We start from the raw sequence: 51,868 nt of genomic DNA on the forward strand, positions 1-51,868 counted from the left end.
TGCTGAGCTGTTCTGTTTCCTGAGTTCTTTTTCCGGAATCTGTTTTGGAGCAGGGATGGTAAAGTAGATAAACCATAGAGGGACATTATTATTACTACTATTTTTACTTTAAAATCAAATAATGTAAGATTGCTTTTACATTATATTCTGCTATTATTATGTTATTATTGACTGCAGGGCAGTTTGGATGGTCCTAGCAGGGACTCGGAGCTCCTGGACTCACTTATCAGAGTGTCTATGTCCTGCTGTAATTTCACCAGCCTGAAGGGCCAGGCATTAAAACTCAAAGAAATCAGTTGTGAATACTGGATTCTTGTGAATTTTGTTGCCTTGTTGGGTTGCCTTACAGGGGGCTTCAAAAAGCTTGTAGAGAATGGAATTAAAACACAAGTTTATTTTGACACAAGCATTTTGAAATCCATGCCTAGTTTTTTTCATAATACGCACTTTCCGTGAAGTTTTAGAAGGACCCCCTTACCTGTGTGTGTGTGTGTGTGTGTGTATTTTGTTTTTAATTTAGCCAATAAACAAAGTATACTAGGATTACTGCTTCTTCTAGCAGAACTAACTTTCTGGTCCTTATCTGAACACTTCTGATACAAGCAGACAATATTGATTAGGAGGGGTGCAGGAGAGAAGCCTGCAGTAGGAAAAGAGAGTGAGAGTCTTCTAGAATTTGGAACTAAAGACTTGTTGAAAGGTTGATCTCAGCTGGTGGAATTTTATGCAAATTATAACTAAGTAATTAGCCCTTGTAGCAAGAGCCAGTTGTTTTTTAAAATTATTTTATTTTAGTTATTATTCTTTTTTTTTTAATTTGACAAGAGAGAGATGAGAAAGAGAGAGAGAGAGGAAGTGAGAAAATAAGGCACTAAGCAGTGGCTTTTAGGTGGCCTTGCTCAAAAGAGCATTGTGCTGGTGACACAGGATGGGTTGGGTGTTGAAAGCTCTCCCATTTGCTAAGTGTGGCTCAGAAACAGGGTTGACCCCTCAGTTCCGTCACTTGACACACACCCAAATGAGGTGACAACATACTGCAAAGAGTAGGGGGTGCTCTTGTGGTTTTCCATCTGGTCTTATTTGGTTTGGGGGGGTTGGTGCCTCTGAAAGACACATGGAGAACAGCCTTGTCATCCTGAGTCAGACAGTCGTCTTCAGTATATAGGAATACGTGTGAGATTTCACACATGTTTGCTGGAGGAAAGAGGCCATGGAGCAAGAGAGGAGGCATATTTACATTTTCTGCAAGTATTTGGGTTTTTTCAAAAGAAAAAAATAGATATTTCACAGGGCACGTTATAAACCAAAGCCAGCTCTCCCCTGTACGGTATTGAAACTCAAACAACCCAAAACTAGAGAAAAATCTGATTTTAACGTCCTAGGGTTAGGAATGACCACCTGATTCATTTGTTTCTCAAGTTTTTTCTTTCCTTATTCACTCTGCTACCAATGTCTCATAACAAGAATTTCCTCAACAATGCTTAGGGGGAAGGATGGTGTTTGCATGCTATTTTTAAGATCTGTTCTGTGTGATATGAAGACTATAACCCACATGCCAAGAACCAAAACACCAAGTATCTAGAAAATACAGAGGTGAGCATTTTTTTTTTGAGAGAGAGATTTTTTTGCTATAGGGCTCATGCACTTGCCAGACAGACAGAGAGAGACAGAGAGACAGAAAGCGAGAAATCACCCCCCAGGGGGGATGGCCACGCCGCAATCCCTTCTCCATTCTCTTGGGATCCTGGGCACGCACGCACACGCGCCCGGTGTGAGTTTTAAGCCACCAGGTCTGGGACACGAACCGCGGTCGACTACATGGAAGTTCAGCAACATAGCCATTACACTACCTGCTGGTCCCCAGAGGTGAGCATTTTTAAAAGATGGCTATTTTTATGTTTCTGTTATTTGACTGCTTATTTTAAGCACAAGTTGCTTGGCAAAAGCAATCGCCAGAAAAGCAGTCACAGTAAGGGCTGCTAGGGACACAAATCCACATCAATGATGATCACACAGGGGCAGCAGGTGGTACGATGGTGAAGGTGCTGGATCCCACATGGCCAGGTACACTGTTTGAGTTCTGGACCCAGAGACTTGAAAATCCATGCCAGCACATGTACATGCATGCCCAAAATCCCAGGAAGAGGATGAAGAAGGGATTGTGCTGTGGTCCTCACCCCTGGTGAGTGCTTTCTCACTTTCTCTCTCTCTCTCTTTCTGTCTCTCTCCAGTGAACGCTCGCTCTCTCTCTCTCTCTCTCTCTCTCTCTTCCTGTCTCTCTCCAGTGAACGCATGTGCCTTGTGGCAAAAATCTAAAAGTCATAATCATCATCATCGTCACACAGCTGGGATGAGCAATGAGACTGAGGGCTAGAGTAGGCAGCCTGATAGAAAGACTAGCTGTCAACCCCCACCCACCCAACTCTGATGTGGCTAATTCCTATTGTTCAGTGTTTATTCTCCTCAGGGGTTCGGCAACTTAGGTTGCACCTAAGCTATCTTGCAAAGTGCCACGGTAAAATTGAGGAGGAGGCCCTCATGAGAGTGGTAGAATGTACTGGAGTGGAATGAACATGAAGGGACTTGGAAAAATTCATAGAAAATGGAATTAAAATGAGTTTATTTTGGTTAAAAAAATGAAATTCATGCCTAGTTTTTTCATCACATGCATTTTCCATGAGCTTTGTGAAGACCCCACATTACTTTCACATAAAATTCCAATTAGTAATCCCAGCAACTCTGTACAATGAGACTTATCTTCACTTATAAGGGTTGAAGCTGAGACTCAGAGAAAATCAAGTATTTTCGGCTCCCGTGGTTAAGAGGGGAAAGAACTAGAACTTCTGATTCCATATTCCAGTCTGAATTCTTAAACTGAGTCAGATGTCAAAATAACTTAGTAGTTAATAGCTTTTGTGCTAGCTGTTCTGGGTTCAAGTCTCAGCTCTGATACTCATTTCTTTGCTGACCGTGGATAAGACACTTGCTTTCTGTGACTCTCAGTTCCCTCATCTGTAAAACGGCACCAACAGTAGCAGGATCTAGTTCTCAAGGTTGTCATGAAAACGGACTGAAACAACAGACTTAGAGCACTTAGCCTAATGCCAGTCATCCAACAAATGTAATTCTGGTTATTACTCTTCCCGTCCCATGCCAGCCTGCTCATAATTAAGAGACTCAGCAGCTGGGCTAGTGTGTACTAGTGTGTGTGTGTGTGTGTGTGTGTGTGTGTGTGTGTATGCGTGTGTGTGTGTGTGTGTGTGTGTGTGTGTGTGTGTAGTTGCTGGGGGGGTAACCCCTGAATTTGGGAGTTACTGAATACATATACTTTCAGACTATTTACATTCTCCATATTATTAAGATTTCCTGAGATGTCTTGTTTTTCGATCTTCCTTGTGACAAGAACCAATAACAGCTGCACCCGCTGAACAAGGTCTCTCCAGACCAAATCCTGTGTCCCAGGGCTCAGAATTGCCTCCTCAAAAGTTACTGATGGTTTACAAACTCCTCCAGACTTGTCCAAGATTCCCAGTTAAGAAAAAGAATGAGTCAGGCTCCTTCCTAGGACAATGTCCATCTACCTTTGGGAATAAAATTTTTAAAGTATTTAAAAGAATTTCATGAAGTGAAAGTGTTAAAAAAAAAAAAAAAGAAAAATGAAAAAAAAAAAAGTCTGGAAGCAAGGAAGGGAACAAGGGTCTATTCTCAGCAAGACAGGATGCATGTAAGGAGGGTAACTTTGCATTTACAAATTTTGGTATTTCTTACTGTAATAACATTTTATACTGAGAAACTTAAAAGTAGCTCTATTCCTTGGTTGGCAATGGGTGGTGGGTGGGAGAGGATGGGGTAGTACCCTGTAGAAACTGCTCCAGACCTTTCTCAACAAGGCATCTCTTTTTTTTTTCTTTTTCTTGGAGAGATTTTTGCTATAGGGTTCATGTGTTCAACAGAGAGACAGAGAGAGAGAGGGAGAGTGAAAAATCACCTCCCTGGGAGGATGGCCACGCCACAATCCCTTCTTCTCCATTCTCCTCTCAGGATTTTGGGCATAAACACAGGTACCTAGTGTGCGTTTCAAGCTGCTGGGACTGGACTCAACCGCGGTGGCCATGAGGGAGTCCAGCACCTTCACCACTACGCCACCTGCTGGCCCCAGGGCTCCTCTTTTTATGTAAGATGTCACTTCCTTTAGGAAGCACGCCTTAGGTGGAATTCATTATCTCTACTTCTGCAACAGCACCTCACACTTACTGATGCTATGGAACTTCATTAATTTGACATGTCATTTATTCATCCACTCAACAGTTACACTCCAAGCTAGGCCCGGTGGCAGGCCCTGAGAAGCCAAGGCCAACAAGACAGGCAACGTGCTGACTGCCTGGAGCATGTTCTCGAGGTGAAGGTTGAGAGTGGACCACTGAGCTTGGATTCACAAGTTGTCTTATGGCATGTCCTATGATAGACATGGGGCAAGAGCCAGCAGAACATATACTCCAGAGACCTGGCCCAGGCCGAGAGGTCTGGAAAGGCATCTCTGTGTCTGTGACCTTTCAGCTGGGAACTAGAAGACGAGAAGAAGCATAGACTAGGTGAAGGGGCAAGAGGAATGCCAGTAGCGTTTGGGGTTGAGCACCCAGGAAGGTGCTGAGAGCTCACCAGGATTAAAAGAGTAGGCCCAGCCTAATGGGACACCAGAGCCTGGAGAGGGTGCCCAGAACGTGTGAGGCTCTCCAGAATCTGGGATTTTATACTTTACCCTAAGAACAGCTAAAAGCCGCTGAGAGATTTATCTTCATGGACTCTGTTTGTTTTCTTGTCTGTCTTTGTTCATTTCCACTTTGATGCACCAGCTCCCAGCTCAATGCCTGGCAATTAACAGGAGCCTAATAATTATCAATTGGATGTCTGAGCCAAGTCACCCTAGAGAGGGAGAACCTCCAAGCAAAACACATGACCATGCATCCCACCTCTCTTTACCCTTCTGCTGTTCTAGCCCAGGCCTGCAAGCTGAGAAGGGTAAAACCCACACTAAGAAGGGATGATTGGCAATGAGCACAAAATGGAGCTGTTTCTCCCACCATTGCAGTCTTTCCACAATGTTCCCAGTGGGCATCTGATATCACCATCCTGACCAGTGAGACAAATAAACCAAAACCACTGACTCAAAGGAGGAAGTGTTTTGGGGCTGGCAGGTGGCATGGTGGTTAAGGCACTGGCCTCCCACATGGCTGACTGCAGTTCAAGTCCCGGACCTGGCAGCTTGCTTTCTCACTTTCTCTCTCTCTCTCTCTCTCTCACTTTCTCTCTCTCTCTCTCTCTCTCTCTCCCTCTCTCTCATGCGTGCTCTCTCTCTGGTCAAAATAAAAAATAATAATGATGATGGGAACAGCAGTTAGCGTAATGGCTATGTCGCTGGACTCCCATGTAGCCGAGTGTGGTTCGAGTCCCGGACCTGGTGGCTTAAACTCACGCCGGGCGCAAGTGTGTGCGTGCCCAAGATCCTGAGAGGAGAATGGAGGAGAAGGGATTGCGGAGTGGCCATCCCTTCTGGGGGGTGATTTCTCACTTTCTATCTCTCTGTCTCTCTCTGTCTGTCTGGCAAGTGCCCGCGCCCTATAGCAAAAACGTCTCAAAAAAAAAAAGAATCTTCAAAAAATAATAATAATGATGAATAACATTAAATAAAATAATTTTTTAAAGAAATAATTTTTTAAAAGAAGGAGGATGTGTTTGCCAAAAGCCAGACAGCAAGTCTCAGGTGCTCTGAGATCCATGTCTTGGCCAGTTGTTGAGGTAGACTCCCAGTTCCCTGCCTAAACATGTTAATAGGCTTAATTATGTGAATTTGCTTTTCTTTGGCTCAGAGAAAGCAGAGGTAGGGGGATTTTAAATACTGCACAAAAATGAAAGTATGCTGAAACCATTCTGACCTCAAACTGAATGTCAAAGCAGTTGGATTCCTCCGCAGCAACAGAATACTTTTTATAGAATGGGAAGTCAATTGAGAAATCATAAAAAATTAGAGTGGGGAAGGACCTCTGTTCTCTCAAGGGTCAGGTCCCAGGAGTTTGCTGTATAATTGTTCCCCATGGTGAAGGTCTAATGTTTTGTCCACTCAAGTTTTAAATATCTCAACCAACAGCTCACCCCTGGGACACTTCTCCACGGAGCCATAGATCTTGCTGTCAGGGCTTTTTTCCTGCTATTCAATCTCACTTTTCCTTTCCTCCGCTTCATCCCATTTGTCTTTGGCAATGATTTAGACAAGAGCGTGCTGACGTTTGAAAACAAAAAGCCCTGTCTTTGCCTTCAACTTCATTTTCCAGACCCCTCTACCTATGGAATCTTCGAGATCTAATCGGGAGAAGTGGGCAGGCTTACGCGAATGCAGTAAGCATCAAGCTGATGTTGGCTCTGGAAGAAGCCATTTCAAAAAGCCAAAACCCAAGGCCTTGAGCCCACAGGTAGATAGGAACAGAGGCTATTTCTGCCTCCAGAATATGCAGTCTCCCTGGAACCTGATTCTCAAAAGCAGAAAGGATCAGTCCCAGAGTTTTCTGGACATCCCAGAGCAGAGTCACCCCTTGCCGTGACGGCTGGGACAGAAGGTGGCAGCAGAGCATCAGGCTCCATGGGCCAAGCAGTCCCGCCGTGTAATGCAGTTCGTCCCAACTACTCAGCATCCAAACTCTGGGAGCACAAAACCCGACAAAAACTGGAATGCTGAGCTGAGGCCAAGAGTAGGCTGCAAATCAAGGCTCTGGCCGGTCTTTAAGACAAGTCCCAAACAGTCAGGAGTGTGTGAGCACAGTCCTTTTTCTCCCTAAGAACATCCTGCAGCCAGATTTAATAGGAAGGATAACTTGAGTCCTAAGCAGAGATACTGGTCCAAGCTGATCTAAACACAGAATCTTGCTGTCTGATCTTGTGTGGTGTGCACACATTTGAGGGTTTAAAGAAATTTGGGGTTCATATATTTTTCTTTTCTTTTGATTATTCTTTCTAGCTTAGGCTATTTATATCTGAATTCATCTCTGGTTTTCCTGTTTCCGTTTGCTTGATTTCTTACTTAGTAGTGTTTGTGCACAGTCCTTCCGAAGCAGGGATCTACAGGGAAAGCATTTCTGACTTACAGCTGGAATCCTGCTGCGGAACCAATTAAACGCACTACCCACCAGGGAGAGTGTGATATTTTTTATGACTTTCTAATTTCGGACCCTGAAATGGCTTCACTGATCAGAACATTCTTCTGCTTAAGAACCTGAAGGAGCCAGTTGAAATGATGCTTTTGATTTGCGTTTCATTTACAAGGGTCCATACTCGCCAAGTGTACTCCAAGGATTTCCATGGGGCCTCAGATTCTTGAAGTGGGAGAAAGGCAGGACAAAGAAAACAACAAAACTTTCTCGCTATTTTGCCTTATCATACTGGGAAACCGCCAGCTACTTGGGGAAAGTCTTTCTTTGAGAAGTCGGTGAACTGAGGAAAAAAGGATAGAGGAATTAGAACAAAACAATTTCACTGGATTCTAAATCTATTTACACTACAATAGTAAATCAAAACCATGCCTCTTTCTCATTATCGATGGCCTGATAGTAGGGCCTCCTAAATGCTCATTAAGGCAAAAGTAGAGTTGGGTTTCATTTCTAAACACATTCGCAGGACGCCCTAACGCAAGGTGCAAGGGTGGTTGCTTCTGACTGCTGTTTGTTTTATGCCTCTTTCTCTTCTTTAGAGTTAACATGAAACGGAAAGGCTTAAAAAAGGAGGGGGGAGGGGGTCCAAATAAGTTCTAGCAAGGAAGAAGAAAATAAAAGTCAAATTCTCCCTGAATGTCTGAATTTCTGTTTATTTATCTTTGCAATAAGGAAGGACGCCTGAAAATCCAGAACTGCTCTTGGATAAAACAAATCATATGAAATAACTAACAACCCAGCAAAACAGCTAAAAGCCCAAAGTACGAGCTGTTCCAAATCCTTTCCACTTGCCATGGGGGTCTTGGCTCAGATTTTTTTTTTTTTTCATTTTTCTTTTTTTCTTGGCACTCTTGCTTAGCCAGGAGGTAATTCTGAATGTTTATCTGAAGTATCTTCCTGATATTCTGGAGGGACTTTTCTCTCAAGCAAAAGCTCCCCCGAAAGCAAAGGCTTCTTTTAATTCCCATTATATTATACTCAGTGTTGTGATTCATTAACTAGTAGTGCACAGTTTAATTTTAGCGAGACTTTCTACAAGAAACCGACATATATAACCATGCTCAATAACAGCTTTTATAAAATGTGATTCAAAAATTAACATTTATAATTTCATGTGAGCTACTGTATTTGCTATTATGGGATGCTCTGTTAAAATAATCTTTCCTACTTTTAAATAGAAATCCCACGAGAGCAAAAATGTTTATCTTTATTGTGTATAGCCTACTTAAGTACCACTTTATCATATGATTTAAAATTCAACAAGTTCGTAGCTAGTATTTATTATTTTAAAAATAGGGTAAGTGTTTCTTCGCAGTTTGCCTGAATTTAAAATTACAAACCAATTCATCTTTTTGCCCCCTACTTTCCTCCTTTTTTCCCCTTTTTGCTTGCTTCTTTCCTCCACTCTTCTTTTTTCTTTCTTTCTTTTTGCCTTCTTTCTTTCTTTTCTTCCTTTCTTCTTTCCTTCTTTTCCTTCTTTTTTTTTTCATTTTAAAAACCAACAAGTAGCTTCTTTTTTTTTTTCATTTTAAAAACCAACAAGTAGATCGTGTTGGTTTTTAAAGGTCCATAAAAATATAATATCCTTTCAGGAATAAATATTTGTAGATTACTTGAAATGACCAAGCTCCTCGACAGGCCTTTAGGGAGACTACTCTATGTAAGTTTGACTAAAAAGGCAACATTCCAGATCAAAATTTAGTCCCGGTCTAAACTAGCAAAGAGGACTGAACCAATCACACAATAAATAGCAGCATAAACACAAGAATGAAGGAATACACAGGCAGACAGAATGTACCATCGAAACACTAAAGCACCCAAGGAACTGAGTCACTGAATTGCCAGGACAGCCGTCTCAATTCTCCAGTTGGTGTGGAGGCTTTTGCCTCCAATTGAGTAAGCACTCATTCTGCAACCTCTAGGCTCTTGCAAGAGACAGCAGACTGTTAGCCTCTGGGAAGTAGCACTATTTCAATCAACCAATTTGGCATGTTGTGTTTTACAGTTTCTAAAATTAACACAGAATCCAAACAAAAACAGGGCTGCTGTATTACAGAGGACACTGTCATCTGCTGACTTCGAATCTGTTCATTATCAAAATTAGCTGCCTCGTTTGTCCTATTCCCATTTTTGAATGCATACCATTAATTAACCAACCTGTCATTATATGCTGGCAATGACCAAGTTCTCCAGGATTAGACTTTAAATGAGGATGTTAGAAAGGTCCCAGAGCTGGGAGGAGAGCGGGATGGGGAGGAGGCAGAGGTGATGAACAAGTGGAGGAGTTTCACAGGTGGCACTCAGTCTTGCTTCTAGCTACCCTGGCTTTCTGTAGAAGGGCTGTGTGTAGAAACAATGTGATTGATTCTCTTGCATTGAGCGAAGCTGAATTTGTCCAGGCTTCACCAAGGAATTTTCTTCATAATATCTGCATGAATTACGAAGCTGACTTTTAACCAGATGTCGGGTGCTCTGCCCTTCCTGTTCGCACAGGATGCATCCATGTTTAACTCATCATGCCCCTCATGTTTGTCTCATTTTTCAATTCGTTCTTATTTTGGGGTTAAAAAGGAATTGGAGCTTCTTTTTAAGTCCCTTTGATTTTACAGTTTCAGTGACTAGATCCATGAAACTCCAAAAAGTATGTTGACAGAATTGAAGTTGGGAAGAGAGGAAAAGAGGAAAGAGGAGAAAGCAAAGCAGATGGTGAAAAACAAACCAAAGAATATTTAGCGACGCATTTTCCCAAAGAGACTCTGGCCACCCACCTATACTAAAACCATCACTGGGACATTCACATCATAGACACTTTCTAGAGTGCTCTATCTTCAGGAAGCACATCCTATGAAGGCCTTTGCAGGAAACAAATTCGATGTTAAAAGGAGCCATAGCAGTTCCCTCAAATTCTATCTTTTCCACCCCAACTTTCCACTTGAACATTCTTATTAAAAATTTCCTCCATCATGCTTAACATATACAATTTTCCAAAGCAAAGAATGACTTTTTAGAGTCTCTGTGTGCCCATAAAATTCTGTCTTGAAGATTTTTATTAATAATCATAAAAACGTCAGTATCCATCAGGATCACTTGGGGAAGGGTGAGGCAATTTCTCCTAAAGGTGTGTTCAAGTTCTCTGAGACCAATGTTAAATGAAAAGAAGGTTTACTCCGGACTGGTGATTGATCTGCTTTCCCAGTCCCCTACTGTTCAGGGCAAGGCCATGGCCCCAAGCTAACGCAGTGGCTCAGAAGCTGCCCCCTCTGCACCTGCAGCCCCATGCAGCTCGCATGCAGGGCAGAATTCCAAACCACACTGCTACAAGTTGTGCATGTTCTCCTGACACAGAGGGAAGGGATGAGGGGAGCAGTATTACATATTTTTTTATGGCACGAGGATATGCTTCTTGGGACTCTGAGAAGGCTAGAATGAAACATTTAAAATAATGACTATTTTCTAGCCAGCTCTGAGCATCAGCCAAACTGCCTTCACTGGTTGATTATCAGTTAACAGCGATCGAAATTGCAAACAATGAGATAATCCCTGCAAAGGGATTTGTGGGGTGGTCTCCTTGGCTCCCCTTTCAGAGGAGGCTGACTGTGTGGTCATGATTTTTCTCCTCCCAACTGCCCCAGCTTTTTCTGCTCATATGTACGTTAAACCCTGTAGTGAGGTTAAACTTTGGACAGAGAAATCAAAACCCTTAATGACCAAGAATTCTGAAGGATCTCAAGAGATGGGTTATATTGCACAATGTAATCACCCCACCAATAGGAGAGTTACTAACCGGATGATCACATGATTGCCTAATCTGCCAATATCAAGGCAGCGTGGGTGGCTTTGAAGGCACAGGTTCTGGAGTCAGAGAGATTAAACCCTACCAGCGCTGTTACTTCCAGGTACGCAAGCTCTCTGTGCCTCATTTTGTCCGTGCATAAAAATAAGGATGATAGTATTTACTTCAATGGGTTGCTGGGCTTTTCAGACCCATACCTGGAGGGCACCCGACACAGTGCCTTGTATGCAGTAGCATATGTTCTTGTCTCCTCAGAATCACAAGCAGGAAGCTTTTTGTGATTACTTGCCATAACAAAAATGGTTCTCCAAACTAGCTGAGTAGCAACATAAATCAGGAGATTTTAAGAAACACACACTCCCGGGACCAGCAGTTAGCATAATGGCTGTGTCGCTGGACTCCCATGTAGTCAACCACGGTTTGAGTCCCAGACCTGGTGGCTTAAACTCATGCTGGGTGCATGTGCATGTGTGCCCAAGATCCTAAGAGGAGAATGGAGGAGAAGGGATTGCAGTGTGGCCATCCTCCCGGCAGGTGATTTCTGTCTTTCTGTCTCTCTCTGTCTTTCTAGTGAGGGCACGTACCCTATAGCAAAAAACCTCTTCAAAAAAAAGAAAAAAAAATACACACTCTCAGGTACTTTCATTCAGTACTGAGACCCAGAAATCTTCCCCAGGTAAAACTAATATAACCAAGTTGACCTAGATCCACAGACTTTCTCATTACTACAAAGGGTAATGAAGCATTAAGTACAATTTCTGTCTCCGAAGAGTTTACAGTCTGGTTGTGAAGATCGACACACTAACTGTAAGCATTAACTGTCCATTAACAATGTGAGATAGAATGAAATTGAGGAATAACTTGTGTGGCATCGACAGTATACTCTGAAGGATTTCCAATGAATGGGAAATATCCCATTAACTGGAATATACCATAAAGACCCAAGAATAGTGTCGCTGGACTCCCATGTAGTCAACCACGGTTTGAGTCCCAGACCTGGTGGCTTAAACTCATGCTGGGTGCATGTGCATGTGTGCCCAAGATCCTAAGAGGAGAATGGAGGAGAAGGGATTGCAGTGTGGCCATCCTCCCGGCAGGTGATTTCTGTCTTTCTGTCTCTCTCTGTCTTTCTAGTGAGGGCACGTACCCTATAGCAAAAAACCTCTTCAAAAAAAAGAAAAAAAAATACACACTCTCAGGTACTTTCAGTACTGAGACCCAGAAATCTTCCCCAGGTAAAACTAATATAACCAAGTTGACCTAGATCCACAGACTTTCTCATTACTACAAAGGGTAATGAAGCATTAAGTACAATTTCTGTCTCCGAAGAGTTTACAGTCTGGTTGTGAAGATCGACACACTAACTGTAAGCATTAACTGTCCATTAACAATGTGAGATAGAATGAAATTGAGGAATAACTTGTGTGGCATCGACAGTATACTCTGAAGGATTTCCAATGAATGGGAAATATCCCATTAACTGGAATATACCATAAAGACCCAAGAATATTGTCACGGTCTTTTTATAGTGGAGAATCACAAAAATTGTGAAATGTTGAAGGTCATAGACCACTTGGAGGAGGAAATCAAAACTGAACTTCTCCCACCAAAAAGACCCCCAAAATTTTAATGGTTGACACTATGGAGTACTTATGTGCTAGGCCTATTCCAAACAATTTACTTTCATTATTGCACATAATCCTAACAACAGCCTTACAAGGTAGATGCCACTATCATTTCCATTGTACAAATGAGGAAACGGAGGTCCAGAGACTTTGAGCATCTTGCCCATGGTTACTTAGCTAGTAAGTGATGGAGTTGATTCACCCCCTGGCCCCAGGGTTTGTGCCCTGTTTCACAGAATACAAGTCCTTACAAAACATCTCATTCTTAACACTTTGCTTACTTTATTTTGAACATGAAAGGAGTGTTTTGTTTAGCCCAATATGACCTCAATGGATGATAGTTGGTGAGAGAGACAGGGTGGGAGGCGTATAGATATCACCTGGTAATATCGGGGAAAAAAAATAGAGAGGCAAAAATATTTAACACAGATTTGGTTGTTATTTCTGGAGATATGAGTTCATCATTGAAAATGTTGCAGATATTTTAAGCAAGTCTTTTAAAGTTCACTTTTTTTAAAAAAAAAAAAAAAGCATATTCCAAATGGTGACCTTGTGGAGATCTTAAATATCCATCCATAAGACAAATGCAAAAAACCTCCTGGGATTGCGAATAAAATTTTCAGTGACAGCATCTCACATGGATTCAAAGTTCTGTGTCTTGAGCAATTTAGAAGTAAGGATGATGTGCCATACAGAACTGAGTTAAGTGATTCAAAATTGACTTCAGTGACGATAAAGGCAGATGACAAAGGCATATGGGAAGAGAGAATATCATTATGTCATGACCTAAACTTGAAGTTTCTCTTTTTCTTTCTTTTTTTTTCCTGCTGTACAGTTCATGGACTAGCTGGAGAAAGACAGAGAGAAGGGGAAAGTGAGAAATCACCTTCCATGAGGGATGGCCATGCTGCAATCCCTTCTCCATTGACGTCTTAGGATTTGGGGCATGCACACACACACACACACTCACATCTGGTGTGTCTTTCAATCATCTGGTATAAACTCAAACCGTGCAGTCAGCCATGTGGGATCCAGCACCCTAACCATCATGCCACCTGCTGGCCTGACCTAAACTTTTCTTCAAAGACTGGGGGAAATTATATTTCTAAGCATGTGTACTGTTTTATATAATATGCAACATATGCAAACAAATTCATACATTTAGAATGAAAGTGGACATCTTACTTTTGGGTTGTCAGAAAAGTCATGCACACTTTTGCAAAGAAAAACATAGAAGAAATATGTCATGACTTTTCTGACAACCCAATATTTCATAAAAGTTTGTGCATTCTAGTGGCTTTCTTTTTGGAATGTGATTCAGGCTGTCTTACACTCAGCATACAGATATCTAAGCACCTAGTGCTTTCGAGATTCTGTGTGAGTCACGTGGAGCACACATTTCTGGCCTCTGGAATTTGTACTCTCCCTGGGAAGAGAAGACATAAGCCAGAGAAGAAGCTTCTACAAAATCCAGTGTAATTTGGCTCCAGGTAAGTGGTTCAGATGATATGCTGAGAGAAGGAGGCAGGACAACCTGTGGAGGGTATCTCCAAATGACATACATTCTCAAAGCTGAAGCCTGGTATGTCACCTCCTACTGAAAGATTAAAGATCAACATCCCTAAAGTCAACATCCCACATGGTTCGCGCATCTCCTCCTTGCCAGCCCCATCTCTAATTTTGCTTCTCCCTTTGCTGATTCCCTGACCTTGACCCTTGCTGATGCCCTGGATGCCTATCTCTAACTCAGGCTTTGATTCTCCTATCCTTCCGCCTCCTTTGACTATCTTGCCTTTGCACCTGCTCTTCTCTCTGTCTCTATCTCTTTGCCATTTGCCCTCTCCTCCTCCTCTTACCTTACAAACTCCCATCCATTCTTCAGACTGCATCTCAGGGTTAGCCTTCCCGGGGGTAGCCTTCCCTGCTCTCCCAGTTTGGGTCAGGTTCTGCTTTTGGCTCTTACAAAACTGAAGTTCATTTCTTCAAAGCATTTCTCTCCGCTTATTCTCCTGGATCCATTAGTGTGGCTGCTGATTGATGTGCCTCTCCTTTCATGCTACGAGCCTTGAGAGAACAGAGCCCTCATCCTTACTGACTCATCACTGTAGCCCCAGGATCTGGCCCAAAGTAAACCCTCAATAAATAGTTATTAAAGTGAATTGATGATTAATCGAATGCATAGTTACTACAACCTTTAGCCTTAGGCTTGTTACTAACATTATGATATCACACAGCTAAGATGCAATGGGATTACTGGAAGTCAATCACTATGTGTGTATTATCTTATTTAATCCTTGCAAAACCCAAAATATGTATTCTGCTGTTATTATTACCTTCATTTTCCATAAGAAGAAATTGGGGGCTCAAAAGAGAAGTGAAGCAACTCAGTCAAGGTTGCATGCACAGCTAATATGTGGAAGAGCTGGGATTTGATCCTGGTCTGCCTGACTCCAAGATGCTTACACTGTTATATTATGTGAGGGGTCTTCAAAAAGTCTGAAAAGATGGAATTAAAGTACAAATTTATTTTGGTATAAAAAAATTTGGAATTCATGCATAGTTTCTTTGTAATATGTATTTTCAGTGACCTTTTTGAAGACCTTTCATATTATACTATATTATCTCATGATGTATGATATTAATTACCTCATCTATTATGCTCAGTTGGAGACAACCTGGTACAAAACCTACTATCTCTGAGGAGCTCCTGGCCCTACCTCTTGTCTCTGCCTTCTCACATTACTTTTAGCTGGTTTCCCACTATTTGGAAATTGATGTCCTGGCTTCTGGAGTCAGTCTCACTATTTAAAACCATATCTCACAGGTCCTTGTTATATTACTTCCTCATCAAGACTGGATTAGAAGACACCCAGAGGCAGGAAATGCATCTTATGTTCCTGCATGACTCATGACATCCGGCATAGGGCTGAACACATAGTGGGGACTCACCTACCAGGACTCACATATTGCTCTTCAATTAGTTGAGGACATCACCAGGATTTCCTTACAAACAACAGCTCATGGTTCAGAATCAAAGCATAAACCATGGTTCTTTCTTTTATATCTTTAGTTCAATTGCCTTCTAGAGGAATTAGTCGACATCTAATGGTAGCAGAGTATTTAGCTTACAAATCTGTGTGCTTAGGCAATAGCTATCAGTCTTTGTAAACTTTTCAAGGTATCATATCTGGGGGAGTTTTCTCTCAGGCCACACTCTTCAACAAATAAGAATATTTGCTGAGGACCAGTGGCTGGCCTCATCCCCCTACATCCTTCACCCAATCCCACTTCTAGGTTTATGAAAAGAGACACTGCTCAGAGGGTGCCCCTACCTGCCCTCTGTCCTGAGTATCTGAGTAGCAAGGTTAACTCACTCAGAGCACTGGGTGATTCTGTGGGAAGCCCTTCCTTCATTAACACCACTAGGTGTAATGAGTTATCAGAATGCCTCAGCCTTTCAATCCAGTGCTCATATGCCCCCCACAAGACATAAGGGAAGCCCAGTGACAAGGTATCTGGAACTACAGAGACTTCATACAAGATCAAAATAGCAGCAGAACTTTTTAATTGTGAAACAATGGATCAAGAGAAGACGAATCAAATAAGAAATGGTAAATATTCAATAAAGATTATGATTAGAGTTCTCAGGCAGGGAATACCCACAGCTATCTTTACACCAACTTAAATCAGGCAGAAATGCTAACAACGAAGATAAAATGAAAGAGTGGATGCATTATTTCTAGTGGGACTTGCGCTGCTATTTGGCCTAATTATTTGTGATATTTCACCCATCATATGAGAGGCTTCTTCAGAGGAAAGAAATAATAATTTGTCTCCTTGAGAACAAAGAACAAAGGGTTTTGGTACTCTCCGGAAGCTCTCCTATCATTAGCAGGAGAAAAAGAATCTGTCTGTTAGCAGGAAATTCCCCTAGAAATCTTGAATATCTCCCCCAAGAAATCCCCCAATGAATGTCGAAGGCCCACTAGGAGGAAGAAGAACCTGTAAGTCTTACTGCAGAGGTAAGACAGCAGATGTAGTTTAGGGAGCATGAAGGCGAAAGGGATGTTCTCTGTACCCTAGTTCTATGATGGCAGGTATTTGCACATACATGAGTGTGTGTGTGCACACATGCACCATCACCATACAATGAGAAACAAGAACAAATCCCCAAGTTTGCTTTTTTACATACCCTCTTGAATAAGGGACTAGTTTTGACTAAGAATGATAGAAAGTCCAAAATAACAAAAGTATAAAAAAGATAGACATGGGGACCAGCAGATGGTGTAATGGTTATGTCACTGGATTCCCACGTAGTTGACCACGGTTCAAGTCCTGTACCCAGCAGCTTAAAACTCACACTGGGCATATGTCCAAAAATCCCAAGAGGAGAATGGAAGAAAAGGGATTGTGGCATGACCATTTCCCCTAACAATTCTATCTAAAGTGTGAGGGACTAAAATAACTGTTTCTCTTTTGTGTGTTTTAAATTTTGACATCTGGGGAACCATCAGATGGTGTAATAATTACATCACTGGACTCCCATGTAGTCGACAGCTATGCAAGTCCCCAACCCAGTGTCTTAAAACTCATGCTGGGCACATGTACGTGTGTACCCAAAATTGAGAGGAGAATGAAAGAGAAGAAATTGTGGCATGGCCATCCCCTTGGAGTGTGATTTCTCACTTTTTGTCTCTCTGGCATACACGTCCTGTAGCAACAATTGCTCTAAATAAATAAATAAATAGATAAATAAACTAAACACCTGGAGAAACTACCAGATGAATCCTTCTGATTATCAACATCTCTATCTAAACCAATTTCCCATGTGCAATAATCTAGCTTGACCCTTTGCCTCTCTAGACCTCAGTTTACTTTTTGGAAAATGAAGAGATGGTGTTAGAATCCTCTTCCAATGTAGAGGTTGTATGAACCCCTATCGACAGAGTGTAAGATCACCCAGTGATTTCTGAAGACAGAGGTGTGTTTGTATGTTGACTCTACTACTTACTAGATGTCTACACCTGGGACATGTACTTTTAAACCTACATCTCAGTTTCTAATCTGTAAATGAAGAACAGTGACAGTCCCTTCCTGGTTGGGAGCTTGCAGGGACTAAATGCTCAGTTCAGTGGGCCTGACACATGGCGTGTATGCCATGAGTGTTAGTCATTTCACTCTTGCTGAAATCCATCTTACAGATTATCACACCCATCCCAACACCATATGACACACACACAGATTGAGTTGCCATCTTTGATAAATGTTGGTTTTATTAATTAACTCTGTGTGAAGGAAAAGCTTAAGCAAAGGATTGGAAGGAGGAGGAGTGAGGAAGTCTGAGCTGTGAAAATTTTTCAAGTTATTTTCCAAATAATCTGGCCCAAACACACCCCTCCACCACCAAAAAAAAAAAAGAGAGAGAGAGAAAGAACAAAAAATTCCTTACCAAGCACATACTTTGTTAATTTTCAATCCCAAGTATGTATTTCAATGGAAATTCAATCCACATGTTGCTGATTCTTCTGCACTTAACCTATCAAAGTACTGTTTGAAAATAACTATTCGATGTCTGATAAACAACCTTTCCTGTTGAATTTCCCATGCAGCCACCTGTATGATGCTGCTGAAAAGTAAATGGTCCCAGCTGAATGTCAAGGTTCCTTCCTATTTGCAGCCCTATGGACGGAGCAGCCAGCCTAATAACTCTTCTGCTGGAGGTGATTGGACAGGTTGGCTATCTGACCTGTGATGCCCATGCATGGATATACTGGCCACCTCTGAATGTAGCATTACTTTAAGGTGATGAGATGAACTAATCTCTCTTGGGAATTTGAACAAAGTGAGACAGAATGAAGCTGCTGGTGAGCTATGAATGACAGAGCTGCATAGTCATGCTCAGAGCCAATGGGCTGTTTAAGTCTATTTCTCTGCAAGAAGATTTCTGAGTTGATTTGGGAGAGTATCTCAGAAAACACTGGCCAAGGAAAGAGAAATTGAGACAGAAAAGGAAACAAACCAACCCAGCACATTTCCACATGGGAAAACTTGCTGGAGAATTCCAAGAGCCACGGTAGAACACATGCTTTAGAATTTTCATGGTCAAGAGAGGTGGGGTATCCTCTCTAACTGCTGTCAGTTATTAGTTGAAGATTCTTTACAGGGAGGTCTTGATTATCTAGCACTTTTGCCTTTCCTGCAAGAAAGTCTTTGGCAAAGAGTTAAATGTGCTGGCAGCTAGACATGAACAGTTGTCCCAGAAGTACTAAGTGCTGAGGGCATCCGTGAGGGTACCAACAGCATAACTCCATGAGCTTATATGCAAGCTGAAGCTATGACAGACAGATAAGATAATGGACTAGAACAAAGATAATAGGCTAAAACAATAGATGGAGAGAGAGAGACACCTTACTTCTTACTTCAATTAATTCAATTTTTTTCTAGAGTCCCATGAAGACTCTATACTTTACATGTACTTTCCCCCATTTCCTTGCTTGGATTTGAATAAATTTGTTTCTCTTACAAGGAAAAAAAGGACTCTCTTATCATAGAGATTAAAAAACTTTAGAGGATATATCCTAACTTTCCTCTTATCCCACCATATCAGTAAGAATTATTCTGGTTCCAAGCAACAGAAACCAACACTGATGAACTTAAACAACAAAAAAAGTCAATCAAAGGGAAGGATTTGAGGTGTGCAGGTAGAGAAAGGAAAACAACAGAACCTAGCTAGAGACAGACAGGAATAAGACCTAAGGTCTCTATGGCAGGAAGCTCTTAATCTTCTCACCTGTTCTAGCTACTGTAAAGGAGTGTCAGCCATTTCTTTCATCTTGCCATCCAGTCAAGATTCAGAGGCAAGGACCCGGTTACCCACATTTAGGTCATGCACCACTGCTTGACTGTACTGGGCAGTAAGAGAAAGTGCCTGCACAGCACTCTCCAGGTAACTGAGAATTCCTAGAAGAAATGCTGTTAGACAGGAGAGATGGATGCAGAGTAGCAGAGAATATGTGCACACACACGTAGAAACATACATGTCCACTATACCTATGGATTCATGATAACCATCTGTATAATGTGAGAATCAGAGATTTTAACACAATATGACAAATGTCATGGAGAAGTACATGCAAGGGGAGTCTTTAAAACATTCATAGAAAATGCATATTATGGGGACCAGCAGTTAGCGTAATGGCTATGTCGTTAGACTCCCCTGTAGTTGACCGTGGCTTGCGTCCTGGACCCAGTGGCTTAAACTCATGCCAGGCACATGTGTGTGTGTGTGTGTGTGCCCAAGATCCCGAGGGGAGAATGGAGGAGAAAGGATTGTGGCATGGCCATCCCCCCCTCCCCCGGGTTGATTTCTCACTTTCTGTCTCTCTGTCTCTCTCTGTCTTTCCGAAGGGTGCATGCGCCCTATAGCAAAAACCTCTTTGGAAAAAAATGCATATTATGAAAGAAACTATGCATGGATTTCAAAAATTTGTTGTACCAAAAAATCATTACACTTTAAGTTTGTTTCCATGAAGTTTTTGAAGTCCCCTTGCACAAACACAGATCTCTGCCAATAACTGGGGCCAAGGGGAAGGCAGAAAGATTTTGCTGAGATCCAGTTTGATAATGAGTGATTATTACATGCCAGGCATTGTGCCCACTATGATATTTAAACAGAGTGTGGAAAGATAAGAGAGTTCTTTTTAAAAATTTTTAAAATTATTATTTATACATTAAATCGTTATACATCATTTAGATTGTGAAGAGACTTTACCCAGTATGATATACACCTCAGTCCAGCCCAGTTGAGACTATTATATGCATCCTCGTCAACAGATAAAAAACTTTATCTCTGTCCCGCAAGTGTCTTACCTTTCCATTTTCCCCCCAAATTTCTTTTCCTATGCTCGATAAGAGTTCTTATATGGAACTGAAGACTGAAGAGGGCATTAGAGGTAGAAGAAATGCCACATGTAAAATCGTGGAAGTGCAACATAGCAAAGGCATGGAACATAGGATGCAGAGAGAGATTGTGTGGAAGAATGAAGAGGAAAATAGGAATAAACTTAGGTCATCAAATCACAATGCAATTTCCACACCAAATTCAGGAAACTGGCCAAACATTAAGAATATTGCACGTATCATAGAACTGAGGTCTAGAGAGAAGATCCCTCTGGTAAATTGTAGTGGATGGCTCTTGAATACAGTTTGGGAGGGACAGTACAACGGGGCTTAGAAGGGCCATTAGATTACTATGGCATCTCTCCACGGTGACATGATGAATGATGAGGACTGATCTAGATCATGGCTTAGAGAGCGAGGGGTGACAAATATGAGTGATATTTAGAGAGTAGAATTAGCAGGACTTTGTCATCAGCTTTTGAGGGCACAAAGAGAGAAGAGATAATATTTTAAAAGAAAGCTTATATAGTGACTACATTTAGCAGTAATTACAAGGATTTTCCTGGCCTCCTATAGTGGAAATGGGAGACTCTATTCTTTCTACCGGAAATGTAATGGCATCCAAGAGGCTCCAACTTGGGTCTCAGAGCTCAGCCAAGGAAGAAAATGTGGTGCTAAGAAGGGTCTCAGGGAAACAGAGAAGTGGAGCAGGATCCAATTGTCTATACAGTGCTGACTGTGGAGGTGCTTACCTACCCTGTGTCCTGCTTTCTGAACTCTTTAACTTCACATTCAAGACTTTTCAAAGACTGATGACAACCTGATGCCTCAATTTTATCTACTATTTCTTTCCTGTATTATATAATTCTTTCTTGTACTCTAAGCTAGACCTATTGCTTTTCATCCTCCATACTTTCATGTGACCATTCCCACAATCCAGAAAGCCTTCCATATCCTCCAAGTTCCAATACCACCTGCCTCTGCCCCTTCCACAAAGCTAAGAAGATAATCCCAGGAAATGAAAGAACTCTAAGAACCACAACACTGGCTCTTCCACTGAGTAGCCTAGGAAGTGTAGAAATACAAAAGTCTCTCTGCTCTCCAGGCAGTCTTCTAGAGGCCTAGAAAGTAGGAAACAGGAAGCTAGAAACACAGTATGAGGGGATTTTAAAAATATCTATGGAAAAAAATGGAATTGAAGTACATATTTAGGGCTGTCCCTACAACCTAGTGGTTAAGAGAGCTGGATCCCATATGGTCAACCATAGTTCAAGTACCCGCCCCAGTAGCTTGAAAAAACATGCTAGATGCATGTACATGTATGCCCCAAATCCCAACAGAATAAAAAAATGAAGGAAAAGGGCTTGTGGTGTGACCATGCTCCATGGCAGGGGGTGGGGGAGATGGTGCTTTCTTCCTCTTCCTTTCTTTCTCTGTCTCTCTGTCTTCCTCTGACCAGTGCATGCACCCTCTAGCAACTAAAAACATAATAAAGTACAAGTTTATTTTGGTGCAGAAAAAATGTTTAATTCATGCCGGTTTTTTTTTTTTTTTAATGATGCACATTTTCCTATAAAATTTTTGAAGACTCAGCACAGATAGCACATACTGGGACAGCCTCAATTCAAATGCCAGGAAAGAGACTATGAGCACCTTTCTGCTTGGCCTTTCTTGTATAAGAGGATAACTAGAGAAAGGAGCCCATATCTATCTTCAGCTATTATAGGAAAAATGGGCATCAGGCCTTACATCCTTGCCAAGATTACACACTGACAGATGGGGTAAGAAGATATTTTCCTCATAAGAAACTCAAGGTGCCTTACATAACCAGAAACCAAATATCTCCTAGGAATGGGCTAGAAGTTAGGTCAGACCAGAGAACTTCAGGGAGCTAGTGGTTATCCCATGTCCATGTCTTACTGTAAAGCAGTGTTATCATTGCTGTGTTGTAGGGGGCTCTAAAAGCCCCTCCAGAGCTGGGGTGGAATTTGAAAGGGTGACTTTTCTATATGGTTCCAGTCTTGCTAAGAGCAAGACCTGAGCAGCTTCTGTTGATTGAGATCTTTCCCTGGGAGATCACGCAGATGGCATTTTCTTTTCTGGATACTCAGAGTAAGCAGGAAGTTGAATTGAATACAGAAGTGAAGCTCACAGAGTTACAAGTCCTAGTCATATCTCTGTCTAGTTCTACAGCTTAAGGTAAGGCCCCCAGTTTCCACCTATGTAAAATAGGCATGCAAGATCACACACCTGATTTAACAGCTGGTAACCATAAAAATAAGCCACAACTGCAAATATAGTTTAAAAAAAAAAAGATCCTATCCATATATACTGCTATCACTATTAGAGGTACCATTCATTGTCATTAGCAATTATTACCCAAATTTGCATGAGATTATAAATAAAACCCTCTCCTCATTCTCTTGTAAAAACATAGAGACAGACAGATAGATCATTGAGGCTTTGGCATAACTGTCTGTCTTGAGTTTCAGCTATAAAGCATCCAGCCTTTCAAATGTCCCCCTGGAGGCACAGTCTGTTGGGGAATAGGGCTAAGAGTTTTATCACTCTTCCTGTAGCAACCTCCATTTCCTTGGGCTGCTCCCAAGTCAAGTAAAATAGAGTAAAATGCTGGCTCAGCATTTCAGTTTCTGCAGGGACATGTGCCAACATGATATGGATCAGGGACTCAGGGGAGTTTTCAACCAATAATGCAAATGAAAATAAAATAAGTTTGGGCAAGTAGCCTGCTATGTACATATAATGTTCGGTGTTATGAATTACTTTTCCCCCAAAATTATTGCCCCTAGAGGTACTTGTTGGAAAGCCAAAAATTGCTCTCCTAACTTGGAGGTTTTAATCCTTGAGCTTGAAATCTACCAGATGCCAAAATTTTCAGTGGGGTTTCTTCCAACTTCCATTCGAATGTTAATTGCAGTTCTCCTTGTTTTATCTCACTTTCTCCTCCATATTTCCACTATTTCTATTCTACTTCCTTGGCATAAATTTGAATGTCTTGGATAGAAACAGTTGTTCTTTCTCAATGGTTTCTAAACATATTGGAACTCTTTCCAAATTGTAAATCTCATCTTATTCCTAATTCCAGTCCACCTTTCTGGTTGCAGTACTTGTAAAGCAGGATTTGTGAGGGTAAATTGGCAAAGACAAATACTTAGCCCTAAATACACTTAATTTAAAAATGAACCCAGGACCCAGCCTCTGTGGCATCGTTGGCAGCCTACTGGAGTGTGGAGCTGCAGGTCACATGATCGAAACACACTGAATGAATGTGTACATGCATGCCTAGGATCCTGGAGGGCTAGAGGACTGGGGGAAGATGAATCAAGGTGTGATGAGTCCTGTGGAGTGTACTCGTCTGTCTCTCTCATGTGTGTATGTGCTCTATCACAAAGATTTTCAAAAGTAAACCTGGAGGAAAAGTTCTTTTGGCCTGAAAATAGAAATATCATTTGGCTTTGTAAAGAGGGGGAAATACCATAAAAAATTGTGAGTTCCAGCTCTCTGGGGCTGCTCATCCCTTTCTCAGATGGAGAGCCCCACATACTATGATTCCCCAGAAGCAGGGGCTCAGAGACCAGAGACTCAGAACAAGGTGTGTGTTCTGGAGACTAAGAGGACACAGGCTGGGCAGGCCTGGCTCCTGATTGGAGATGGCAGTGAAAGGTAGGGAGGCGGCTCCTCTGGGGAGGGCCATATGAAAACCCCTGTGGACTGTTCTGAACTGCCCATCAGACTGGGTCCAGACAAAGAGTGAAAGTTGAGTACTCAGCCCAGCCCAAAGGGAAACAGGGCAGAGAAATTCCAGTGCAGATGAGAGAATGGGAGCCATTCACACCCAGTCCAGTGAGCAGGTGGGTGACTCTTCCAAGAGACCTATAGGAGGGAGGTAAGCATAAATGATGACCTTCTCCCCAACTAAAATGAATTTGTTTTATTTTACTTGAGAGCCAAGGATGGTTTTAGAAAGAGTCAGTCAGAAGCAAGGAACTTCTACACTCTTCAGTAGACAGGAAGGAAACCCAAGGTGAGTCATTTCTACTAGAAGCACCAGAGAGGATGGGAGCTGCATGCACTTCATAAGTTACAGGTGTGACATGCCAGGATCTCCCAAGGAAAGGGATTGTGCCAAGTACAACAAAAGTCCACAAAATCAGCTGCAAGCATCATGGCCCATACAATACAGTTCTGGTTACAGTACATGTGCACATTTACCTTTTTTAGGATTATATTGCCTGGGTTCAAACCCCACCCCCTCCTTTATCTTCAACTTTACAATGAAGCTTCATGAGGTGCTTCATAATAGACCTGTTCAGAGAATGAATAATACATTTGAAATGTTTAGGACAGCACCAGGCACCAAGTAAGTATTTAGTAAGTATCAGTTGCTATCATTTGCTCTGAGACAGTATAAAAATTGCCAAAGTTTACACCTGAGAGAAAAGCAAAACAGAGGATGTCTTGGGCTTCCATCTTGTGATGAGACCCCAGTACCATGCCTCATTTGTCCCCTGGGACCAGCAGTTAGCGTAATGGCTACGTCACTGGACTCCCATGTAGTCAACCGCAGTTCACAGCCCAGACCCAATGGCTTAAAACTCACACCAGGCGCGTGTGCATGCGTGCCCAAGATCCTGAGAGGAGAATGGAGAAGAAGGAATTGTGGCATGGCCATCCCCCCGGGGGGGTGATTTCTCACTTTCTGTCTCTCTGTCTCTGTCTGTCTGGCGAGCGCATGCACCCTATAGAAAATACCTCTCCAAAAAAGAAAAAAAAAGAAAGTTGGCTTCCTCTAAGGTTTACCTCATCTAAAAGGTTCAACTGGAAGATCGTGTGTAAAAACAGGCCTTGAATATATTAAACATAAAGGAAGAAGAGAGGTTTCTCCACTCAGTAACCATTTAATGAGGTTTATTATGTGTCAAACACTTTCCAGATATTACCTTGATTCATCCTTTAAAAATTTTACAGTATAATTATTATTATTTCTACTCGACATACAAGAGAGAAAGAGAGAGAAAGGAACAAAGAAGAAAGAGGAAAAGGCAGAGAAAATAAGAAACCTAAATTAGTTTAGTTTTTCTTTTTTATTTTTTTGGGCGCGTGCGCTTGCCAGACAGACAGAGCGACATAGAGACAGAAAGCGAGAAATCACCACCCAGGGGGGATGGTCACACCGCAATTCCTTCTCCTCCATTCTCATCTCAGGATCTTGGGCACACATGCACCCGGCGTGAGTTTTAAGCCACCGTGTCCGGGACGCGAACCGCGGTCGACTACGTGGGAGTCCAGCGACATAGCCATTATGCTAACTGCTGGTTCCCCTAGTTTAGTTTTTCTAAAGTTAAGAGAGAGAGAGAAAGAGAGATTGGAATCCCTGACAGAGTCTAGCCATGCTGCTAGCCTCTGCCCAGCCTTCCAGCCATGCAGGATCGCAGACATACTCATAGGTGCATCTGGCATGTTCAGGAGAACCTGGAAGCTGAACCTAGGGCCTTCCAATATGGCTCTGACATTGTACAGAGGTGCCCCATCACCTGTACTGCCATGGCTGGGCCTGTTTTTTGTTTTTCTGTCATTTTCCATAGGACTTCATAAGCCCTAAGACACACAGAATGTTGTAACAATTCCAGGTGGGCTAGTAACAAAGAGCTGATCATCTCATGAAAACCCTTATGAGAGGCAAGGCTTCCTCCTCCCTCTGCAAGAGCCAACTCAAAGGAGATCTTCTTGGTCAGCTTTGGTCTGTCTTTGAAGACACTGACTCTTCCTCTTTCCTACTGCACTGTGTCTTGCTCATTCTTCCTGTGATGAAGATAATGATGAAGTTGCATTGTGCCCTTCCTGGAAGAACTGTGAGCTCCTTTGCAAAAGCATTCCCTATGCCCAGACAACATACGACATAGGAGTTGTAATAAAAATAATGTTCTGTATTTCGTGAATGTCTAAACAAAGCATCTCACAAGCCTTCTTGCACTAGATTAAATACTTTTGCACCCTCATCCCAATTTAAATATTGAAATTCTAATCTTCAGTGTGATGATATTAGGTGGTGGGGCCTTTGGGAGGTGATTAGGTCATAAGGTTGGAGCCCTCATGAATAGGATTAGTGTTTTTATAAATAGGCCCAGAGAAGCACCTTACCTCTTTCACCGTGTGAGGACACAGCTAAAAGACATCATCTAAGACCAGAATATGAGCCCTCGCCAGACACTGAATTTGTTTGATCTTGTATGTTACAGCCTCCAGAACTATGAGAAATAAATTTCTGTTATTTAAAAACTAGCCAGGGCCCACCCTATAGTGTAGCAGCTAAGGACTGTGCATAAAAAACTGGATTCCACATGGCCTACCACAGTTTGAATCCCAGTCCCAGTGGCTTGAAAAACACATCAGGCACATGAGTGTATGTGCTTAAAATTCTGATGGGATAGAGAAATGGAGGGAAAAAAAGAGAAAGGATTGTGACATGACAACTCCCCATGAGGGTGGGGAGTGCCTTCTCTGTCTCTCTGGCAATTCCACGCATTCTCTGGTGGTAAAAAGCTACCCAGTTCTGTTGTAGCACTCTGAATAGATCAAGACACTTCTTTATTACCTCCACTTGAGATCCTAAAAAAACTGATGGCTGGGCCCTTTGTGAGCAAAAACTCTGTAACCCAGGTGGTGAGAAGTTAGAGGAAAGTTAGGGAGTAGACAAAGATTCCTATTTTTATTACACAAGGTTCCAGAGTGGAGTGGTGGGGGTCCTAGTTTTTGCAAATGGACAAGGAAAAGAAGTCAAGCTGATGGAAAAGAAGAGACAAACTGTAATTTGAAGATGGTTTGACTTTATGATTATCCACATTAAAAATTCTGAAAGAATCCACAAACTGCAAGAACTAATAAGAGTCCTTTCTTATCTCAGGCATATCCCTTTGGAGTCTGAGTCCCACCCTACTTTTATAGCTCAATCGGTTGGAAGTAGAGAATGGTGCTACAAAGGCTGGCTTAAACTGGAGGAATATTCATGTAAATGTATCTTGAATTGATCCCCATTCAGAAAACTAGCTGCCAGCTGGCATGTTCCTGCTTGCATGTGTTCTGACCACACAAATAGAACTGTCAAAAGCACTAGTGAATATATCACTTACAAGAAAACATTTCTTTGGAGTAGAGATGGGAAGGCAGGTCATGCCCATGCTCTGGCCATAGTTATAATGTTTGTCATCATTGTACTCATGGGTATGGAGATACCACTGACAACCTGGTCCTCATTCAAGCATTTGACTATGAGAATATTTCGACTCCCAAATATTTCTCAGACTAGAAATCTAATGTTCTTTCTCCTACCTCTTCACCTTGCCTAACACTTATTCCTTGTCTTTCATGTTAGGTATTATGGGGTCATCAGAAAAGTCATGACATACTTTTCTGTTTTTCTATGCAAAAATGCATCATACCTTTCCCAACAACCCTATACTTAATCCACAATGTGCTTCCTGACCAGTGAAGCCAATGCTGAGTTAGGCAGTCACCCTGTATTCTCCAATAATGCCCTATATTCCTCAGTCGCAGCACTTCTCACTACCTGGTTATGAATCTTTTCCTCCACCATATTTAAGTTTCAAGCTATCTTGTTTATTTTGGTCCCTGTTGTATCCTCAATGCCTAACGGTCTTTGACAATTAGTAATTAAATAATCTTTGTTAAATAAATGAGTGTGCTAGAGAGTCAGAAAGAGAATTCACTCCCAAGCATTTGACTATGAGAATATTTCGACTCCCAAATATTTCTCAGACTAGAAATCTAATGTTCTTTCTCCTACCTCTTCACCTTGCCTAACACTTATTCCTTGTCTTTCATGTTAGGTATTATGGGGTCATCAGAAAAGTCATGACATACTTTTCTGTTTTTCTATGCAAAAATGCATCATACCTTTCCCAACAACCCTATACTTAATCCACAATGTGCTTCCTGACCAGTGAAGCCAATGCTGAGTTAGGCAGTCACCCTGTATTCTCCAATAATGCCCTATATTCCTCAGTCGCAGCACTTCTCACTACCTGGTTATGAATCTTTTCCTCCACCATATTTAAGTTTCAAGCTATCTTGTTTATTTTGGTCCCTGTTGTATCCTCAATGCCTAACGGTCTTTGACAATTAGTAATTAAATAATCTTTGTTAAATAAATGAATGCTTTGGGCTCTTAGGTCAAAAGTTTGCTTCTAGAACTTACCTAAGCTTATTACCAAATCTTCAGAGAACAATCTAGATAAAAGATGTGGACAATAAGACAACGTTGGAATGCAAAATGATGTGCATATTCCAAGAAGAGTGGAGAATAAATAGCTGTCAGCTAATACAAATCATGAGCCACACAAATGGACTCAGGCGAGAGTGTTCAGTTGACCTAAATTATCTGGATAATTCATTTTGCTTTAGTCCTTAAACTCCTTTATCACCTTTATAATTGGGTAGTTGGAAAAGTTTGGCACTCCCAGTAAAGAATGTGGACAGGTTCCAAGGCACTGACCCTCCTTCTATCCAGTTTCATCCCTATTAGTTCCATTTCATTCCTTTTAGTTCCAGTTGGTTCCCTGGTTTAAGTGCTTCAGAACCATTTCAGATCTGCTCTCTGATTCGACCAATTTTATGATCGAACCTCAGCGAACTTCAGTGTCTGTTTTTTACTTTGCACATTTTTCTGACATTGAGAATGTTGATGTCAACTTTTAAATAGGAAAGGCAAGACTTCACAATATCTTCAGAAAAATTCTTATTGTTATCTTAAGTCTTCCTGTTTTTTGCAATTTATCTTAAATCACATGATTAAACAAAAATAGCTACCAGAAGGCTTGCTATCACCAAGGCTGCCTCTATAGGAAGGAATCACTTCAAACAAAAATGAGTTAAGATTTCTATTGAAATGGCAAGTCGATCCAGTCAACAAGAGTAATAATAAGAGTTGACACTACGGATGTCAATTAGCTTTTGCTGTTTAACCAACTGCCCCAACACTCAGTCGCTTAAAACAATTTTTTATTTAGCTCTGAATTCTATGGTTTAGCTGCATGCTCTCCTGCCGCTAGCTGATTCAACTGATCTCCGCTGTTGGTCACTTATACCTCTGTAGTCAGTGGTTGGTTAGTGGCTGGATGATCTGGAATAACCTCACTTACATGTCTGGCAATTTTCTGACAGGCTGTCAGCAGGGGCATCTTGGTTCTCCTCCATGTGGCCTCTCATCTTCCAGGCCTCTTATCCTCCAGGTGGCTAGTTCAGACTCATTAGCATGCCAGTGTCTAGGTTCCAAACCCAACAAAAGAAACTTCCTGAGCAAGCCATTTTCAAGTCTCTGTTTGCTTCACATTTGCTAATACTCTAGATCACATGGCTAACCATGCTTTGAGGGGTGAGGAAATACTCTACCTCCTATTGGGTGTCTGTAATATCAGAGTGGAGCAGTTGTAAAGAGGGAAGGATTTGTGTTATTTTTACAATTCCACCATAATATAATTTGTATACAACTTACCTGGTTCAGTTATAACAGCCCTGTGAAGGAGTACTTATTTCCATTTTATGGATGAAGACACTGAAGTAGGAAGAAGCGAAATAAAATGCTGATAGCCGTACCACTAATAAATGGCAGAGCTGAGATTTGGACTCAGTTCTGCATTGCTTTCTCTAATCATTCTGCTCTGTGACTAGCCCAAATACTAACTGGCTGTTAACAGGTTGTTAATCTGAACTCAAGGCTTTTTTAAATTAGTATTTCATGTATATAGGCAGTAGCCTCCATCTGTGTTTATCAAATTTTTCAAAATATTTTGCAGAGATTATTTTCATTACCAGTTCAATAAAACCTCAAGCTCCAGATGTGGTTAGTCAGGCTCTCTTCTCCCGAATTTTCAAGCCCAAGGCACTTTATGATAATGAAACCTCTACTCCTTCCACTCCTTAGTAACCTTCCTTTTCCATTTATACACAGACAGGATCTTCCTTTTTCTTTTCTTTTTTCTTTTTTATTTAAAAGAATTATCTATTTAACTTTATTTATTATTATTATTATTATTTTGGAGAGGTTTTTGCTATAGAGCACTCACCAGAAAGACAGAGAGAGACAGAAAGTGAGAAATCATCCCCACCCCTACTCCCCGGGGGGGATGGCCATGCCACAATCCTTTCTCTTCCATTCTCCTCTCAGGATCTTGAGCACACACACACCTGCGCTAGGCGTGAGCTTAAGTCACCAGGTTCAAGACTCAAACTGCAGTCAACAACATGGGAGTCCAGCGACATAACCATTTTCAAGGCGTGAAATTCTCCTGTGGGTTCCACCTTTAGAAGAGGCAAGGCTCAGAACCTATTCCCAGCCCCAGTTCTCTTTTCAAGACCTGGGAGAACTCAGGGCTGTATCCTCTTTGCATAGATAAGAACTGGTCATGTGATCCCTTCAAGTTCCAGACAGATTGATAACTACACCGGAAATGAAACCAGAGCCACTGTGAACGGCAGTGCCTGGGGTTTGTCCTCTCCCGGTTCCTGCAAAGGTGAATTTTCTCTATTTCTTGTTTCTGCCCCTCCTCTCCTCCCATGACCCACCTTTCCTCCCTGGCTCCTATAGCTGCTCTCTTACTCCATCCTTCTCCTCATTACAGTCCTCTTGATTCTCACTCCTTTCACTTCCAGGTCTTTCTGACCCAAACTTCTTTCCCTCTCCTCCCCATTCCTCTCATTGGCTGAGGAATGCCATTTAGCCATAGAAATGGGCCCCACAGATGCCTTTGGCTGCAATTTCAAGAGATGGAGGACCCACGAGGTACATTAAATGCACTTGATGAATCTAGTACTCCTGTTTAATTGGAGGAAATAGAAATATATTATTTCTTACTTTGATCTATTCTAGTTCTACTCTGAAGTCTCCCATTGAGCAGGAATAAATTTATCTTCATTTGACAATTTTATGGTCCAAATCTGCTAACTCTGTCCATTTATCTGATTTAAAATACACCAAAGGATTGGACTGCTTTAACAGAAATCTGACCATGGCCAACAGCTCTTGCCATCGACAGCAACTTTTTGCCGTAGGTAAGGTTCTCAGTGTGGATGTAAAAGGCCTTGAATTCTGTCATCCCTGATCAGGGCCTCCTAGTTAAGCTTACCTCTTTGAATGACCATTATTCAGCAATAGAAATGATTCAGTAATAAAAACAAGTGCTGATTTTTTTTCTTCTTAGAAGATTTATTAAAGCTTCTCAGAGGTTGTTTTTATAAAACCCAGCCCTTAAAGTAGCTGACCTTAAAAATGTGTTTATCTAAGCTATATTCTCCAAATCGTTGACCAACATGATAAATAATTTATTTAATGTTTCCTTAAATATTATTTTGTTTGGTTTAAACCCAAAGTAGAAACTTCTTCTCCCAAAAAGGAACACTGTCTCATTTTTGTATACAATGGAAACACTTGGGAGCAAATAAAAGAAATGTAATCTTTTTCACAAATTTTGGCTTACTAAATGAACACTGGTTAATCCAGGGGTTGCAAAATAAATGTTATGACATTTGGCTGTTAAATTAGGAGCTGAGAATTTTGGTTGATGGTTATATGCTTATTTTGAGCATTTTCTTACACTAGTAGGAAAGTAAATATCTACAAATAAATATAGGAAGTAGGGCCCAAAGGATTATCAATAGTAAAATGCCCTCCACCCAAACATGAAGGAACATTCACATGGGCTGTGTTCACATTGACAAGTTTTTTTTCCACAGGTTTTGGTAAATCTAGAGTTTAGCTACATTGAAATCACTTTCAGGTGAATTTGCTAAACATGTTCATGTACCTTCCTCTGCTGAACTGTCCTTCAATCCATAGGAGCAGTAATCACAAAATTCCTACCCCCACCACAGGCATGGTCCCTAACATAGGCCAGATGATTAATTTCACTATATAGGATTCTGTGACCGGTCAAATCACACATGTGGCTCAACCTGAGCCAATTATAATCCTTGGACTTCTCCACATGGATGAGAAATAGGAGGAGGAGGAGTCCACTGTCACAGAACTAGAAGCAAATTAGAGGGTGTGTAAAAAATCTTGACTGAGCCAGCAGGTGGCGTGGAGGTCAGGGCGGCTGGATTCCATGTGGCTGACTGCATGGTTTGAGCCCTCCCTTCCTCCACCCCACCCCCAGCAGCTTGGAGAACACATTGGGTACGTGTGTGTGAATGCCCAGTGTACTGGGAGAAGAATGTAGGAAAGGGGATTGCAGCGTGGTCATGTCTCCTGAGGGGTGATTTCTCTCTCTCTCTCTCCAGTGAGTACACACACCCTATAATAAAAATAAATAAATAAATGAAGAAGAAAGCCTGATTACAGAGACCAGAACTGAGCAATAGCAACTGGGTGATTTTTTTTTTTTTTTGAGAGGTTTTTGCTATAGGGCGTGTGCACTAGCCAGACAGACAGAGAGAGACAGAAAGCAAGAAATCACTCCCCAGGGGGGATGGCTACTGCAATCCCTTCTCCTCCATTCTCCTCTTGGGATCTTGGGTGATTTTTGCCAGTGCTGTAAAAGGTCTTGAATCCCACCATCCCTGACCATTAATTCCCTTTTTTGCTTAAGCTGGCTGGAATCAGTGTTGATATGTTGCCATGAATAACCAGTCCAAAATAAATAAATAAATAAATAACCAGTCCAGACCAAGCAGTAGGTTGGAGATGAGGCATAAGTGGACCTCAAAGGATATTTGCTTATTGTTTTCCACTGGCTTTGATTTAGATTTATGCCTGTCTTTAGAGCTCCATGTACTTCTGTTCACCTTTTTCTTTGTTTGTTGTTGTTTTCTTTTTTTTTTTTCTTGGTGGAGTGTTCCTTGCAGGAGCAAGAGGTTGGAATTGTCTAGTCAGTCTCACAGTGATGGGCACGATAACCATAGTCTAGACTAAGCCAGTGCCCTGAAAGCATTCTTGCTGATTTCAGGGCACATCTCTGGATTAACATTAAACATGGGTGTGTGCTCAATGACCTGGGAATTCTTACACTTTATAATTATGAAACAAGTGTGTGAAGGCTCACTTTGGGGCCAGTTGGAAACTTACTTGGCACCTTAAAAATAAGGCACAGTACATGGTGGTGAACATATGCATGTATAATTTCATGTAAAGTTTCATATCCCTCATCCCTCATATCCTATTTTGGAGGTACCTGTACTGTCTCATTTCACAGATAAGGAAGGAACACCAAAAATTGCTCAGAAACATGATCAAGGTCACACAGTTAATGAGTTTTAGGGGCTGGATGAAATTCCAGGTCTAAAGTATTTTACTTCTTCCTAAACCTTAGCCATTATGCTGAGAAGTTAAAAAGCAGAGGGATGGCCACAGGGAACATCAGTCTACCACATGAGATTTGGGAAGGCTGCTGAGAATAGTCACCTGTAAGCAAAGAACCTTGAACTTGAAGCTAGACTATTCTAGGGATGACATCCTCGTTCTGCCACTTTCATCTTCTGTGCTCCCAGATGCATGTCTTTATTCTTCTAAGTCTGCTTCCTCTATTGTAAACAAAGGCTAATAATACAGCTGCCAAATACAGCTGCCACCAATTCTCCCATTCCCGTATATGAATGCCATTCCTTGCATGAAGAGGAGGACTCTATTTCCCTCTCCTTAAATCTGGGTTGGTACTGGGATTTGTTTGGAGCAATAAAAAGGGGAGGAAGTGACATCCTTGGGCCTCTGGGCCCAGACCTCAAGCTTCTATTCCTTCTCTATTGATACCCAGACCTATGCCTTAAGTAAGTCCAGTCTGGGGCCGACAGATGGCATAGTGATTAAAGCTCAGGGCTCTACATGGTCAACTGCGATTTGAGTCCTGTACCCAGCGGCCTGAAACTCATGCGGGGCACATGTGCATGCATGCCCAAAATCCCAAGAGGAGAATAGAGGAGAAGGGTCTGTGGTATGGCCATCCTCCTTGGAGGGTGATTTCTTGCTTTGTCTGTCTCTCTGTTTCTCTGGTGAGTGTGTCTGCACTATAGCAAAAATCTAAAAAAAAACTAACCTAATGAATGATGGGAGGCCCAAAAGGATGGCTTTGACTATTCAGGCCTTGCCCAAGCTCTCAACTGAAAAACTCTAAGCAAGACCAGCAGAAGAACCTGCCCAACTAACACCAGTCAATTCATAGAACTGTAAGAAATAATATTGTTATTTTAACCCATTAGTTTTGGGGATATTTTGTTTTACATCAATAGACAGCAACTGACATACTTATCTTGCTGGGTTGTTGGGAGAATTAAGCATGTTAATGTATATAAAAACTAGACAGTGTTGGATATTCATGTATTTAGCAAGTGTCTACTCGGCAAGAACTCTGTGCCCAATACTGCTTAAGGCAATGGGGATACTGACACAAGCCAGACAAAGTCCCTGTTCTCTCGGAGCTTACACTGTAAGAGGAGGAACAACAAATAATCTAAAATAATAATGTAATGCCAAGAACAGATTATTGCTCAGAAGAGTTGCTAGATCACAGCACTGTATTATTTGTATATTGTGTTAATTATCCTTGTCTTGCTCTTGGTTCATGCCTTCAGAAACTTGATGAAAATAAAACCAGGTGGGGCTAACAGGTGACATGGAGGTTGAAGTGGCCGAATCTCACATGGCCGACTCTGCAGTTTGAGTCCCAGACTCAGACATGCTGGGACATGTGCATGCATGCCCAAAGTCCCAAGAGGAGAATGGAGGAGAAGGGACTGCGGTGTGGTCAACCTCCCTGGGGGGTGATCTCTCTGTCTCTGTCTCTGTCTTTCTGGTGAGCGCACACACCCTATAACAAAAACCTCTCCCCAAAAAAGAAGAAAATCAGCCTCATCTTTTCCTGTATATCCATGATTCCTATAGCTTCCACCCATTTGCATAGTTTATTTTAATTATTTGTTTTCATCTCATCTATCCTCATTGGCCAAGAGCTTTCATGGGTAGACAGAGGCATGTTTCATTTGAATCCTCTGTGATTTGAGCAGAGGTTGACACCCAGTAGGTGCTAAGGGAACATTTATTGACTGATTCTACAAATGCATGTCATGGGGTGAAGCGAACCAGGCCACCCATTCACTCCTCACTGTGGTTAAAGTCCCCAAGCTGAGAGAGACTCAATATGTAGCTGCCACCCTCCCTGGAGATTCTGCCGAGTTCAGTCCAACTTCTCACTTCCCAAAGAGGTTCGTTGGTGGCCTGCTAGTGTGCACCTCCAAGCTCAGCCTGAGGAAATCCTGCCTTACTAGGGACTAATTGCTGAGAATAACCCCCTCCTGTCTTATACACCTAGACAGAAACCTCTAGAACTGTCACCAAAAGGGATACGTACACCTATACTTCCCTTGAGCTGAACCCCTAAACCCACTGAGATACAGAGAAGGACATCTGTCAGGACAGGTAGACCCCAGGAAACCCGGGACCTGTCCCCCTTTTACCCAGCAGCTAGACTACAAGTTCTAGAAAAGCCTCAACAGGGAGGAGCCTGATTTTAAAAAAAAAAAAAAAAAAGCAAGAGGAGAGACTTCCTGAGACTTTCTTTCCTTCCCATCTGACCCCTCCCCATCTGACCCAGAGGAAACAACCTCCCAGTTTGCCTCATGAAAAATACCAGGTCCAATTTCAAAGAAAACACCTTGGTTGTATCTAGCCACAGGCCGACGGGTATGCTTCTGCCCTTCCCACCAAGCCCTTCTTTCTTCTCCACTGGACCAGATACCAACAGGGCAACTTTGTCCTCCCGAGCAGCTCCGCATTCCAAAGAGGGGCTGTTGCTATTTGCTACTCTGGGAGAGAAAGCTCGTCATGGGCCTTCCCCCTACGGATCTTTCCCTGCCTCTCCTCCAGCTGCTCCTGGTTCAAGCCTCTGCCTGCCCCGGCTAATAATGCCTTGTCACGCAGTGACAGAATTATGGTCTCACACTGGTTTCACATGTCACAAATAATTGCACTCATTGCGCATCATATTGAAGTTGTCAGGACTCTCTTACGCCTATAATTTGTGTGAGTTGATCATACTTTGGTAAATCAGCAGGTCATGACCTGTGCCCTTTAGCCCCAGTGGCTGGCTGAGAACGACCTACAAATCTCATGACAGGGACAACAGAGAGGGTATGAACTGTTCAATTGCTCGTGTCTATCAGCTGCCATAGAGAAAACCCGCTGCTCTTTCCTTTCGCCGTCACTTTAACTGGTCTAACGCGGCCCCGTGTGTCATCCTGTCTTAATTTCTTCACATCTGGTTCCCCCTACAAGATTTTTTAAAAGTGCTTTTGGATATTTCTCTTCCTTTCTTTCTTTTTTTTTTTTTTCCCCTTTACCACAAGACATTTTGGTGCCAAACCCAAATGTCTTTCTTCCATGTGTTTTAAATAAAAACCCCCAGCAACTGTGATAAAGTGAATAGACTTCACTCTCTGTGTCCAGCCCAACCAAAAAGTGTTCTACGCCATGGTTAAATCCTGCTGGCAGCTTTATGAGCTCCTTGGCTAACACTTTATTGGGTAACACGTTCACAGACAGAGTTCCCGAGCCTTTGTTTTCATTAAGGTACAACATGTACCATCAAGTTCCATTTAATTCATTGCCCTGTATTTTATGCACAGTATCATTGACCGAAGCCCTCAGTATCTAATACTAGAAAGGGGGTAGGCAGCTTTTATTGCCCGGGATCTTCAATAACTAGCTTTTAGAGATTCAGTGGGAAAAAAGCGAGATGTTCAAGCTCTAGCCAGACTGATACTCTGCAGACACATGGGACTGAGGTCAAGAATAGAATGGTTTTATGTAGGTCTGTGTCCAGGAAAGCTGTAGCAGTTAGGTGCCAGAGAATGCCAACCTTCTCCTTGGTTTAAGAAAAAGAAGACAGCATCCACGTGTACATGGATGACTTTCTGGTGACTTTCATTGTGGTGACTTCCCTTTCTTTAGCAAGTGACCCCACTCCTGCAGAGAAGCGCCAATGGGTTTGTGATTCTGAGAGCAGTTGGCAACATCTTACTGCCCATCCAGAGATGCCAGGCAGTGAGGGCGATGTAATAGTAGGTGTCAGGGCAACTGGTGAAATGGAAGCCAAACAAGCCAAGCACACACTCCACACGGTATAAGGCATGTGCATTTAGCTTCTGAAGACATTGACTGAGGGCGCGTGAATGAGGATAATCAGCAGTACATATGGATAATGCAGGGTTGCTACAGAGGACACAAAGCCAAGTTGTTCAATTGTGATAGTCCCTTTCTCCCTCACCTCTTCTGGTTCATAGGCATGGGCCCCTGATGATTCTCAGCACTAGAAGGCATTGCTTTCCCTCGTCATTGTGACTTACAAACAGCTCATCACCAAGTTAGGACAGGGAACGGGGAGAGATTGGAGAAAGAAAACTGTCCAGGTCACAACCATCAACCTCCAAAGGTATCACCTACAAGGGATACGTACACCTATACTTACCTACAAGGTAAGTTCAATGCGTATGGAGGTGATTTGAGCTCTAGGATTCCCTTTCATTACTCTTTGATAGAAGAATTTAATAGAAAAGGCAAACTGAGGGAGGTTCAAATCTCAGCACCACCATTAACTGGCTTGGTGACTTTGGCAGGTAAGTCATATTCTCTAGGTCTCAGTTCATCATCTGTGAAGGACTTGACTTATAACAGGTACTGTATATTTCAATTTTTGTGTATGTGTGTGTGTGTGGGGGGGGGAGAGTCTAGGCTCTTGTTAGTAAGTAGAGTAGCCTGATGACTAACTTCAGCAGAAAGGGGATTTATAAAGATGATGTTGGTAGCTTACAGACTCTGTTGGAAGGCTAGAGAACTAAGATAAAAATGAACCTTAACCAAGGGAGGTTAGAGAACAAAAAAGCATAGCTGAAGTCAGACTTGGAACACAGTTTAGTGAGGATGCCAGCCCTGGCATTAGCCCCACCAACCACTTGGTGCTACCACTGGAATCCAGGCTTCTCTATGAACCTCTGCCTTGCCCTTCCAGATTCACTGTCCTGGGCAGCACCTCTGATTGGCCAAGTGCAGGTCACATGCTCATGACAGGCCTTGTGGAAGATGGAAAAGGGAACATCCTATGGAAAATGTGGAAGATGCTCACCATGGCATCAAGAATATTTGAAGTTCCTAGGCAAGTGTTCTCTTCATTCTCATTCTTTATATGGGGTTGGGTGAGAGAAGAGTTTAGGCTTCACATCTTACCTATAACTACTTTAATACAGTACATTTTTTGCTTCCTTTTCAATGGGGTGAGGGGAGAATCTTTGTTCAAGCACCCCATACAGACTGTCCAAAGCCTGTCCAAAGTGTGCAAGTGATATTGCTGGGAATGAAACACGCCTGCAACTCTACTTCCCATTATGTCCACAATTAGCTCACAAAAGAACTGTGGAAAAATTCAGGGGAAAGGGCCCAGCTCCATGGAAATAGCATTATGCTGCACAAGAGAAGGCAGATCCCATGTGGTGACCACAATTTGAACCCCCAGCCTGAAACATGCCGGATACACACACACACACGCATGCACTCACACACAAGCGTGACTAAGATACGATGATTAGAAGACTGGAGGCAGGGGATAGCAGTGTGAGAACCTGGAAAGGCCAGTCATTTCTCTCCCTTTCACTCTCATGTGCATGCATGTGCACTCCACCAAAAATAAAGAAAAAAACTATTTTAAAAAAGAAAGAACATGTGTGAAAAGGAGTAAAGCTACGGCTTCCCATAGGGATCAGTGAACATTGGTTACTAGGTGTAAAGTCATTTTTTGACTTCCCTATCTTTTGTGAGACAGAGCTTTAAAGAAATGCCATGGGGCTGGCAGGTGGCATGGTGGTTAAGGTGCTGGACTCCCACAAGGCTGCATATGGTTTGAATCCCAGACCCGGTAGCTTGCTTTCCTACTTTCCCTTTCTCTCTCTCTTTCTCTGGTCAAATTTTAAAAATAATAATAAATAAAATAAAACAAATATTTTTAAAAAGAAAGAAAGAGAAAGAAAGAAAGAAAGAAAGAAAGAAAGAAAGAAAGAGAGAGAGAAAGAAAGAAAGAAAATGCCTTAACTGGCAAAGCAGGATGGCGACTCAGGCAAATCCGTGGATAACGAGAGGACGAAGAATGTATCTGGAAAATTCAGTCACACCCTCCATTATTCAGTGGTTACGTTCTAGGCATTAAGCTAAGTGCTTCTGTAGCATTATTTTAAAAATATTTATTCAGAATAAATCAATGAATCATCTACCAGAGGTTGAGGGCATGTGGAATGACATGGACACAGCACAAAAGCTGGGCCTCGGGGCTTTGCTTTCAAAACAGGACATGCCTACAGATGTCTCTACACAGGAATCACAGGACACAATAGCATGGATACCTAAATGCCTGGAGATCTCATAATCTCAAAACTAGTATTCTTTGGGCCGAGGGATCAGGAGAGCAAGAGCCAAGGAATATTTCATGATTGGAAACTTTTAGTTCCTTTAATATGAAAATGCTCAACATAAAGTATTAAAGATGTAAGGATTCAGAGGGTACAGGAGGCCAAAGAAGATTAAGAGATTCTTTCCCTCAAGTGCTGTGCCTAAGTGTATCCATTATAGGGCATGGAGAGTTCTCCTCCCCTCCCCCACCCTCTCCATTTAATAGGGAAAACGCTGAAAACTTTGAAGAAATGCGTTCTTTGTTCTTTAAGTTCCATGATTAATTAGGTATAAGCCATGTTTCAAAATGTTTCGTCATTTATTTGTAATTCTCCCCAGAGCGTGTACAGTAACTTGGCTCAGAACACATAGATTACATTGCAAATGCTACTCATATGCTGAAACTTTTTATGTTTCCTCCCTTCCCTTCTCAGCTTTCCCCTGTAATACTTGAGTTGAAGAACAAAGCTGGGTTTCCATCGAAAAGCGTACCCTGCTTTGCATGGGTTGCCCTGGCCTCTCTGTAACTTCCAGAGGGGGACTACAACTGCAGACAGCTGGTAGGCGGCTCATGCCCATATGTGGTGGGATCTCCAGGGTTGTTGCTACCCCAGTATCTTTGCACCAGTCAAGCAAAGTTGTGCACTGCTTCAAGTTTGGTCTTCATCTCCTCATCTCCATCCACACCTCCCTCCCCAGGAGTAGCCCCTCAGTATAAACTAGTGCACAACGTAGTAGAGTCATAAACACGTGGGATCCAGCAATGTGGGAGGTCTGTTTCAATTTTTAGAGCTTCATTTTTCTTATCTATAAAATAGAGATAATAGTCTCTGAGGTCCATTGGGTCAATCATGGGATTAAGTATGATTTAGCACAGTACTTTATTCAGAATATGATTTCTATGAACTTGATTATTTTTATTTCTTTCAGTTTGGCCCAACTCCCAACCCCAAATACACACATGCACATACACATACACACACACACTTCTGGGTAGGATGACTTAGGACAGTGCTTGGAGCAGCAAGTTTGAATCTATCCAGAGAAAAGTGGAACTATCAGACAAGTGTCCAAGTGAAAACACTGTGTGATACATGCTCTCACACCCACAAGACCTCAGGACACAAGAGTCGCAGAGTATGTTTACTGATTCCAGGGCAGAGGCTGCTATTGAGGCAGCCTCTCACTTCGGACTATCTTTGCTTCTCACTATTGTCAAAAGAATACTTCTCTTTCCAAGCTCAGATCAAATGCCGCCACCTGCTTGCAGTTCTCACTTCAATTAAGCTAACTGCATACTTCGGTCACTCTTTAGGATGGACTGTATGTGGCCAAGACTGAGGCCCAGTCTCAGTAAGCTTCATCTACCTGGGGCTTAAAGTGTGTTGAATTGAATCACTTGGTTTATCAGTCTGCTAGGACTTCCACAATGAATACTTCTGAGTGTTCTAAATACCAGAAATTGTTATCTCGCAGTTCTGGAGTCTAGAAGTCCAAGATGAAGTGGTCAGCAGGATTGATTTCTTCTGAGGGCTGTGAAGGAGAATCTGTTCTGTATCTCTTCCCTGGTGGTTTACTGGCAATCTTTGCTGTTCTTCTATTTGCAAAACATCATCCCAACTTCTGCTTCATCTTCACACATTTTCCCCTCCATGTAGTCTGCCTTTGTGTCCAAATTTGCCCCTTTTGCAAAAGGATACAACCAGGACAGCAGATGGCATAGTGGTTAAGGCACTGAGTACTCACATGGCTGACCAGAGTTTGAGTCTTGGACATGGTTGCTTGAAAATCATGCCAGGAGCATGTGCATGCATGCCCAAAATCCCAGGAGGAGAATGGAGAAGGGATTGCAACATGGCCATCTGCCCCCACCCAGGGGAGTTCCCATTTTGTCTCTCACTCTCTGTTTCTCTCTGGTGATTGTACGTACACTATGGCAAAAGCCTTATTTTTTTTAAAAAAAAAGCACAATCATTTTGAATTAGGGCAACCCTAAAGCCTTCATTGTTAAGTTTGTCATCTGAAAAGATGCTATTTCCAAATAAGGCCACATTCACAGCTTCTGAGGACCAGGACTTCAATATCTTGGGGATGGAAGAGACAGTTCAAACCACAAGACTAGGAGCGGGAGGGTAAATGCTCTAAGCAGTCAGAAGGCAAATCAAAGTCCCATAGGTTCGCTTAGGATCTAGTTATAGCAGAGACAGAGGACCAAGAGTTCCAGGAAAGAAATCCAATAATACCCAAGCTGCATTTGTCATCAAATTCAGATTGTCCTAAGACTGGTGGTTCTTGAGCTAGGGGGCTATGTTAGAATCACATAGTAATACAAATCCTAAGGACAAAACTAAACTAAACAATGATATTGGTAGTGGATAAGACAAGGTTAGTGGGACCTAGGCATCTTTATTTTTAAGGTGCTGCAGGGTTGAGATCCATTGTACTAGACTAAGCACACAAACAACCCATGTAGATTTCCCTGGTCTAGTCCAAGAGACATTCCTTGTTTGGGGGCTTATCATGTAACTCAGGGTGTTTAAATAACTCTTAAAAAATTAAACTGACTTGGGAACCAGCAGTTAGCGTAATGGCTATGTCGCTGGACTCCCACAGTCGATCATGGTTCGCATCTTGGACCCGGTGGCTTAAAACTCACGCCGGGCGCATGTGCATGCGTGCCCAAGATCCCGAGAGGAGAATGGAGGAGAAGGGATTGCAGTGTGACCATCTCCCCTGGGGGGTGATTTCTCGCTTTCTGTCTCTATGTCTCTCTCTGTCTGGCGAGCGCACGCGCCCTATAGTGAAAACCTCTCCAAAAAAAAAAAAAAAAAATTAAACTGACTTCTAATATAGACTTCTATAAAGAATACAGAATGTCAAAATTTTCCAGATGGTTGAGATTATGGAAAAATATACTCTCTTCTAACATATGCAGCCATCACCTTACTATTTATCTACCTTTGGTAGGTTCAACTCTTGCCCAAATGGAGAAATACAGGCTGGGGTTTCAGTCTCACATAGTTGCACATGTTTTGAGATCCAACAGGGCAATATTTTACAGGCCATGAAGATACCATTGCTGACTGTTCCTGGGGTAGCCAGAATGTTATTCCAGATTAATATTCCATCTCTAGCTGGTTCAGCATGGATATGATGTTACTGGTGACTGATGTTCCAAATGAAGAAATAACTTTATATGAGTAATATACAAAAATAGGCAATTCATAGTCCAGGTTTTTGATAGAAAAGATAAAAACCACAGATGGAAATAACAATAGCAGGCATTTACGTGAATGTATCATGTATCTGATAGTTAATGGCCTAGCGATGGCCTAATTACTACTAAATTTTTATGCCTATTATCTACCAACCAGAGTTCAATTTTGAATATTTGCCTGCTTGAGTGATGGTATTCTTCTTTGTATTCTAGAAATACGAACAAAACAGACTCTTTGGAAATGAAATACATTTCTATTGGGAATATTTTATTACAGAGCCTAGGAGGACAAAAGATGCCTAAGTAGGCAGATCCCTCTTTGCTGCCTGAGAACAAGTTCTGAGAAACAGCCAAGTATCGGGTGCATAGTCCCTATAAAGGGACTGTGAAATTACTCATTCTGATAATGTTTTCTTATTTCAGAGGGAATTGGGAAAGGAGGTATAGAAGAGAATGGGATAGTCAATTAGGACTAAGTACGTGGTTAGTTGCAAAGATCACAAGCCCAAGTATGTAAATGATACGCACAGCTCCACCGTCTTCACTTCAGCTCACATAGCATTTACAATAACCAAAACAGTAATGTATCAATTGCCACACATTTGACCTCTTACCCTAGCCATATCAGAGAGGGTCCCACAGAAAGGGGAGGAAGGTATGAACTTTGCCTGAGTGACGCGAGTGAGGTTGGTGAGGTTAGGGACCGCAGAGCCCTCTTCTGCCAAGGAGTTAATCACTAGTATTTATTTGGGTGCAAACGAAAGCAGAATAATGGGGAAGGAGGTCCTTCACGTAAAAGAAACTCAAAAGCTTTACAGACTGAATTAGGTGTAATCCTTATGGGATCCCTAACAGCTCATAAATAACTTTTAATGAGATTTCCAGCAAGTGAAATAGCACGTGGGGGAAAAAGTATTCTTTTTTATTTTTGTTATTTTGTTTTCAATAAAGCACATACTTCATATCGTTGTTTTCCAAACCTATAACCCAAAGTAGGGAAACCATTTCAATAAGAGGAGATTAGTACTGAAAATATTTAATTAACTGATAGGGACAGGAAACGCTTGAATATGTCATTGAAAATACTTGACATTGACCACTAATCTATGGAAACTTATAGAGCTGAGTCTAAAGCATGTTCCGGAGTTAAGCAGAGAAATAAATCAAGGTTTGCAAATGTCATTTAAGTTTTCACCTGTCCCCCGATTCAAAATTATTGGCTTCCCAATGAAAAGCATATGTGTGTCCCTTGCCTGGGGAGTAGTAATGAAGTGAGGCAGACACTCTCCAGCGCTCCCTCCCATCGTGCCCCTCTTTATTTCCCATCGAGTGAAAATAATTACTGTATCCTTAAGGGAGCGCTTCCCGCGTCTGGTCTGCCGATAAGCACTGCCATGCTGGCTCCTCCAGCCCTGCCCCTCTTCCTTGAGGGACCACGGTTTGATTTATGAGAAAATAGTTGGCAAATTGCGATGTCCATCTTGATGGATGACATCATTTGGACTATTTTGCTGATCATGTATGACTACCTTTTTTTTTTTTTTTTTTTGGTTGTTTAGCCTGGTTGCAATTGATCCACAGCTCCCAACAGCTGAAGAAGTTGGGGCGGGGGGAATAGCAATTGCCTTTTCTTGGAGAGGTCAACAAGCAGAAAGAGCTCTGGCCTTTTGTTCCCTGGAAGCCCACCAGAGATACTCAAGGCCTTTACAGAAGGTTCTCATAGATGTTATCTTAGACAACCTGAGAAAAGACTCTGAGAGGTGAGCACTAACTAGAGTATACTTTGCCTTATTTGAAAGATGAGAAAAGTGAAACTCAGAGAGACTGAGTGCTTTGCCCAAGGTCACACAGCCAGTCAAAAGCTGGGGTTGAAATCTGGGCCTGTTGATGCCAGAACAAGTGCTCCTTTTCCTTTGTGTTGCTTCTCAATAAAACAAAGATATACCCCTAATGAAAAAAATCAAACTCCATCTGGTTTAAGCTATTTACTTCCACCTGCCCCTTCCCTAGTTTTATAGCAGCTTTCTGACTCATCTCCAGACCTATAATATGTTCTTTCCCATCTCTCCTAGTCATCAAGCATTATAATTCTACAGAAACAAGTCCAATGATGTCACTGTACTGCTAACAGCTTTCAATGTCTTCTCATTCTCCATCACTTGCCTCTTAGGACTTCCCACTTTATCCTTTCTAATAAGAAAGTTATAGAGGTGTGGGGTGAAACCCAAGGCATATACTTGGAGTTTCTCTGGAATCACATGCTTCATCTTAAACTTTAATATGGATTCTTCATTATACTCAAGATATCTTTGTTTGTTTTCATTAGAAACAGTATTTTTGCTTTTAGAGATTTTCACTATAGGACATGTGTACTTGCCGGAGAGACGGAAAACTAGAAATCACCCCCCATTCCAGGGTGGATGGCCACACCACACTCCCTTCTCCTACCTTCTCCTCTCAGGATTTTGGGTATGCATACAAATGTGCCCAGCATTGTGAAGAAACAATTATTTTTCAAGAGGTTTTTGTCTTAGATGCATGTTCTCATGGGAGACAGAGAGAGAGACAGATACAGTGAGAGGGGAAGTGAGAAATCACCCTCCAGGAGGGATGGCTACAGCACAATCTCTTCTCCATTCTCCCCCTGGAGTCTTGGGCATGCACACACACATGCTCGGTGTAATTTTCAAGCTGCCTGGTCCGGGACCCGAACTACAGTCAGCCATGTGGGAGTCCAGCCACATAATTGCTACACCATCTGCTGGCCCCTAGAAACAATAATTTTAATCTAAAGAGCTTTAAGTAAAATCAATGCTCTGGAAGGCTGCTTCATGTTTATCCTATGGGTTTGCATATTCTTAGTGCAGCTCCTAGTTTGAATAGTCTCACTACTCCCAAGAGACCATGTCAAGGTCTTCAGCATAGACTTGAAGGCACTCATCCAGGTGATCCTACCTCTCTCTCAACTTTGTGTCTACGACTCACCTGCAGATCTCTCACACCGCAGCCACACTGGTCTCCCACGCTGCAGCACCTTTGCAAAGGCTCTTTCCTCATCTTCGAAGAGTCAGCATACATGGCACTGCCTCAGTGCACCGCCCCTTATGCCCCTCAAGGGCATGGCTACGGTTCTATCGGCTGCGTACCATTCATAGTAGCAGTTCACTCTTTGGATCTCACACATTGATGAGCGTGTCTTCTCCCATTTAACCAAAGTGCTCTCATCCTCCATTCCATAGCTACCAGTGCCCAGTTTATTTGGTGCAACCTAGGCACTAGACAAGTGCTTATAAAATGACTAAAAAATATTAACACACTTCCCACTAGGAGACTTATTTTTAGGAACTAGTGTAAGCCCTGTTGCTTATATTGTACAGTTTACAAGAGCTTTAACAATTTTTCTAAAAACCTGTGGTGTGCATTTTTTAGGTGTGCAATGCACACATTAAAATCTCATTTTGATCTTCACATTCATGCCATGAAGCAGGCAAGGCAAATCCAAATCTCATCTCCTCGCTGTCACTTACAGGTGAAGTCCAGGCCCTGACCTTCGAATGCCTGCTTTAGAGTACTGTCTCCTTATTAGCACTGCTTGACCTCAACTTCTTCATCCATAAAAAGTGCTGATCATGGCTTTCTTGAGAAGCATTTTGATGTGGCATGGAGGGCATGAGCTCCAGAAATGATGGCCTCAAGAATTGGCAAACTTTGGCCTGGGGCCATATTTAGCCCACCACCTGGTTTTGTGTGGCCTATGAGCTAAGAACACGTCTTTAGATTCTTAACTTTTATTTTTTAAATTTTTGCATGTGGGGGCCAGTAGGTGGCCCGGTGTTTGGGGGGTGCTGGACTCCTACATGGCTGATTGTGGTTCGAGTCCTGGACTTGGCAGCTTCACCTTATCTCTCTGTGTCTCTCCTCTCCCCCTTGGTCAAATAAATAACAAATAAAAAAAAATTAAGGGAACCAGCAGTTAGCATAATGGCTATGTCACTGGACTCCCACGTAGTCGACCACAGTTCACGTCCCAGACCCAGTGGCTTAAAACTCACGCTGGACATGTGTGCATGCATGCCCAAGATCCCGAGAGGAGAATGGAGGAGAAGGGATTGCAAGGTGACCATCCCCCCTGGGGGGTGATTTCTTGCTTTCTGTCTCTGTGTCTCTGTCTATCTGGCGAGCGCACGCGCCCTATAGCGAAAACCTCTCCAAAATCAAAAAGAAAAAAAAAGGTTAAATCATCGGGACTAGCAGTTAACGTAATGGCTATGTTGCTGGACTCTTATGTAGTCGATCACGGTTCGAGTCCTGGACCCGGTGTCTTAAACTCACGCTGGCCACGTGTGTGTGTGTACCCAAGATCCTGAGAGGAGAATGGAGGTGAAGGATTATGGCATGCCCATTTCCCCTGGGGGGGTGATTTCTCGCTTCCTGTCTCTCTGTCTCTCTCTGTCTTTCTGGTGAGTGCACGCACCCTATAGCAAAAACATCCCTCAAAAAAATTTTTTTTTTGCATGTGAACTTGCTGGATAAAGAGAGAGAGAGAAAGTAACCTTAGGGGAGATGGTCACACCATAAACCTTCTTCTTTCAGAATTTTGGGCACACATGCACACACACCCGGCACTGGCATGTCCTTTAAGCCCCCATGTCTAGGATTCCAATCACATGGCCAGCTATGTGAGATCCAGCCACCTTAACAACCATACCACTGGCTGGTCTTTAAATGACTTTTTTAAAACCAAAAAAGTAATATGTTGTGACCCAGGGAAACTATGTGAAATTCAGTGGTTGGTAGAAAGTAAGTGGTGGAGGGACCAGCAACTGGCATAATAGCTATGTCACTGGACTCCTATGTAGTTGACCACGGTTTGAGTCCCGGACCTGGCGGCATAAACTCATGCCACCCCGTGGCCATCCCCACTGGGAGGTGATTTCTCACTTTCTGTCTCTTTGTCTCTGTCTTTCTGGCGGGCGCACGTGGCCTACAGCAAAAGCCTCTCAAAAAAAAAAAAAAAAAAGACTTGAGTGGTGGATGGTGGGTGTAAGACAAAAAAGAAAAAATAATCGTAAATAATAAACTTTTGTTAATGAGAGAAAAACAAGTCAAAAAACTTTTTTATTGTTTGGAATAGTTCACAATACTGTGTGTTAATTTATCTGTCATCAAAAGAGCACTTTGCCCAAAAGAAAGGTCTGACTAGTGTGCAAAATGCTTACAATCTTTTTCAAAATTGTAGTTTCTCATTAATTTGTCAGCCATTCTTATAAATATCACTTTTACTTCTGGTTCATATGAAATTGCAACTGAAATTTATTTTGTCAATGGTTTTTGAATAAACTGAATAAAGTTTTTTTAAAAAAATATATGTGAAATTCAAATTTCAATAGCTATAAATAAAGTTTTTTGGGGGGAGAGGTTTTTGCTATAGGGTGTGTGTGCTCACCAGAAAGACAGAGACAGACAGACAGATAGAAAGCGAGAAATCACCCCCCAGGGGGGATGGCCACGCCGCAATCCCTTCTCCTCCATTCTCCTCTCGGGATCTTGGGCACTCATGCACACATGCCTGGTGTGAGTTTAAGACACCAAGTCTGGGACTCGAACTACTGGGAGTCCAGCGACATAGCTACTACACTAATTGCTGATCCCTATATATAGTTTTATTCATCCACCTCTCTGCCCTTTATTTACTTATTGTCTGTCACTGTTTTTTACACTACAATGTCAGGACAGAGTAGCAATGAGAGGCCATTCAGCCTACCAAGGCTAAAATGCTTACTTTCTGACCCTTTTCTGAAGAAATTAGTTGATCTCTGACCTGGATTTAAATCCCATCTCCTCCCCTCATGAACTCTGTGACCTTGGGAAGATTAGTTAACTTTCTGATGCACAGCTCCCTCCTCTGTAAAAGGGAAGTAATGTATACTATCTGTGTCATGGTGCTTTGCCAGACCAGGTGAGGTAACACACTTAAAGTGTGGTAAGGACCCAGTAAATGTTAGCTGATATTTCTAAGCTACCTTGCCAGAGGGCTGGAATTTGCTAAGGAGCAAGGAGAGTAGATGGAAGGGGGTGCTAGTGCTGAGAGTCAGAATGAGGGCCAAATTGAGTTGAAGGCCAAGAGCCCAGGTGTAATCACCCTGGAGACTCTAAGTAGACACCTTTCCAGAGGGCCAGGCCAGGTAAGGCTAGGGTCACAAAGTCAAGAGTTCTAAGTTGGCCTTAGATGGGACAGACTCAGCCAGTGAGGAAAAAAACAAGCGGTAGGAACAGAGGGCTCTGGGATATTCACCAGGTCCCAGACAGTGCTCTAAACAAGCACTGGTTGAAAGGGTCAGGCTTGTCATTCTCATGTACCAAGGAGGAGACAGAAGTTCTGACTGGTGAAATGTTTGCCCAGGACAATCAACTTATAAATGACCAAATCCAAAATACCAGATGCCCAGACCTAGGCTTCTTCCTTCATTCTCACTTGCCAGCTTTCCTTCTCAGGGTTTCAGGTTCAAATCCTTTTGTGGTTCTTAGGATCGCCACCACTGTGGGACCAGCAGTTAGCGTAATGGCTATGTCACTGGACTCCCATGTAGTTGACCACAGCTCGCATCCCAGACCCGGTGGCTTAAAACACGCCAGGCGCGTGTGCTTGTGTGCCCAAGATCCCGAGAGGAGAATGGAGGAGAAGGGATTGCGGCATGGCCAACCCCCCTGGGTGGTGATTTCTCGCTTTCCATCTCTCTGTCTCTCTCTGTTTCTCTGGCGAGCGCATGCGCCCTATAGCGAAAACCTCTCCAAAAAAAAGGATCACCACCACTGAGTCTAAGGGAAATAGCGTGTTTCTGTTGTGCTTCTCTGTTTTTTCCAAGAACAGAGAACAATATTTCTTTTAACCATCAAGCATCAACTGCATTTCCCCCCTTCTTGCAGTTAGATTACTAGTTGCTGGGTGTAGCAGGCACACACTTTGCAGGCTCATCTTTTCAGCAAGGCCTCTGACAGTGGTCTCTAGCCTGCCGGCATGTTTCTCTCAATAGTTCAATGACAACCTTGCAAATGGCAAATTGTTTATGATTTGAGAACTGCAAGGATCCAAGATGCATTGAAAAAGAGGAGGGGAAAAAGCAGGCTAAGAAAAGCAACAAGTAATTTAAAGTTTTAGGCCAAATACATGCCTATAGATTTCAACGGACACTCGATAAAAATGTTTTTTATCATATCTACATGTCTTTGCAAGAAATCTCCAGATCTGCGACCCTTCTTGTTTATTATTTCTAACAAACGTGATTGCCAGTGAAGATTGAGTTCAGAAAGGCATTCTCCAAGGGCAGGGTGGACGACGCTTCTGCTTCTGGGCCTAGTAATGCAAAATGTTTGAGCTGCTCAGTCGTAAGTGAGGATTCTTGTTTATTTGACAATTCTTCTCTCTTGGACATTGTATTTAAACAAGTGTCTCCTTTTGGTCCAGTGTTTCTTCAAATTTATTTATAGAAGAACTTTTCCTTCCCCCTTCTAATCTGTTTTTCATATTTTGGTGAAAGGGATAATATATAAAATTTTACAAGGGTCTTGCCTTCTTTACATTTCCTAAATGTGGGCATCTGGTGTTCTCATTAAGCAAGCGATGTCCATTCATAGACTCCCCACATCTTTACTTCATGCTAACGAGCAGTATAATAATTTGAAGAATGCACTGTCTTCCAGTGCCTTTTAGAACAGTTCCTTTTAAAAAACCTATCCAGAATTCTATAGTTTTATTCTGCTCATATCTTTCATTTTCAAAGTGTCTCTTCTCTATCTTTTTTCCCAGATGGTAAATTACATAGCATTATTGTTTTCTGGCCTCTACAAAAAGCTTGCTTTTTTTAAATGCTACAAGTTTGTTTCTCACTAGGAATCATCTAAATTTTAGGCATTAGGGTTGAGGAGAGAAAGAAAGACAGCTAGCTAGCATACACTCTGCACACAAAGAGTTTCTCATTACGCATTACAATGAGCCCTGGAAATACTATAACTGCTGAGAGCACCTCAGATTTGGACAGACTTTGGAAAACTTGAATTAGAGTTTATAATCTCCTGAAAGTGATATAAACCAAAAGATTTGGCATGGTTTATGTGATTACATCAATACATTTAATTATGTGAGAGAAATGTTTAAATGGGATGCTTGGAAAACACACACACACATACATGTGCATACATACATGCATGCAAAAATGCAGTAGTTCAACCATAGACCAAGAAATTAATGGCAGTTTTAGGATTTTCACCTAAAGAAGTTTTGTCTGTAAACCCTTGGTAGTGCTTTTATTATTATTACTGATACTAATAATAATGATAATGCCTTAAAATAGAAATTATAGTTTTCAGCAAAAAGTGTTGTTCCTCATTTGATTCAGGTAGGGAAGTCCGCCTCAAACAAGACTGAATAATTGGCACTTTCCTAATATGCTGATACGACAAGTTTCTCTTCCAAAGTTCTCAGCACATTGGAGAGTCACTTACATATAGAAATCCATTTAAATTGACAAGCTGATGAACGATCTGCCCAGGTAATACAGATGACTGTGGGTAAACATATTGGGTGCAATGTATTTTAATGATGTCTAAACACTCAGATGTTGGTACACCTAGTTGGGAATGGTCTGCTGAAACTGAACCTGCTTGTTTCTTCGAGCACAT

General features: G+C 42.1%; 1 long non-coding RNA gene across 1 annotated transcript; it reads right to left on the reverse strand.

Moving 5' to 3' along the window:
• Positions 1-7,357: 7,357 nt before the first annotated feature.
• On the reverse strand, positions 7,358-36,355 carry LOC102472502 (uncharacterized). The gene is made up of 3 exons (XR_001371470.1): positions 36,194-36,355; positions 29,696-29,818; positions 7,358-7,482 (listed from the first exon to the last, which is right to left on the reverse strand). It is a non-coding gene; the product is annotated as an uncharacterized LOC102472502 (long non-coding RNA).
• Between the last annotated feature and the right edge of the window lie 15,513 nt (positions 36,356-51,868).

The sequence above is a fragment of the Tupaia chinensis genome, unplaced genomic scaffold (genome assembly GCF_000334495.1).
Source record: "Tupaia chinensis unplaced genomic scaffold, TupChi_1.0 Scaffold140534_1, whole genome shotgun sequence".
NCBI classification, from domain to species: Eukaryota; Metazoa; Chordata; class Mammalia; order Scandentia; family Tupaiidae; genus Tupaia; species Tupaia belangeri.